The sequence below is a fragment of the Perna viridis genome, chromosome 3 (genome assembly GCF_037379345.1).
Source record: "Perna viridis isolate PV_CMFRI_1.1 ecotype Kerala chromosome 3, ASM3737934v1, whole genome shotgun sequence".
Lineage (NCBI taxonomy): Eukaryota > Metazoa > Mollusca > Bivalvia > Mytilida > Mytilidae > Perna > Perna viridis.
The window spans coordinates 49917995-49990083 of record NC_142447.1 but is presented as its reverse complement, the minus strand read 5'-3'; the positions used below and the strand labels follow the sequence as shown (position 1 = coordinate 49990083).

General features: G+C 33.0%; 3 protein-coding genes across 7 annotated transcripts; 1 reads left to right on the top strand and 2 right to left on the bottom strand.

The window, feature by feature from the left end:
- Window positions 1–4068: 4068 nt before the first annotated feature.
- On the bottom strand, window positions 4069–27538 carry LOC148622746 (semaphorin-2A-like). 3 transcript variants are annotated; one of them, XM_088572909.1, is made up of 21 exons: window positions 23165–23281; window positions 19817–19905; window positions 19300–19560; window positions 18286–18367; window positions 17667–17715; window positions 15713–15775; window positions 12924–13116; window positions 12292–12420; window positions 11889–12010; window positions 10896–11004; window positions 10640–10691; window positions 10186–10330; window positions 9109–9289; window positions 8845–8960; window positions 8347–8546; window positions 8069–8130; window positions 7229–7534; window positions 6753–6896; window positions 6183–6221; window positions 5934–5965; window positions 4069–5021 (listed from the first exon to the last, which is right to left on the bottom strand). In XM_088572909.1, exons 2-21 carry the CDS (start codon window positions 19863–19865, stop codon window positions 4923–4925), a joined length of 2433 nt encoding a protein of 810 aa, XP_088429035.1. In that variant the 5' UTR covers window positions 19866–19905; window positions 23165–23281; the 3' UTR covers window positions 4069–4922. The 3 variants fall into 3 exon arrangements, with proteins under 3 accessions (XP_088429035.1, XP_088429036.1, XP_088429037.1); XM_088572910.1 differs by lacking the exon at window positions 23165–23281 and adding an exon at window positions 27413–27538 and having other exon boundaries at window positions 4773–5021; XM_088572911.1 differs by lacking the exon at window positions 6183–6221 and having other exon boundaries at window positions 4773–5021; window positions 23165–23273.
- Window positions 27539–35605: 8067 nt separating this feature from the next.
- On the top strand, window positions 35606–36832 carry LOC148622745 (uncharacterized). Its single transcript, XM_088574143.1, has 2 exons — window positions 35606–35634; window positions 35800–36832. The coding sequence occupies exons 1-2, from the start codon at window positions 35606–35608 to the stop codon at window positions 36830–36832; spliced, it is 1062 nt and encodes a 353-aa protein (XP_088430269.1).
- Window positions 36833–38663: 1831 nt separating this feature from the next.
- LOC148622744 (semaphorin-2A-like) lies at window positions 38664–68729 on the bottom strand. 3 transcript variants are annotated; one of them, XM_088572906.1, is made up of 22 exons: window positions 68605–68729; window positions 59104–59185; window positions 58158–58418; window positions 57098–57179; window positions 55548–55596; window positions 53864–53926; window positions 50214–50400; window positions 49589–49717; window positions 48880–49001; window positions 47861–47969; window positions 47605–47656; window positions 47163–47307; window positions 46295–46475; window positions 45972–46087; window positions 45503–45702; window positions 45246–45307; window positions 44398–44703; window positions 43888–44028; window positions 42064–42095; window positions 41034–41127; window positions 40305–40340; window positions 38664–39021 (listed from the first exon to the last, which is right to left on the bottom strand). In XM_088572906.1, the coding sequence occupies exons 2-22, from the start codon at window positions 59150–59152 to the stop codon at window positions 38993–38995; spliced, it is 2445 nt and encodes an 814-aa protein (XP_088429032.1). In that variant the 5' UTR covers window positions 59153–59185; window positions 68605–68729; the 3' UTR covers window positions 38664–38992. The 3 variants fall into 3 exon arrangements, with proteins under 3 accessions (XP_088429032.1, XP_088429033.1, XP_088429034.1); XM_088572907.1 differs by lacking the exon at window positions 68605–68729 and adding an exon at window positions 67628–67792; XM_088572908.1 differs by lacking the exon at window positions 40305–40340 and having other exon boundaries at window positions 38901–39021.
- Window positions 68730–72089: the final 3360 nt, after the last annotated feature.

The window sequence follows — 72089 nt, the reverse complement described above, 5'->3', positions numbered from 1 at the left end:
GAGTTGAATGGTGATGATTACGAAAATATTGTTTAGCCAGTATTTCACTTCACTTTATGTTCTTTATCAACAAATTTGTGCTGGGTTTATGACTTTTGAAACCCGTTGGAATAAAAGGGTATAGGGGGACCTCGGCCCAAATTTTTCAGAGCTAGCTCTAAAAACGCTTTGAAGGTATTTCCAACATATTACAGTGGCTTAGGTACTCAGTTGAACTTACAGCATTCACCAAAATATACTCTTTTTCAACAATTTTTTGTCAAACATGGTTACAAAGCATGAAACCAGCAATTACTTTGTGAATATGGTATAGTTTGACATGTGGACAATTCAGGCTCTCCAAGAGCCTCGATCTTGTTTAAACACCTTATTTTGTTTAATGATATTTTTTTTAACATCTATGTTGTAAAGACCTCCTCTTGTTATTTTAAGGTGTCTTCGCCAAAATTGGACCATCCGTTTGCCTCACTGTTGTAGCAAAGAATTCTATCTTGACTAAAATTTAACCATCAACAGACCTCACTGAGGTCGCAAAGCATTCCGTCTTGACCAAAATTTGACCATCGATAGACTTCATTTAGGTTGCAAAGTATTCTATCTTGACCACAATTGGACCATCGATAGGCCTCACTGAGGTTGCAAAGGATTCCATCATTACACAGAAGTTATTGGCATTTTCTAAATATGATTCCCAACTCCATGTTTTAGAAATCTATTACTGTTCTATGAAAATATAGATACCAAAAGAATGGTTTAATTATATATACCAATTTAAGGCTTAGTTTCAAGCTAGTTTATGAGTACATGATTTATAGCTTTAATTACAAAATATTACCCACCCCCTCCCCCCCAAAAAAAGAGAAAAAATCCAACTCACCAAAATTTCCATCGAAAGTCCTCGAATTTGGAGATGTTCACTGGACAGTATAGATCAGCAACCCCCTTTGGGATTTTTTGCAGTCAGGCATGCATAGTTTTAAAGCACGGTATTATGAAACAAAAATACAATCATTTACCAAAAATATATAAGTGCAGCTTGAACTTTTAGGCGAAAACACATGACGACAATCTTTATTTTTCTGGCTTTATGAACGTTTTATTTACATGAGAAAATTGAATTATATATTGGCAACAAACAGACTATTCAACTTAGATCAGAGGTACATATAAATAGTAAGCTATCAAAGATATGTAAGAAAAATAAACTTAACTGTATTCCAATCATTTAAAATATTAACACGTTTATAAGATTACAATTACTAATTAACACATTTATAAGATTACAATTACTAATTAAAACGTTTATAAGATTACAATTACAAAATTTACAAAGTTTATTATCTTATTAGAATTTGGTGCCTGTTGATAGAAAAGTTACAGATTTGTTGTGGTCTTGTTTAAAGTTAAGCTCAGTCCTGTTTCTGTAGACAAATGTCATGAATGACCATCATTGTGTCCTTACTGAGATATAGAATGTCCCAACATCATTTATACATAAAATATGTTCTGAATATTATCATATAGTTTACAGACGACGCTTTATAATTATTGTAAATAAAGTGATTTAGAAGGGGTCTATATGTATATCTTTTAATCCAAATAATTGATAGGAAATTTAAGATTTAACAATGTTCTAATCTACGACAAAATATCAAAGACATAACAAATCAAGAACAAAGAAAATACAGCAACTTGAAATTTAATTTTACATTGGTTTGTAAGTTTGGGAGTAACAAGTGTTGTGGTAGGACTGCAGACCCTCTTTGACAGTTTTACGTATAAAAGTTAAAAGTTTTGAAAGAGGTTTGGTGGTTCATTTTGCAGATCCAGCTATGAAACGTTGTTTGTTTGGATTCTTGTGGAGTTTAGGAATCCAGTACATAGACGGTAAATCACAATCATCGTCCTTGGTAGAGAGACCAAAAGAGGATAGCACAGATTTATGGTTTTTCAAAATCTCTCTTCTTTGCAGAGTGTGGTAGCAGTATAGGTCTTATTACTGCTATTATTTTCTACGTCTACCTCTGATAATAAACATTGGATGTAAAACGTTTTGCAGACAAAAACAATGTTGTTTTGGGCTTTGTCTGCTGGTACGACAACATACTTTTCATGTATAGTAGACAATGTTTTTGCTACATTGGGGTCTTTGAAAACCGATGTAGCTTTGGCACCCACTTAAAACTTTCATTCGTTTCAGGATTAAAGACCTCACAGCTTTTAACCACGCTGACAGAATCAATGTCTTCTTGTTCTCGTTTTATCCATTTTTTTTTTGCATAGTCTCGACGGCAGCAATAAGCACTTTGAAGTTATAATTTCAATTTATGGAGCGTGGTTCACGGTACTTGGGACTTTTAGAAAGGATATTACGCAGAGATTCGTTTTCGATGATGGTTAAATTTCCCGTAACGACGTGAACAGAAGAACCATATTTGAATGGAGAGTTTTTGCAAGAACAGTCAGGTGGTTTAGCCTTGAAGTCCTCAATCTCGAGGTTCTGCAATAACCTTTTTATAATTGAAAATTTTGGATGCAATGGGTGAAGTATAGGAATATAAAATAATTGGTATGGATTTGTCTTCGAAATATGGGGGAATTTTGTTGGTAACGTTTTTGTGATGGAGAATGTTAGCCAAATTAATTGCATCTATACCTTTGTTGACAAACGGTAATGGAATAAATGATCGTTTTTCTTTATCTTGACTTTTCACATAAACTGGTTTAAAGAGTCTGTAGAAACCAACATCCAAAATGATGGCAACAAGTCTGTATAATGATGAAGTGGGGTCAGAAATAGGAATGTCAAGACTTGTTTTGTACAGGGAGTGTAGTAGAGTGAGAGGTATAGAATAAAGTTCGGTTCTAATGTGATGAAGTCCAAGAGGTTTTTGTATGAAAGGAAGGAGACCATCTACGAAGACTTCATGTAAATTAGGTGACGTATAGTGGCGATGACCATGACTCCTTTCCCGTCTATGATTTTTGTTAAATAAATTCATCACATTTATGCTATTGTTATATTGGCTTGAAAGGTTTCCTATAGAACTGATATTTCAAATGTCGATGAATGATCTTTATTCAAAAATCATGGTTCAAACCCAATTATTCGCCCAAGGAAGAAGGATGGAGTCAATAAGTGCAAATATAAAAAAGGATGTTGAGTTCAAATAATATAAATAAGATAAACAAAATAATAACAAATAGAATAACGGTATTCTGTTGTCCAAATATTTGTTGGGTAAGGTCAATGAGTGCAACAAATAATCAAATTTGTTAGATGGTTAAGTGAAAGATCGTTACATTCCAATATCACTTTCATCTTACCCTAAATTAAAAGAACTTGTTGTTGTGGTTTATAAGTGCAAAATACTTTCATAGAAAAGGAAGGTTACTACAAATCAAAGGTTAGAACTGTAAATAACAATAAGCAATCGTGAAATATCATACTGAAAACCCTGATTCCTATATCAAGTGATAGGTCTGAAAACCTATATCAAATTATAGGTCTGAACATGTACATTACAAGGATTTTACAGGAAGGAAAGGGATTTTCGGTTTGCTTTATGTGAAAAATATATTGAGATACTAGTTATTTATGTCATTTGTATAAAAGTCTATCTTTTTTCAGATATTTCATTAAACTTAAAGCATGTTTAGGTAGGCGAAATGAAAATATCATAATTGAAAACTTCAACAGATTATTTAAACAAAATTAATACATTAACAAGATAAAAGAAATAAATCTGCTAAAAGATGATACGGAAAGATTACTCTTATATCATAGAGTGCACACAAAGGATATAAAGACTTTACATGTAGAGGGATTTACTATAATGTGATTTACACGGAGAAGCATTTACTGATGAAATGATTATTCATACTCAATGGATGATGACAAAAAAGTTAAAAGATTCTTAATGCTACCGAACATTCATAAATTAGTATAAATAACAGAAAAAAATGAAAACTGAAATGTATTTTATAAATGAAACACCAGCACTGGACAACTAATTACGTTGCTATTGAAAAGTTTGTCAAAACAAGACACAATGACAAATCTATCGGTTTACTTAAACATTCATCTTTATTTATCAGTAAATGGGAAAATCTCCCAAAATTTATACAGTCATATGTATGTACAGCTTTGATAAAACATGTATATTCACATTATTGATTAATCTTGAGAAGGACACCTACATTTATTTGATTTATTAATATTACGTACGACCCTTTATTCCTGGAAGATTCATTCGTGAATTCTCGATTAACTTCATGTAGTAGTATGACTTTCGGATCTATTTATGATTTTTTTATAACTATCCATTTAAAATATTCACTCGATCTTTTAACTTATTAGGATCAATATGTAGTATAGTACAAACTTTAAAACATGGATGATGACCTTTCCGGTTTAAGTTTTACAATTCGTTGATCAGCTGTGATGTTATTACCCCGTAACAGTGATACTTCCAACGTATGCAGTAAGTAGCATGATGAATTACGGACATGGCAACACCGCCTGCACAAAGTCCAGCGCCCTAGACCACTCGGCCATCTAGGCTATATAAAAGCTATATTTCGCTGGCCGGGTCATTCCTCCTCGTAGGATTAATCTAGGGCTGCAACTTAGTACGCGATGTATGGTAGTACGGGACAGTTCATTTTAAATGTTATTATGTAGGATAGAGGATCAAATTAATGATGCATGTCACAACAAATCAATATTATACTACCATACATCGATTCAATGAGAAGTAGTAGTCAAATCCAACATGGCGGCCTGTTTACCTTGTAGGTTTTTAGTCTATGGCAATATATACAGCAAAATGTAAAAAAAATCATTAGAACAGCATTTTAGTACAACTGTTGCCCATTTAATTGATGTAACTCATGACGTCAAGTCCCTGTGCTATAAACAGCTAATCTGGAATTAATTTGCGCAGGTTTTCTAGTTCTTCTTTTGTATTTGTCGGCAGTTTGTGTTCAGCAAGAATTCTTTCCACATGCTGCTTTATATCCTTCATAATAAAATAAACAAAACAAATATGTCAGCGCATAAGTTTCTTCAAAGTGTATATAAGCATAAAACAAGTTTAAAGGAAATGCAATGTGGGTAACTGATTTTCTGTATTACAGCATATAGTGCTGTAATAATGACTGTTCGACATGAACATTTAAATGAAGAAAAGAACTTAAGGTGCATATCTTGAATATGTATCTAAACACTGTGAAAAGTGTGAATAACATTAAATACTGTTTGAGGTAAAAATTAAAGTGAGTACAGTGAAAAACATGGAGAGAGACACAAATGCTAACAATATACAGAAAAAAAATTAAATTGAAAAGGTGCACTTTTTCCTTATGTATATACAACACTGTGTAATGTTTGGACAGCATTGATTTGATACTTTTTAGTTACAGATTACACAAAGTAGGTATCGATCCCCTAACTCTGACGAGCGGACGGTGGTTACTACACCTGCTTTCACCTATGGCGACGCGAGTAAAAAGTATATATTTATAAATTAAGACAAGAAATAAAAGAAAACGTCTAAATGGTTATCTCATTACTGCGAACAGACCATGAGTGTTTTAGTGAGTATCGTATCGTTTCATTTGAACTGGACAATAGTATTATTTTAGTGACATTCTAAAGAGTTGACCCGATGGTTAGATGTTTAATATTAATGGTTTTAAGAAGTCTCATATATATAAAGGCACAATTTACAGGTTAATGGTTCTCTTATAACAAAGTCACCTTGTCACATTTGTTTACACTTGGTAACGGTCAAAAAGAGAACAATATTTATTTTATGTTCAGAAAGAATTATCTGAATGGTTGAATTTAAAGGATAGCTTCAAGTAGATGGGTCTACTCACATTCTAGCCTTTTTAACATTCTTTACTTGCTTGTTAACTGACTAACTTACTTTTAGAGCTTTTTCCGTTTCCTTTTCATCAACTGAAAAATGAAAAAAAAAAATAACAACAAATTAAAACGTACGGACAAGTAAAGTGTTTTGTATAATATGCATGTAATTTGTTATCTTTTAATCCAATAATCCCATAAAGATTTATCATGAAGTTATATATGTATAAAGAAAAAAAACAAAGCCAAACTATCGTTCGTTTCTGTTACGTTATGTTAGATATATTGAGTAAAACCTATGACTTGCTACCTTTTGTCGTGCTGTCACTGTCATATTCAGCGCCGATTTCTAGAAAAAAAATTAAGCTGAAGCTAGTAAATCAAACAACATAGAATTAATGTATGCTAAAATGAAACCCAAAAAAGCTCGTGATACAGTTTATAGTTCTCCATAGCGGAAAACAATTTTATAGAAAGTAAACGGTAGTATTATCAAAAATAAGAAAACTAAATCACCGGATTTGAACGATACAAATTTTGGCCAATACTTTTTATAGATATGATTGAATGCTAATATCATGATTTGAAAATAAAACGTGTTTGTGTGACGTCAACTACAAAAGTTTGAAATCAATATTATATTTACAAAATCAACATATCATACTATTACTACATGTGCCCCCTTTCCGTAATGGGTTCGTGCGAATCGAATTAAATAGATATATGTCAATGAAATAATAAACAAAAAAAAAACGATCCATATATGGGGATGTAGAGGTGACAAAGAGAAAATAAATCCCCATTGAATATGTTCCAATTTGAAATAATAATAAAAAATAAATTCACACAAGGAAACATAAAACAAATCCAATATACTTACTTTGTTTCTGTTTATTTCGAATAAGACGAACAAGCAAGACGACTATCACAATAGCAGAAAGGACTGAAACTATGGCTACTATAATAATAAGTGTGGTCATATCAGGTGTGTTTTGTGATTGGACCTCAAATGAAGCTTGAGCCGCTGAAATTCCAAAACAACTTAAATCATATATCAATACATTTCTCATCATGTCTACGATATATGATACATACATATATACGTTCCATGATATAGACAATAATTAACTGATACATACAATGTAAGAACGAATGTGTTGGTTAATGGATTAAGTCAAGGACTGCAAGTTTATAACACAGTAACATCAAGACTGTCTATCAATGATTTGTATCAACACAACAGGTTAGATAATAATTGTACAGTTCTGGGCGAGCATAATCAGTTGCTTGAAATACATCCATTGAGAATCAATTTTAGCGACTTCATACATAATGAAATTTCCAACAATAAAATACCTTTTGTGGAAACAACAATTGGGCTTGTGTAAGAGCTGTTACCAATCACATTCATTGAAAGTACTCTCAGCTCATATGATTTACCAGGATGTAAAGAGTTGTTAATGGTACATCTGTGTGTTGAGTATGAAGTTGTAGCAAAAGATCGTTCATGGATTTGTATCTCCCATGCATTTTTAAATTCCTGGCGATATTCTATAACAAAGGATTGTCTATAACCACCATCATCACCATTGATCCATTCTAGGTCTATGGCTTCTGTAGACGCTTTTATAGAACGTACACTTTTTGGGGGTGATGGAGGTCCTGAATGTTAACAAAATAATTACTTAGATTATATTGTTAAGTATTCATCGCGTAGTGAAGTAGTCAAGTGATTTTCTAAGATCTACTCAAATAAGGGGCGAGAAAACTGAACATGTTTTAGTTTATGGGTATGAAATACATAAGGTTTGGTATAATCTGCAAATAAAAAGAAAACATTGAATAGCATTAAAGCACACGATTCCGTCATAAATAGTATACATTTTTTTAATTTTCATAACATACGTCACTAACCACCCGCTTCTTCATTAAATTTTGAATTATCCGCCTTTTGTGTATCTTTTTTGCGAGTGTTTGAGACTTCTGTGTGATCTTTTGTTTCGCTTATATTAGATTTTTATGTGTAATCCGTTCTATTCGGTTCGCTACATTGAGCTTGTGGTCGTCTTGGTTTCATGTGTTCACGTTTAGGACACGTTTTTCCTTTATTTTAACGTATTTGAATCACCCCACTACTGCCGCTTTGGATTGTTTTTGCCAATAATTATAACAATATATGTAGACTTTTCTTCTTACTAGACAAAGGTGTAGTTTTTGTTAGGTCACTGTTCTGGTGAGTAAATATTCCATCTTCATTACTGAAACAAACAGATAAAATTCATTATATTATCTAAACAGAATAAGAAATTGCATGATTTAACGTCAAGTTCGTATTCATTGAAACTTTGATTTATCGATCATGTCGAAATTTATTCTTTTTTTTTTTTTTGGTAAATTCTTATGAATGCATTATAATCTTGTACCACACATGCATTTACACATCACCTGAAAAGTGCTGAAAGAACATATCTTACAAATATCCGTTGTTTTGAACATAACTAAGTGGCCGACATCTATTGTAATAATTGTTTCTATTCTCGGGTATAATGTTTGTGTTGTTTATCCAGGCACAATGTGGATCTCTTACACAAGAATCAATCCATAAGTATTTATCACAGTTCATAATACTAATCTGCTGTATGGAATGATCAGTTCCTACATACACATAGTCTCCCTTCATTAAAAATAAGATACATTTATCGAATTAATTTCGTTACCAATAATTGTATATTTGAAAGGAAAAGAAAGCAAAAATTGACTGCATTCAAACATAGTACATATATAGTCTTACCAGTGAAAAATGTAAGAAATTGTATAAGAAACCCTTAATTAGTTAAAAATGTAAACTGTTTATTTCAGAATAATGCATTGCATCAAATCAGTAGTGATCGTTATCATATAGCAGGACAAATAAGTTTAAAAAGATACAATATATTTTATATGATAATTGGAGTCAACAGTAAAACACATACGTATTGCCGGAGTGCCCACAAAACAGGGGGTTGATCTGACTGTTTCACAACGGAAAAATTACTAACTGAATACATAGTGGAATCTTTCAGGAATAATTTGTAGATCTTTCCTTGGTCTGTAAATAAATGAAAAGAGATAATTGCAACATAGAAAACTAGGATCTAAAAATGTCTGACGTTACCTGCTAACTTTTGCACTATTTGTACTCTTATCAAAATTATTAGAATAAATTTACAATTTACAAACAATAAAATGAAACCTACTTGATGCTGCATAAAAGACAAGTTCTGACATATTCTCATGTATTTCTAACTTTTGTAACACCTCTTGTTCCATGATAAACAAAGGTCTGCCGGTCTGTGAACTGATTGTGTCATCCATTAGGGGTTTGTCGGCAATGAATTGTAGAATGTCATCTGAGAGGTTTAATGAATCATCCACACACTATTACAATAAATAAAGTGCATTGATAAATTTTAATAGAATATCTCTCAATACATGGAAATCGATGTTGACTTCTTACCTTCCTTATATGATAATTATAAATCTACAACCAATTAAAACACAATCATGGGGTATTTTTAACAAATGTGGTTCAGCACCAAGTCTAGGAAGATTTTCAATGTTTTGGATAATTCAAGATTTAGCTTTTAGATTTTTCAAAATATGTCACCAGAAAATGACTTTAATTACAACACTTATTTATACTGCTCATTTTGCGTCTTGTACGTTCTGATATAGTTGTCTTTCTTAGTTTACTTCCATGTTTAATGAATGACTTGATATTTGACAAAAATATATCAGCTTAGAGAGACGTGAATGAACCGATTCTCCAGCCGAATTGTGGTGTATAGTGTGTGCATAAATTAAAAAAATAAACAAGATTTCATGATTTTAGGATTTTTGTTTTGGAAACTCTAAGCTTGATTTGATTGCTGATACCCGTTACAATGGGTAATTCACGATCATGTTCCTGAAGGTTGTAAGTTTTTTTTTCTTCCGAGTAACTTATAAAATCGTCTCACTGTCAAGTGAGAGTAATTTATGGTAAATATTGCAGTCTTGATTGTGTTCAGATTATATTTTGAATTATTCAATCTAAAATTTGAGAAGCAATAAGAATTAACTTATTAATGAACATCTGAGGAAGAAACATAGAAATACTACACATATGCTTACGAAAATGTCGATAAATATTGGATTCAAGGTGTTGATCTGTCGGGTTTATCTGACAATATTCAATTTTTATGTATTGTTCGGTTTGTAAAATATAGACGACCTTGTATTTCGGAATGAATGACACAAGCAAAAAACAGATATCACTAGTAGGGTTACTTAACCTGACCAGGTCGTGGAGAAAGATTCGTGTCTGTTGGTTGCCAGAAGGAGTCACTAGTCGGTTGATGTTTATATTTTCCATTAAATGCTGCTTTAATATCAGTTATGGAGAACGCACAAATTGCAGAATCAGATACACCTGAATTTCTAAAACCAAATATACGGTATTGTCATAATTTCTGGAATATTCGTAAAAACACATTTTAGTGCTTAATACCGATCAGCTCTATACATTTAATTAGGAAAAATGGTTCAATTATATGCATTTTAGTTACAAATGTTGCTTGCAGCAATTATCAAAGATATCAATTACAACGATCTGTAAAATTAAATTACATTTTGCTGTAGGTTATCTCCCTTAGACTTCTTTGGGAAAAAAACAATTAATACTATAATATACGTACATGAGTTAATTGAGTTGATATTGAGAAATATGTCATGTCTTTAAAAGCTTACCCAGATGTAAACAGTCCATAAAATGTTATTCCATCTACTGTTTGCACATCCTCTAACAAATATCAAAACATAACTCAGTCAACTATCAATTGTATTGTCCATTAGCAAATAAATAGGAATAAATAGGTAGCATTTTATACTTTCTTTCTTTGGCAGCAAAGTCCCTTGTACTTCAATGTCATAGTAATTAAATTTGTAAGCGTAAAGTTGTAGTAAAAATTATTTTCATTGCGTTGTCAATCTAAAGATTGCATACCTATTATGTCAAAATATGATGGATACTTTCCTGGTATAACGCAACTGAGCCTTGCCTTTTGGTAAGAGGTCCATTTGTTTCGCAACTGAGTATTACCCCCAACGTCTTTCTGAAAATCATAGGTAACAAATCATTTGCTACTTCTTAATAAATGATATACAAAAAAAACCTTTAAGTACTATTTCATAACAATTTCACACACTGTCCAACGCTGATTCATGTTGAGGCAAAAACCACAAAAAAAAAACAGCTATACATTCACAGAACGATCATCTTTCTTTAATTAAAATCTGTTATTTTGGGAAAGCCATACGTTCATCTCCCACTACAATCAATTTAATCAAACCGATTCAAGAACGGTAACTCTTACATTTCCAAAGTTCTAATTTCATGCAGGAGCCAAATGAAAAACTAAGACCGGCCTTGTGATCAGTAACCGCAACTAAGAAATAAAAGTTGGTGTTTTTGAGATGCATGAATCATATCCTGTCTGATTGATATTAAGACTGTTACTTGATATGATCGAATTTTGAGGGTACTTTGTGAGAGGCAGACATTTTATTAAAACATAATTACATTTTAAGTTAAAGAATAATCAAGGGAACCAAGGTTATAGCGGTAATCAACAGAATGTCATCCATGGACAAGGACCAGACATGGAAAACAGACATACACAACAAAGGACATGATGTACTAAAATCATACATACAAAGTAAAAAAAGCAAATGAGCAACTCGAACTCCACTAAAAACTGGGAGCATAGACCAGGTGCACCGGTAGGGTAATATGTAACCCGCCGAGTTGCTCATAAAAATTCATCCGGGGTAGAGGAAAGAGGAAAGGAAACTATGACACGTTGAATAAATGAAGATAATTTTGGAAAATAATAGTTAATCTGCTGCAATATTCGTTAATGGAAAAAATCTGGCGGTTTATGTGTTAAGACATTTCAAATGCATAAATACTTATAGCTGTTAAGTATGATACATTTACCTTGCAAACCTTAGCCACTCGTGAATATATCCGTTCACTTCTAGGATCTACTTCAATGGCCTTTTCTCGGAAAAAGAACAAAATCTCATCTTCGAGATCAAATGAACCAACGAACTGAGGTTCTGGATATAAAAAATACAATAATATTATGATATTTGCAATTCGGAAACGTTAAACATTTTCTAAAGTTAATTGTATATCCATTTTGATTTTGTATTTTATTTTTTATTCTTCAATAGTTTTTACGTGGTTTTTTATTCATTTTGGTGAGATTCCTAAGAAGACTTATTCAAAACAATCATATATAGCTTTTTGGCAAATATTCTTCTTTTAAATCTTCGAATAATAATTTAAGAAAATCATATGTTGATATAAAATACAAATAAAGAAAAATATTACTTGCCTTGCAGCCATTTAATACTGTCTACCCCTTTCATGTACTCGTTAGCACTACCATAAACAAGGCGTTGTATGGTTTTATCATTATAGTAGATTGAGCCATAGTACATATAATACTTGCCATCAGTAGATTCTTAAATGTATCAATACTAGTCAGTTATAAGTGGACAAACATTAAGTATTTAAACAAAAATAGAATGATCGGACAACTTTATCATAGTGGACTTTCTTAAATATGCAGTAAAGTCATTTTCTACCATTAACTTTTTCTTGGGAAACGAAATTATATTCATTATTTTGTCATCGCAAATGGTAGAAATTAGATTTATACAAAAATGACTATAAATGATTCAACTTGATATTTACGTGTATATATAATCGAACCAAGATGTCCAAATCTGTATGAGTTTTTAAGATTATGTATATAATTTGTATATAATTGGGTTTTTTTTAATTCATGTAAACTTATATCCAAACAATATACATATGAGAAACACTAAGATAAGCACTTATTACTGAATTGAACAAATAATGAAAAATCGTTAAAAATATTAAACTTAAATAATTTTTAATGGAATTGTTTATATGGTTCATTGTCGTATATTAATATATAACTTATCAATTTAACAAACTCACCAACATAAACACTGGTAAAATTATGAAATGGATCATTAGAACATGGAATAGCCTTATTATTTGTTTCTGTGTAAGAACCATCTGTGATATTGAACTCATATCCTGTTGGACTATCACCGTTGGTTCCACAGACAAGAAATATACTCTCTGATATTTTACTGAGGATTCTAAAATGATTCTGGCAGTATGGTGTCTAAAAGAAGTAATATGTTTAAGTTCATAACAGCATGCAAAATTCACTACGAGTTTTCGGAAATTTAGAACTTAGTTCGTTGTCTTTTTTCTGTTAAAATGATTTTCTCTATCATCTCTGTCATCAACGAAATTTTAAGGTTTAATCAATACTTTTCTAGAGACTGATACGAAAGTCATCATAGCGTAAACGTTTAAGCATTTTATCAATGCGTAAACTTTGAATCACTAGGAATAAGATTTCAGTCGTTCAGAAAGTTTATTGAAAATGCTATTTGGCCTACGTGAAAATCGTAAAACCAAAGTAAATACAGTAACGAAGATAAACAGTAATATCTATATTTATTAGAGAGTTTTAGCTTAAGAAGTGAAAATTTAAGTTCTGGTCAGATGGATTCGACTACTATCAAATTCAGGATTTAAGTTCACGTGTTATCAAAACATTAAAAATCAAGTACTATTTCTCATTTCAAGATCCAGTTCTATAGCTTTCTTTCTTAATATTTCTTCTACTTCCGTTCTTCAACAAGAGTACATGTGCAATTATTTTGGCTAGCACCTACCATCACAAAAACGTTACGAATATAATTCCCCCGTATTTTCAAAGAAATACTTCACCTATTGCATCCAAAATTTTCAATTATAAAAGGCTATTGCAGGACCTCGAGATTGAGGACTTTAAGCCTAAATCACCTGATTGTTCTTAATAAAACTCCTTATTCAAATATAGTCCATTCGGTCATGTCATTGAGAGGCGGGAGATTCAAACAGAAAACGAATCTCTCCGTAAGGTTTTTTTCTAAAGATGCCAAGTATCGTAAGCCACGCTTCATAAATTGGAATAATGACTTTAAAATTGTAATGGATGGCGTGGAGGATTATGCAAGAAAATGGATAGGCCGAACACTAGAAGACATTGATTCACCCTCAGAGTTGGTAAAGGCTATGAGGTCTTAAACTTTGAAACGTATGAGAGTTTTAAGTAGGTAAATGATTGTCAATCCTACATCAGACCCCGATGTAGCAAAGCATTGTCTACTATACATGGCGAATGTGTTGTTGTGCAAGCAGACAAAGTACAAAACAACATTGCTGTTGCCTGGAAACTTATTCCATCCAATGTTTATTATCAGAGGAAGACCCAGAAAATAATAGCAGTTATAAGACCTTTACTGCTACCACACTTTCCAAAGAAGATATAGCGGAATACCATAGATCTGTGCTATCCTTTTTTTTTTGGTATTTCTACCAAAGACGATAATTGTGATATACCGTCTAAGGATCTTCTTGAAACGCTCAAATCATTATTTTTCACAGAATACAATAGCATTCAAATCTATGATTTTTCAACTCTGTATACGTCTGTTCCCTTAACTCAGTTTAAATTCAGACTCAAAAACATTAAACTTCGTTGTACTTAAAAAAAGACGAGGTATACTTTTATATAGTCCGAAATTCTCCTGACCCTGCAAACGTCCCCTTTTTTATTTGGATATTGATATGTCGGATTGGGGTCAGAACGATGTGGCATACATAAAGTTGGAAATTCAGCGGTACCACGGAGTACCGCCTTCCAACCGCCTGTAACGACTTTCTAGTTGAAATTGTGCATATCATTCCTACCTACCATGAACTGGTGAATCGTTACATGTACGTTATATCAATCTGAAATACGAGAAACTGCTTGTTCAACGTGTCATAGGTTTCCTTTCCTGTCATGTTCTACATCTTTTTTGGACCTACATCTCGATTAACTAAGATTTATGATAAAAGAGACGACTTTAATTTTAATATTTTTAAAATTTTCCATACCTGTGCTGCAACATCCCTTCATACGCTAGATCAACTGCACGTGATTGAATGCCTGACTCTACTAGGATTTTGACAATATGGTGTTTGTAGAAGTATTATTTTGTCCGTCTGCATAGGTCACAAATTTTGACCTTCAGAAGTATTAGATGCTCTTTTTCCAAAAGTTTTTTTTCATTAGGTTTGGTTTCTGTTTCCATCGCGTAGTGATGAGTTTCACAACATGGCGTTAATGTCATAAACACATTTTCAATAGTTTAAATAATAAAGACAGAATTTGGTGCAGTCTTTTCATAAATAAATGTAATATTCTTTTGACGCTGGTAATAAAAAAAAGAAATTTATGTCTGCTATCTAATTGAGTACTATAGTACTTACAAATGGATATACATTTATTATAATTATTTGTTCAACGTGTCATAGTTTTCCTTTCCTCTTACGTCTACCCCGACCTGACTTTTTATGAGAAACTCGACGATTGTTTCTAGAAAAGCAGAGGACGCTTACCCTACTGGTGCACTTGGTCCATGCTCAAGTTTTTAGTGGAGTCCGCGTTGCTCATTTACTTTTTTTTAACTTTTAAAAGTTAAAAACTTTGTATTAGTTTAGTTACTTTATGTTCTTTGATGGATGTGTTTGTCTGTGTTCCATGTCTGGTTTTTGTCCCTGGATTACATGCATTTGATTTCTGCTAGACTCTTAGTTCCCTTGATTACTCTTGTACTATTTTAAATCATTAAAATTACTGTACACACTACAATTTGTTAAGGACAACTACCATTACTTACCACAGTATGTGACAACCTGCAATTATCAACATTGTCTGAAGATGGTCCTATTTCCGTAGATACCTAACCATATAAAAATAACTCAATTTGAAAAAGAGGAATTTTTTTAATGCGGCCCAATTCGGGTGGTTATTTTAGTAGTTAACAAGTTAAGCAAAATAAATCCAATTTCGTATTACAAGAAAATATTGAAATAACATGTATTTGGGAAGACATTTTCAATAACAAGTTGTCGTTCATCAATGATTTTGTATCTAAATATTATGATCCTTGATGCTTCAGACTAATACGTTTGATATCAATATATAAATTCTACACTTCTCACTCCTAAAAGCATAGATCTGGAAAAAATAATCAATGCAATGACGTGATACTTTTACAGAAAGGAAAATTAATTATAAATACATGATATTTTGGATATTAACTTGCTGAATTATATAATTAGTTATTTTGTTTGAACGTATGTTATACTCTAAATGCCCCGTGCAGGTCCGGGTGTTAAAAGAATAGGCCTGCAGCAGCGCTAAGCTTTTCGTAAAAGGCGACTAAATAGTGCTCAGAACCCTAGCCGGGGGCTAGGGCGCTTTGCCCACAGAGCAACTGGGATGTGTGCCCCAGGTGGTTGAATGGGGCACCCCTGGCATGTTTACATGCTGGGGTTGTCAGGCTATAATACGGAAAACCTGACCGCAAACCATAGCGGTGCACCGTGTTGGGAAAGATGCCACGTTCCTCGCACGTTAAAGAACCCTATTCTCCCGGAGTAGGAACCATAGGCTCCGCCACAGGAGGCTAAATTGCCCGACCCTGCCCACCTCTTCCTATTTCCATTGGCAATCAAAATTTGTCGACCCCATTGTCCTTGTGTCCCATCCCTTTTTCATTTCATCATCATTTCATGTTCATTTTGTCATCAATTTCATGTTCAACAAACAAACAAACCCCAACAAACAAACAAACATACACTCTAAATGGGAAAATGTTAGTGGAGAACATTGACTCTTAAACTCCAGACATTTTTACTGTCAACTTTGAAATAACACATATCATAGCTTCAGAGTTATCATTATTTCGGACATCTGTCACTAACATAAGGATGCTAAGATAAATTTTGGCGCGAAAAGTTTAATTATTTTTTTCCTTATGAAAATCATGCAATATTACATTTGTTAATATTCAACGATTGATCAGTAAAAATTCTCTCTTAAACGACTTGAATTGAAGGAAAAAAGTTTCCAGGATAAAAGTATTGATTATTGTGGGGTTAAGAATTAGTTTTCTGGGTTGAAACTCTTTATGTGATGAGACAATAACATTTAATTGAGCAACTGTTGTTTCAAAAAAGGTTTCGGCTCCTGCTTATGGAGTGTTCATATCACAACTCATACGTAATGGCCAGAGCTTGCCGAAACTACGCAGACTTTTTGTATCGCGCTAGAACTCTAACAAATAGGCTTTTGGAACAGAGTTATGTTGCTACAAGATTGAATTCATCACTACAGAAGTTTTATGGTCGTCATCATGAACTCATGGATCGTTATGGTGTATCCATCAGCACCATGAAAACTGATTTATTCAACGGGTCATAGTTTTCCTTTCCTCGTTTGTCTACCCCGGACTTGACTTTTTATGAGCAACTCGGCGAGTGTTTCTAGAAAAGCAGAGGACGCTTACCCTACCGGTGCACCTGGTCCATGCTCCCAGTTTTTAGTGGAGTCGTCCGAGTTGCTCATTTACTTTTATTACTTTGTATGTATGATTTTAGTTACTTTATGTTCTTTGTTGTGAATGTCTGTTTTTCCATGTCTGGTCTTTGTCCCTGGATTACATTCTTTTGATTACCGCTATAACCTTGGTTCCCTTAATTATTCTTTGATAATGTAACACGTGTGTCATTGGCTAAGTGCACAAGTCCACGAAGATTTATGTTTCTCACGACATGTATTCTACTAACCAATTCAACTGGGACAGATTGTGACACGTCGAATACTGTTATATGATTCCTGCAAATAAAATGAATTATAAATATTCAATGCAAGTAATTTTATCCCATACCAGCAATAAACTCTTGTAGATTTATAATTAAATCAATAAAGAGATCAAACGAATGCAGTTTTGCAGTATAATTAACTATCTGCGTGGATTCTGAACAGTTATTTCATTGGTATTAACGGAGAGTTTAATTGGTATTGATTTAAAATTACTAAACAATGGTTTACTGTCTAACATGTCCAGGTTTTTATTTTCTGAATTCTGACAATTCTGAATGAAAATTCATCACGTTTGTCGTAAAGTTTGGTCAAAAGTTTTATGTTTGTTCGAAAGCTGGTTAATAGTTTTAAAATAATAGTAGATCATGTAATGGTTGTGTGTACGATTAGAAACATTGTAATATACATTAAAAAGCACCATACTGGTTCTTAACAGATCTTTCTCTATAATATAAAACACGTGCAAACTTGTTCATGTATGTGTGCATGTTTTCGATAGTATGAAATAATTTCGAAACGTGTAACGTAACACGACAATGGTTATTTTTATACAATTTAAAAGCGATAGTATAACAAACTTACATGGATCCTGCCACTAGTATCTGACTGACTTTATCAATTTTCAAATTACGGTAATACGAAGGATTTTCAGAGATAACCAAAGCTGAAAAAGAGAACAGATCTATGAAAGAAGAAACTTAAAGGGTAACTTTTAATGCGCCTTAAATTTAGATGAAATGTGAATAGTAGCTGAAATACAACATACATAAAAAGCAAAGAATGCGACGTCCGACACAAATAAAATGCATGGATAGGTTGCTTAAATTTTAATTGGTCTCATAAGATTTTTTTTCATATTCGAAAACTTTCTACATTACAATGGATAGCTGTAATGGAGAAATTAATCGAGGCTAGATATAGTGTAATATTTCTCTTTGAAAACAAGTTCTTTCATTTCACAAAAGGCCATTGAGATATATATATGAACTATTTTTAGCAGATAAAAGATAAAAGTAACACAATTGAACAATATGTTTTTACAATTTCGTTATCATTGACAGAATACTGTAAAACGATACTTAATATAGATGCTGTTTAAAAATAAACTTGATTTTTGTTTAACAAGGAAGTATTGCACTAGGTTTTAAAAGATAATACCTATGTATACGTTTTTGTAAGAAACAGGAAAAATGATCAGAAACATGTCAAAACCCCAGCTATGTGCCATATAACTTAACTCAAGTGTGCTGTTTCTTTCTTTTTTCATTCAATAGAATGATAGAAAAAATTATGTGTTTTGACAGAGTTATCTGCTCTTGAAATCTTCATTTGTCAGTGTATTTCAAAGAAATTATTATTAAATTTACCACAATTATATGGCAAATTCTGCCTTTTTTCCTTGATTATAATGGTGAAAATAGTCAAATTAAGCTCTCAAAACAAGTGGATTTTTCATACCACGTTTCATTCACTGCCTAATCCTTACACAGGCTGACACTTAGGCCGTTACAAACATCGTTTTATAAAGCAGTAGTTGATATTTGTGCACACCTTTGAAAAAATCACCATATAAGCAACTTTTAGACATTCTTATACCTGGTATTGTTACATTAAACTTCATTACTACGGTGTCCTTGTCGACACAGTCGTAAATTCCTCGATCTTCCATTTGAATATTTATGATTTTTAATTTGGATCCTTCTTTATAAGGATGATCTTTTGCTACATCACTTGAATCTTCATAGATGATTTTGCCATTTGGACATCTCCAACATATGTTTATTGAACTGGTTTGACAATCAAGTTCGATGTTAGATCCAAGAATATGTTTCTCAGTTACTAGAGCCCAAACAGCTTCTGAAAAAAACATTGCATCTATTAATGTGTGATAACGTGTTACTTCATATTCTGTAAAACAACATATTAAAAACGTATTTGACACGTGATATATAGTTATCACGTTTTCTTTCTGTAAATCATCATTGTAACATGTTCCAGAACAGAAATGTTACCATTTGTAATTATACAAATGTCTTACAGTTTATTATACAATTGCCTACTGGTTTGATACAAAAACAACATTTTAGTATGGCTTATTTATGTACAAACTTACCCATGAAAAACAAAGCCAATGATATGCAAATGGCGTAATAAGTCTCCATATTGCCATTTATCTATTCATTTGTAAGCATCTGTGAAAAACTATTAATAGACAAATTATCAATATTCAATAACTGAATTCAAAATATTGAAGGAAAATAAAACTACATAGTGTGTTCTTTTGTTTATCGAAACATAAAATAAAACGAAAACAATAATTAAATATTCAATTTAAAACCAAAGTGTCATAGTGAAAGGTTAAATAAGAGGGATATAATTCAAAGTACAGGGTCAAAACGTGTAAACACGATACAGAAACAGTTTACATAATACAAAAACATATAAATGTTGTGTGAAAATTGTAATTTTGTTCATGCTGTAACAAAAGTAAATGAGCAACTCGGATTCCACTGAAAACCTGGGAACATGGACGAAAAGCAACGGAAGTGTAAGCGTCTTCTGCTTTTCTAAAAACTCCTGCCAAGTTGCCTATAAACAGTCAAGTCCGGGGTAGACAAAAGAGGAATGGAAAACTATAATTCGTTGAACAAATCAGTTTTCATGGTGCATACACCATACAGATGCACGGGTTTATGATGACGACCATAAAACTTCTGTAATGATGACTTCAGTCTTGTAGCAACATAACCCTGTTCCAAAGGCCTAATTGTAAGTTTAGCGAGGCACACATAGTCTTTGGAAGATTTGGAATAATGTATCAGTTGTGATATGAAAACTCCATACGCAGATGCTGATGGGATTTTGCCCAGATGCATGAAAGGAAAATACGAAATGAAAAGTGATTGCGTTTTACACTTTTCACACAAGACATAATTTTCAATAAATCTACATCTATATATATATATAATATTTCATGAAATGAAATGCGTGAAATCATATTACCTGGATCATTAATGCAAAAAAAGTTTGTCTTAATGTGTAAAATATTGTGGATTTAATTGCCAAATTTTATCTAACAGGCCATTTACATTTAGCCGATACCATTACTAAGTCTGCAGCCCCGTGCAGGTCCGGGTGTCAAAAGAATAGACCTGCAGCAGCGCGTAGTTTGTCGTAAAAGGCGACTAAATAGTGCTCAGAACCCTAGTCGGGGGCTAGGGCGCTCTGTCCACAGAGCAACTCGGATGTGTGCCCCCGATGGTGAAATGGGGTACCCCTGGCGTGTTACATGCTGGGGTTATCAGGCTATAATACGGAATACCTGACCGCAAACCATAGTGATGCACCGTGTTGGGAAAGATGTCACGTTCCTCGCACGTTAAAGAACCCTACTGTGGTATTCTCCCGGAGTAGGAACCATAGTGCTCCGCCACAGGAGGCTAAATTGCCCGACCATACCCACCACTCCCTATTTCCAGTGGCAATCAAAATTTGTCGACCCCATTGTCCTTGTATCCCATCCCTTTTTCATTTTATCATCAATTTTATGTTCATCGTCTGAATATAGCTGAAATATTGCTGCTCGGACGCTAAACCCCAACAAACAAAGAAACAAACTAAGTCTGCATTGACAAAAAAAGAAGAAAATATTCTCTTTAGTTTCATTATAGAAAGTATATATTTTCTTTAATCCCACACACAGAGTTTGTTGCGAAAATCCTGTGTACCAATTTGAAATGAAAGTCTTTAAGTTTAGTGTTGTTTGTAATGAAAACTCAAAGAAAAATATGGTTCCTATCTACTATCTACTTGTCAACTAATGCAACCCATTTTTGTTAAATCTTGATGCGATTTCTGATTTTTTTTAAATATATAATGTATTAAAATATTTCCACAGTTGCTTGTCACTTTTCAACTTTCCTACATTATATTTTTTGGTTTCATCAATTTTTGCCTTTACTTGTAGAGATATTTCCAATGTTCTGGAATTGCAGATATTATACCATAGTTTTCAACATTTGTTAAATCATTTTTCTTGATGTTTGAATTAAAACAAATAGGCTGTCTCAAGATTTGTTTATTTCCACCTTCATGAAGTTCCGAGGGCTACTGTTGAATTCCTAGTCCCTCTTTGAGTTTTTAAAATCGTTCCCCAAAATGATTCGATCTTCCCGAGAGGTGCTCTAGACCCTCGGTATTAAAGTAAACAATTTTGTAACCCCCGTACTCTTCGATATTTCTAAATAATTCTTTTCAAGGGGAGTGATTAAGTAGATCAGGAAGCTTCTGTAGAGAAAGCACTTAACATTTGAGAACTTTAGTCCACCATTTTCTTAACTGTAATATTTCTCTGGATTTTGTCTGGTTATCCAACCCAAAGAAATTGAAAAAAGTCTCTAGAGTGGCTTTTGTTATCTTCAATGGTGGGTTAGGTGTTACAGTGAAAACTTGGACTAAAATTGGGAGATTTAAAGTCTTAATGTCAACTGTCCCTCCAACCTATGTAAGGTGCCTTTCTAACCAACAATTCAGAGTGCAGAAAAATAAAAGTGGAGTACAATTTCAGGTGTCATATGTCAACTTGCAGCAATAAGAAAATCAATCAAGTAGGTGTTTCGTAAATATGTTTTTTTTCATTGTTTAGTTAACAAACATGTATACAATTTTAATGTAATGTTAATTTGGAATCTTGTACTTGTATGAAATCATTTCTTGCACATGTCATAACATATACTTAATTGCAACATGTACACGACATTGATATCGAAAATCTATATGCTGTACAAATGTCTCGACAACATTAAAATAAAATACACAGAGAGATCTGGTTCCGAATATTTATTGTATGTATACAAGAAGTATTCAATACCAAAGCTATCGAGATGGAAAGCCAAATCCATCACAAAGAGGTACAACATAAGGAATAAACCTCATTGTTCTAGATATTTTGGAATTTGTAATATTGTAAATTTTGAAAAACAAAATCTGATAACAATCCAGGTAAGACAAGATAAACTTTTTGGTTGGTGAAATACTCTCGGCGACCTTGGGTCCACCTGCATTGGTATCGGTCCTTTGATAATTAAATACAAAAAAATTCAATCATATTATTATTGAACAATTCAATATTCTGTACTTGTTGTTCGAGGAGTAACCTCTTATCAGGCGTATAAGAATCAAATGCATAGGAAGATCTAAATTCAAATATTGATATGAAGTATTCAATACCAAAATTATAGAAATAGGATGACGAATTCGTCATTATCAGAAGGTCCAACCATATGCAATAAAAGGAATGAAACCTCAGTGTATTGGTTTTTTTTTTATTTGAAATACTTCAAATTTTGAATGAACCCTTTGTGTTTAAGGTATATCGGAATATATAATACTACAAATGTTCATATATGACATGAGATATAAATCGGAGTCAGACAAGTTTGCTTACTGTGTTGGTGAATACCTTAGAGAATCTTTGGTCCACCAGCACTGGAAAGTTGGTCTGTGAACTAAATGTATAGTCTTGTTAAAGTCCTTGAACTTTGTAATGAAAGGTAAGTACCGATTAATACCTAAGTGCAAATACAAATAAGGGATATCAAAGAGGGCATATTCATAGTCCAGGTAAAAACACAATTGAGAACATATAAATTGACAAGGACAACAAAAACGAGAAAGGTAAACAAAAGGCCCCTAGAGGACTGAATTGCTTTCCTTGTTAAAGTTCGTCTTTCACGGGCAATAAATGTAACAAGAAGTTGTCCACAACTTTTGACTTAAGAAGTCTTTGGTAGGACTTATCATAAGGGTCATTTCAACAACTGAAAGTTTCTTTCAATCTATCATAGTTTTCAATATATTGACAAAAAACTTTTAAAAAAACTGTTTCAAGTGCAATAACTCTTACAAGGAATATTCTAAAAACTTTTATCCCTGAAGACTTTTGTAGTCCTAATAATAAGGATCGTTTCAGCTATTGAAAGAATTTAGCTAAACCTAACGGTTTTGGAGATACATGCGAAACATTACTGTCTAACAACTATGTTCTATTTTTAGTAACAGCGGCCATTTTTTTATATATCAAAAATCCCAACTCCAGTTCTATGCAGAATACCCCAAGGAACTTTCATACCAAGTTGGGTTACAATTGATCTATTAATGTCAGAGGAGAAGATTTTTGAAACATAAAAATAGCAAACATAAAACGTCAAAAAAAGGCAATTACTCCAACATAACTTAACCGATTAAAACGAACATTTGACCAAAGATAGATCTCATCATGCTGGACACTTTTTCCTTATGTCAGAATGCAGCTAATACTAACGGTTTTGGAGATATATGATAAACATTTCTGTCTGACCCCTATGTTCTATTTTAGTAATGGCGGCCATATTTTTGAACAGATAAAAAAATCCCCACATCAGTTCTATGCAGGATACCAAAAGAAACATTAAATACATAGTTTTGTTTTAGTTGGTCGAGTAGTGTCAGAAGGGAAGATTTTTGAAAGAAATAAATTAAAAATAGCATTAAATCGTTGAATAAGGGCAATCACTCTAACATGGCTTAACAGATTAAATTTGACCACAGATAGACCTTATTATGCCGAACACTTACCCAATGTTGGAATTTGACTAAACCTAACGGTTTAGGAGATATATGCGAAATAGTACTGTCTGACCCCTATGTTATATTTTTAGTAACAGCGGCAATGTTTTTCAACGACTCAATAATCACCAAATCAGTTCTATGCAGAATACCTAGGAACATTCATACCAAGTGTGGATTCAATTGTAGTGTCCGAGGAGGAGATTTTAGAAAGAAATAACTTTAAAAAAACAGCAAAACTCGTTGAAAAAAGGCAATAACTCCAACATTATATAACACCGGATTAAAACCACAGATATATCTCATCACTGAACATTTTTACCCATGTCAGAATTTAGTTAAACCTAACGGTTTTGAGGATATATGCAAAAAAAACTACTGTCTGACCCCTATGTTCTATTATTAGTAACGACGGCCATGTTTTCGACGAATCAAAAATCCTCACATAAGGTTTATGCAAGATGCCACAAGGAACATTCATGCCAAGTTTGGTTCTAATTAGTCAAGTAACTTCAGGGAAAGAGTAATCAAGGGAACCAAGGTTATAGCGGTAACCAAAAGAATGCAATCCGGGGACAAAGACCAGATATGGAAAAAACAGACATACACAACAAAGAACATAAATTAACTAAAATCATACATACAAAGTAACAAAAGTAAATGAGCAACTCGGAATACTCCACCAAAAACTGGGAGCATGGACAAGGTGCACCGGAAGGGTAAGCGTCTTCTGCTTTTCTAGAAACACTCGCCGAGTTTCTCATAAAAAGTCAGGTCCGGGGTAGACAAACGAGGAAAGGAAAACCATGATCCGTTGAATAAATCAGTTTTCATGGTGCAGATGGATACACCATAACGATCCACGAGTTCGTCCACATGATGACAACCATAAAACTTCTGAAGTGATGACTTCAATCTTGTAGCAACATAACATTGTTTCAGAAGCCTATTTGTTAGAGTTCTAGCGCGATACAAAAAGCGTAGTTTCGGCAAGCTCTGGCATAACGAATTCTGAATGAAAAGTCATCACGTTTGTCGTAAACTTTTGGTCAATAGTTTTCCTTTACCATCGATTTCTAAGTGTAGGTCAAGATATGAGGCTGACTTCGCAGTATCTGTAGTATCCTTTATCACAAGTTCTTTGGGATAAATGCGATGTATCAAATCCCCGAAATTAGGATTGTTTAAAGATAATACGTCATCTATATAGCGGAAACTGAGATTGAAGGATCCAGCCAAACGATATTCTTTCTTTTGGATCAGATCAGTTATAAAGTCAGCCTCATAAGAGTGAAGGAATAGGTCAGCAAGTCAAGAAGCACAATTTGTTCCCATTGGGATGCCGACCGTTTGTTGAAAAACAGGTCCATCACACTGCACAAATATGTTATCGATTAAAAATTTCAGCATTTTATAAACATCTTCCTCTGTATATTTGGAAGATGATTTGGCTTTACTTCTTATGAGGAATCTCTACCAAGAACTATATATTTGTATCTAGGTGTACAACCTTTTTTGGAAGAACAACGATGTATGATGTTTTTAAGTCGGGATTTTAACTGAGTATGGGGAATAGAAGCATACAGTGTTGAAAAATCATAGGTTTAAATGCTATTATATTCATATAATAGTCTTGAACTGATTGTCGCCAAAAGATCTTTCGAACTTTTCAGGATCCATATTGAATTAATACCACTTCGGGAGTAACAAGTGTTTTGGTATTACAGCAAACCTTCTTTGACAGTTGTGAGTATAGAAGCAAACAGTTTTGAAAGAGGTTTGGTGGTACAGTTTGCAGATCCAGCTATGGAACGCTGTTTGTATGGATTCTTGTGGAGTTTAGGAATCAAGTACATAGACGGTAAATCACAATCATTGTCCCTGGTGGAGAGACCAAAAGAGGATAGCACAGATTTATAGTTTTCTACAATCTGTTCTTTGGAGAGTGTGGTAGCAGTATAGGTCTTATCACTGCTATTATTTTCTACGTCTACCTCTGATAATAAACATTGTATGTAAAACGTTTTGCAGACAAAAACCATGTTGTTTTGGGCTTTGTCTGCTGGTACGACAACATACTTGTCATGTATAGTAGACAATGTTTTAGCTGATGAAGAGATTTGTATAATTGTTAACGACTTCGACGTACGACAGACGACGACGGACTCCAATTGATGGTAATAGCTCACATGGCCTATGTCCAGGTGAGCTCAAAACTCTTACAAGGATCGCCAGACAACTTTCACCCCTGAAGACTTTTGAAGGCCTTATAATAAGGATCATTTCAGCAAAGAAAGCGTTAGGCTAAACCTAACTGTTTTGGATGTATATGCGAAAAACTACTGTCTGACACCAATGTTCTATATTTAATAACGGCGCCATGTTTATCAGCGGATCAAAAATCCCCACATCAGTTCTAACTAAGCAATATATCCCAAGGAACATTCATACCAAGTTTAATTCTAATTGGTCAAGTAGTGTCAAAGGAGAAATGTTAAATGAAAAATGAAAAAAATGTTAACGACGACGACAAATGACGACGACGGACGACGACAAACGGCAAGTTATGGCAATAGCTCATATGGCTTTTAGAATGGTGTGCTAAAAAAAATACAAAGACAAGGAGGACAACTTCGCCTGCATAGTGAGAACAATTTCCTACAATATGTAGGAGCTATTATAATAAATATTCTATATGCTGAGGCAGTTTTAATATTATCACCTAGAAATGAATAAATAACAATTGAGAAATCAAAGTCAGGTTACTTATTAATGTTCCTCCATTTTCACTTTAAATGTTATCAAGAAAAGTGGGAAAATTATACACATATTTGTAACCTTATTTTCTTATATTAATACTGACGATATTGCTTTATTTTATATGCATGTAAAAGCAAGCACGTATTCTTATTGTATGTGTCATCATGTCTACAATTTCAATTAGTATTACATTAAATAAGACCACATAAGTACATTGCACTTGTGAATGGTGATATAAACATGTACAGGTCTTTGTGTTGATTATATTTACGTGTACACTTTACTGCAGGACATATAAATATAGAACATAAAATTTACCAATTATATAAGTGTAATATCTTACCTGAATTGAATGAGCTAAAAGAGTCAAATCATACTAATGAATAACTACACAAAATACAGACTTAATGTCTTAATAATTCGTTACAGTAGATAATCTGTGTTATATGTTAATGGAGATGAATGAATTCAGTATTTCCCTGTTCAAACCTGTTGTTTTCGTGGACAGGTCCATGCCCGTTTTTGGTTGGATTTTCTTTTTAGTTGTCTATACGGATAAACTTTCATGAAAGAGGAAATTTTTGGAGGAACAAACATGTCATTGTGTTTGTATTCAAATGATATTTTAGTCATATAACGCCAATTCGACAAAATGACATTAATTATGACAAACCGACACAAACCGAGATGGCAAACAATATAAAACATAAAAGGAGGAGATATGAAGATCTGATAACATTTAAAAATATAGAAGACGTCTCATTTGACAGACACATTCCAAGAAACCAAAACTTGACATCAAATTTGAACTTAAATGTTCAAGATACAAGTGTATTTGGAGGTTTTAAAGGGATACACAATCGAAATCTAAACTGTCTTTCGCCAGACATTTGTCGTGTCGTTCAATCATGAATAAACTAATTTTTCATAGACAAACAAGCTAGTAAATTCGAAGAGATCTGGTATTATTTGTAATAACAATGTCAAAAAATCCATCGGCAACGATGATCTTTTTTTAACAGTAATAAGTATATAGACTATTCTCAATGATACTTGATAGTTAAACTTTGTAAAACTTATACACTATCTAAATTAGTGCTATTCACAACTTGAGCCAAAAGTTTATATTAAAATACAAATAAGCTGTATGTAAAAAAATGTAGTCTCATACAACAATCATTGCAAGCGTTTGCTATATTGCCCCTGGAAGTTAAAAAAAAGAAACACAAACACATACCTAAACATATATGTACTTACCTGATGTTTAGTCCTCTACACATAACAGGTACAATAAATCTAAATGATGATTAATACAAGGAAGTTTCTAAAGGAAGTTTTAAGGAGTTAAAATAAAAGTTGAATTCGTGAGTTAGATCCCTTCGTATGCAAATAATTTTTTGTATCAGATCAATGCTCCAAAAATGCAGGAATACTGTAAATATTGGGAAAATGGAAGGGGACTGCAATGATTTGATTACTAATATGCATATCCTTTAGCACTGTCCCTTGATGTCCCCTGTGGACAGACAATACAACCCACCAATTGGTAGACATAGATTTATACATCTTTTACGACTTTAGTAAATGGGATGATTATGAAGAAGGCATATCACAAGTTACTTACATCGTTTACAATATATTTAAAGGAAAGTACACAACAAAAAATAAACAAAATGTGAAAACGAAACAAATCATACAGAGGCAAGAAATTCCTACTTGATAGAGGCGCAAAAATGCGACGGGGTTAAAATATTTTTGCAAGATCACATGCGAGGTTGAAAACCATCATAAGTCTTACAACAAGGACACAACCCATGTCATGTCGAAAACTGCTTGAACATATATTGCATTGTAATTTCCATGTAAAGATCCTATGAGTGAATAAATGTTATTACCAAAAAAATGTATCCTTGACGATTCGACAACTGTAGCATAACAATACCCCCTACGAATGAGCTTATTCAACGGTTTAATTCACTTATTGGGTGATTATCGAGCTTTCCGTCCTGCTTTGTATAGACTATTACCGTTGAACAAAGAATGAGAGATACTGGCACAAACTAATCCTTTACAAGTACATATGATTTGAGAGTGAGTTCCTTGTATCGGTTGAAACATTTTGTGAATATTTTTACGAGCATGTGATATCGAAAACCATTATGTAGTGATTTCTCTGTGATAAAAAGATTCCTTTCATTAAAATCCGAAGCATTGTTACAAATACGAGCAAATCGAATCAATTGTGATATGTAAAAACCATATGATGGTAACAAGGGTAAAAACGAATAGTTTACAATAGGGTATTAAAAGTCATCCCTTTTATCGTAAATTTTAGTATTTAGTTTACCATTATCGATATGTATACTAAAATCAAGAAACGGACAGTCTTTAGTAGACAGTTCTACCGGATATATATCTTTGGTATAAATATTGAAGTGTGTTGTTTGGAGTCAACAAATCGTCCAAATATCTAAAGGTGTTATTTTCTTTTTTTTTTTTTTGTCTGCGAGATGTTTTTGGGAAGGTCTTCATTTATTGTAGATGTCAGTTGCGAACAGAAACAGCACCGAAAGAGGTCCGCACTACGTGGTGCAGAATTAGTCCCCATATGAATTCCAAAAGCTTGACGATAAACTGATTTGGCAAAGCGTCCGAAAATGTTGTCTTCAAATGGTTTTCATTTATTTCACTATTAAGCATCAATTGCAAATCTATTAAAATCAAGTTTTACTTTATATATTGAATTCATAATCCCATGACCATGATATTTTAATTGTTAAATGGGTTATTTTAGTTTTCTCACGATACAAATACTATGATATGGAATAAAAGTATATTAGACAAATGTAGGGCTCTCGAGGAGCAAACACAGCACAGTAGTAATTGAATTAATTTTACATTCAGTAAAACGGCAATAATATTATAACAATCAATCAAAAAAATAAAGCTATTACATTAGATAGGAAGAACATACACAGATAAATATATTATGTTATCTGTGGCAAAATAAGAAATAAAATAGGTAATATGAATAAGGTTTTCTGTTGTAACATGTTCTTCATTTTTTTTTTCACGTTCTTTCACGTTTAGTACTTATAGACAAGATATAGAAGACATGGAACATGAGTTAGGTTTTTCCCCAACAAACTTTATTAATATTACATGTTTTCAACACAAACCCCATCATCACTGAAATCAAAGTATGCCGTGTGTATTTAATTTGATTTCATTGCGTCATAGTTACATATTTTTTCTTGATTCTCACAAGATAATTCTGTATAGTTATTTATAGCCATCTTGAACAAGGTAGGTATGTTTACTATGCCAAACCTGTATCCATTACCGGACCACCAATCCTTAACACGAATATAAGTTAGGTTTTTAAACATTGATATATTCTCATCTGTATAATGTAACCAAAATATTATTTGCGGTGAACATAAAAACATGATTTAGAGTTTTCTCAATACCATTAGTTCTTTGAGTTTGGCAGACATAAATTCAAAGTTGAACCCAACATATGTTCCTGCCCCAACTGTTACCCCTCTCAAATTGCCTTAGATATTTTAGCATGACATCTTGACTTTTTATATTTTTCTATGATTATACCGCTACGTTAGGCAATAAGTTTTTATTCAAGATAGTTACATTTTATGATTGGAAAATTCGTCTGAATTCATATATTTGGAAATTTAAAGCTGTCAAATTAAAGTTTTGATGAGTAGATAGTAATTTCCGCTTTAAAATTTATTGTATTTTGCTGTTTTCATGAAAATGTATGAGATGTTTAAGAAAATATTTGCGTATTTAGTTCAGTGTACCAACAGACAACACTTCATATTCGATGGTTTTGCATCCTTTTCTTTTAAGATTACCTTTAAGCAACGATCAGCATGGATTGACGGTATTCTTTGAAAAGTTCTTTCAATTGTTACAATTTGAGTGTATGAGTTTTGAAAATTCCCTTGGATTTGAAAGTTGCACTCTTCAGGCGATATTACCAGTAATAAATTTCTTTTTTATATATATTTGGGTATAAAGCAGACCAGGTTTCGTCAATAGCTGTACAGCTAGTCACCACGTTTTGTAGGTCTTCATTGCCAGTTTTATAGAGTTGGTAAGATTGGTCAGTTGAGAATCTACTAACATTGTGTTTCTAGGTAATAGGGTTTGTAAGTCTCGTCCTTTGACTTCGTGGTTTCACTAGAATTGGTCCTAATCTACTATTCAAATGCATACAGATTTGTCATTTTCAGAGTGTTGAGTTTAGTATATGACAGCAAAACATACGTTGGCGTAAAATACCAATTAAAATGATAAATATATATTTCCCCATGATAAAAGTGTTATGAAAAAGCGTAAAATAGAAGATTGTGATACAGCGTTTAGAGATCCAGCAAGTAAACAATAAAATGCAGGCCAATCTCCAGATTTCAATACATTCTACATCGGAAATTCCGGTAAGAAAAATGAAACTAGAACGAGACTTACGGACCCTATATATACGAACGAGTCATCATATGGCTTTTGGTCGTACATCCCCTGGCATTTAGAAGACGTGATTTACCCAATATGCAAGTCAATACATCATACTAATATTCAATACATTTGCCTTTCATTTTGATAAGTTCTATTGAAGATTTCGTCGAACATCTTAATCTCTAAAACTACTTAAGGGATTTGTATGAAACTTAGCATGGTTGTTTCGTAGGGTATCCTGCACATATATGCGCTTCGATTTTTGATCCGTTGAAAAACATTGCCACAATGATCAAAAATAAAAATAGGGGTCATACAGCAGTTGCCCTTTTCGACCTTTTTGGATATTTGTTTATGTTATCTTCTCTGAAACTGCTATTCAAGTGAAACTTGTAAGTTTGTTCCTTCAGGTATTTTGCACAAAGTGGCAGTTTGAAATTTTTTAAACGTCGAATAACATTGCCTGAACTAAAAATAGAACATAGGGTCAAAATACAGTTTTTGTAAATAACTCAAAAATTGTTGAATTTAGCAAGATTTTGATGGAAGGATTTAATGTTCACCATCAAAACGAATATATGCCGAAATTTTCAAAATGATTGCTTCCCCGATGTAGGAGTTATGGCGCCTGGAACAGATTTTGATGTCGTTATTCACGTGTACAACTTTGAAAATCAATTTTTAAAAAATCAATGAAAGTTGGCATAATTGTTTCTTAGGGTGTCCTGCACAATGTTTGAGCTTCAATATCTCATTGGTCGAAAAACGTAGTTGGTGTTAATAAATGAACATACATATTTTTTTGCTATATTTTTCTAAACTGTAGAGTAATAATGAAGTTGAAAACTACTCATAAGATAAATATGATATTCCGAATTTACTGGCAGTATTGAAATGTTTTGAGGCAGTTTGTTCTGGGTGGCCAATTTCCCGCTAAGTTTAATACTTGCTTTGATTCCTACGATATTTCGTTAATTTTGTAAACATGGTCTCCTGAATTGTATGGTGATGATGAGGAAAATATTCTTAAGCCATTTATTAACTTCATTTTATGTTTTTTATCAGCAAATCTATCCTGGCTAATGCCTCCTGAGACCCGTTGGAAGAACAGGGCATAGGGGACCTCGGCCCAATTTTTTTCAGAGCTAGCTTTAAAACGCTTTGAAGGCATTTCCAACATTTTACAGTGCCCTAGGTACTCAGTTGAACTGACAACATTCACCAAAATATACTCTTTTTCAGCAACGTTTTGTCAAACATGATTACAAGGCATGACACCTGCAATTACTTAGTGAATATGGTATGGTTTGACAGGTGGACAATTTAGGCTCTTCGAGAGCCTTAATCTTGTTTAAACACCTAATTTATTTTAATGATTTTTTTATTTATTTATTCTGTAAAGACCTCCTCTTGTTATTTTAAGGTGCCTTGACCCAAATTGGACCATCGATAGATCTCACTGTGGTAGCAAAGGATTCTATCTTGACTAAAATTGAACCATTAACAGACCTCACTGCGGTTGCAAAGCATTCCATCTTAACCAAAAATCGAACATCGATAGACTTCGTTTAGGTTGCAAAGGATTCCATCTTGACCACAACTGGACCATTGATAGATCTCACTGAGGTTGCAAAGAAATCCATCATCCATTATATAGAAGTTATCATTATTGTTTTAGGAATCATTTACTATTCTATGAAAATACAGATATAAAAAAAATGGTATAATTATATATACAAATTAATGGCTTAGTTACAAACTAGTTTATGAGTATATGCTTTATAGCTTTAATTACAAAATATTACCCCCAACCCCCATAAAAAACAACTCACCAAAATTTCGATTGACAGTCCTCAAATTTTAAGATGTCCTCTGGACAATATAGATCAGCACCCCCTAGAGGATTTTTTGCAGTTAGACATGCATGGTTTTAAAGTACGGTATTATGAAACATAAATGAAATCGTTTACCAAAAATATATAAATGCAGCGTTCAACTTTTAGGCGAAAACGCATGAACGACCATCTTTAATTTTCTGGCTTTATGAATGTTTTATTTACATGAGACAATTGAATTCTGTATTGATAACGAACAGACTATTCAACTTAGAACAGAGGTACATATAAATAGTAAGCTTTCAAAAATATTTCAGGTTATTGTGAGGAAAATAGTACTTAACTGTATTCCAATCATTAAAAATATTAACACATTTATAAGATTACAATTACTAATTAACACGTTTATAAGATTACAATTACAAAATTTACAAAGTTTATTATCTTATTAGAATTTGGTGCCTGTTGATAGAAAAGTTACAGATTTGTTGTGGTCTTGTTTAAAGTTAAGCTCAGTCCTGTTTCTGTAGACAAATGGCATGAATGACCATCATTGTGTCCTTACTGAGATATAGAATGTCCCAACATCATTTATAGCATAAAATATGTTCTGAAGATTATCATATAGTTTACAGATGACGCTTTATAATTATTGTAAATAAAGTCATTTAGAAGGGGACTATATGTATATCTTTTAATCCAGATAATTGATAGGAAATTTAAGATTTAACAATGTTCTAATCTAAGACAAAATATCAAAGACATAACAAATCAAGAACAAAGAAAATACAGCAACTTGAAATTTCATTTTACATTGGTTTGTAAGTTCCTAGTTATAGAATTGATATTTCAGATGTCGATAAATAACCCTTATTCAAAAATCAACGTTCAAACCCAATTATTCGCTCAAGGAAGAAGGATGGAGTCAATAAGTGCAAATATAAAAAAGGAGGTTGAGTTTTCTCATAACAAATAAAATAACGGTATTATGTTATCCAAAAACTGGTTGGGTAAGGTCAATGACTGCAACAAATAATCAAATGTATTTGATGGTTAGGTGACAGGTCGTTACATTCCAATATCACTTTCATTTTACCATAATTAAAAAAAAAAAACTTGTTGTTGTGGTTTATAAGTGCAAAACACTTTCAAAGAAATGTAAGGTTACTTCAAAACAAAGGTAAGAAATGTAAATAACAATAACGCAATCGTAAAATATCATACTGAAAACCCCAACACCTGTATCAAGTGATAGGTTTGAACATATACATTATAAGGATTTTACTGGAAGGAAAAGGCCTTTTGATTTGTTTTATGTGAAACATCAATTGAGATACTAGTTTTTATGTCATTTGTATGAAGGTCTATCTTTTTTCAGATCTTTCATCAAACTTTAACATATCATAATTAAAAACCTCAACAGAATATTCAAACAAAATTAATACACTAACACCATAAAACAATAAAAGAATAGCGTTCCAATGTCCCCGGCGAATAAAAAAATGTGGAAAACTTCAAATTCACTGACATTTTCTATGGCTATAACTTTCATAAAAAGCAATCAACCGCAACCAAATTCTAACCTGTAACTTCTCATAGAAAAACTACATACAAACGATAAAACCAATTGGTAACAGCATTACGAACTTAATCTGTAACTTCTCATACACTACATTCAATTGATAAAAGCATTACAAAAAAAGTGCGGAAAACTGCAAATTCACTGAAATTTTCTAAGTCCAAAGGCCATAACTTCCGTACAAATCATTCAATCGTTACCAAAGTCGAACTTAACCTGGTTCATTCTCACTTAGCCAACATTTTGAAAATTGATGGTCTCATCTGGCCAACATAGGTAATTGGGGTGTTAAGATAACATTTAGAAATATTGTTTTTATAACTGTTTTATTGAGGCCACCCAAAGGGCTACATTTATGTTGGGTAAAATAAAAAAAAATATTAATGATATATTTTTAAAAGTATTTATAAAATAACACAAAACATTTTTTAATTATCTTTAAAAAATATATATAAATATATATATTTCAAATATAAAAATAAAAAAATATAAGTTTAATTTTTAAATTCTGTAAATAAAATTTAATAAAATGAAATGACTGCTATTCTTAATTGAGAATAATTATTATTAATTGATATTAATTAATATAAATTAAAATAATTAAAGATCAGATATGTTCAGCTTGCACCACTCTACTTGACAGATGCATACTCACTGGGATGCTAGTGAAGAGTATATAAATGTGGGGCCAACTAGCAGATTTATTATTTCAGTTCTCATGGCTAACGCTCAAGTACACGTAGACTTTCTTGAAAATGGCCGCGGTGGTCATTATTTGCTCCATAATGGTTACAAATATTCAATAAAAACTAGACGCAACGACCGTTGCAACTGAAGATGCGTCTCACGTCAATGTCCTGCTACTCTGACAACACTAGATAATGTTCCTGTTACCATAAACAACAACCACAACCATGACTCAGATAACATTGATTTAGCAGCAGCAGCCTTTATTAATAAAGTAAAAAAGCGTTGCAGGGAAGAGGTGTCACCAATACCTTCCATTTTTGATGAGGAGCTTGGTAGTCTTCGTAATAATGAGTTTGACGATGATGTCAATGAGATGATAGAGAAAATTCCGACGTTTGAAAGTTGTAAATCTGCACTCTTCAGAAGCCGTTCTAAGGTGCTACCAAAGCTACCAAAAACTCAGGCTGATATAGACCTCGATGAAAACTTCAAAAACACACCAGCCGGTGATTGCTTTCTTCTAATAGACAACACCAACAACCAACATCAGCGAATGTTACTGTTTGCTACAGACAACAACTTGGAACTGTTATGCAACTCACAAACAGTGTTTGGTGATGGCACATTTTATTCATGTCCTGGGATGTTCTATCAGCTATATACATTACATGGATTCGTTGAAAACACAGTATTCCCTTTAGTGTATGCCTTGCTACCAAATAAAACACAGAAAACATATTCAGCGTTCTTCAACTACCTTAAAAATGCCTTTGTAGCCAGGAATTTGAATTTTGCACCAGAATGCGTACTTATGGACTTTAAGACCGCCTCTAGAAATGCCATTACAACAGTATTTCCCAATGTGAGTTTGAAAGGGTGTTTCTTTCACTATGCGCAATGTGTTTGGCGGAAAACTAGGAACTGTGGGTTAGCTGTACAATGCAAAGAAAATGACAATATAAAGCAACTAGTCCGACGTGCAGCTGTGTTACCCTTAGTTCCTATTCCACAAGTTGAGGATGTGTGGTTCCAAGCTTTGGAAGACAATACCGACAAGAGTGATGCTGTGACACAGTTCACAGACTATATTACCGAAAAGTGGGTCGAAGGACAGCCGCTCGCATCATGGAACCACTACGACAATAATGGTCCAAGAACTACCAACAATGTTGAGGGCTGACACAGTAAAGTCAACAAACTTTGTCATCATGCACACCCCAATATTTTCCTAGCCATCAAATTGTTTCACAGCATACAGGCATCAAATGAGGCGAAGATTATTCAGATCAGATCAGGTGGTAAGCAGCGTGCCTCTAAAAGAAAATACAGACAAATGGAACACCGACTTCAAATTCTCAAAGAAAAATTTCAACGTGGAGAAATAACATTAATGGAATTTGCAGATAGTGCTTCTCACTTGGTTCACTTAGACTGAATAAACAATTTCACATTGTACTTGTAGTGCTCCTGTATGAACATATTTTTTAAATGTAATAAATTAAATGTAATAACATGCAGACAATTTTTTTATATGAATACAGTGCTGATTATAAAAAAATACCATTGCTTTAATATAAAAATATGTTGTTATGTGTTATTGCTTGAAATTGTGATTTGATCAATTATTATTTCTGAAATAAAAAAATATAAATATATATATATTTATTACTTTTTTCTATTAAACCCCTGCATATTATAAAAAAAACTCAACAAATTGACACATTTACCTTGAATAATTATTATAGTCCCCATGGAACAGGCCCCAATCAATTAAATAATTGCCGTAAAAACAATTGCAAAGTCTCACCTAGCCTACATGAATTTAATTACCTGTAGGTACCTGAAATACAAAATGTTGGCTAAGTGAGAAGACACCCTTAACCTGTGACCCTTCATAATAAGGCCGCATACCAAAAATAAACTTATTTGGTAAAACTTAACAAAAAAGTGCAAAACGCAGACGGACGGACGCCCGGCATTTCCATGTCCCCTCGCGACGCGTCGCGGGGGAAAATAAATCTGCTAAAAGATGATACGGAAAGATTACTCTTACATCAAAGAGTGCACACAAATGATATATAGACTTTACATGTAGAGGGATTTACTATAATGTGATTTACACGGAGAAACATTTACTGATGAAATGATTATTCATACTCAATGGATGATAACAAAAAAAGTGAAAAGATTATTATTACTATCTAACATTCACAAATTTAGTATAGATAACAGAAGAAAAATGAATACTGAAATGTATTTTATAAATGAAACACCAGCACTGGACAACTAATTACATTGCTATTGAAAAAGTTGGTCAATACAATACACAATGACAAAGCTAGTAGATTGCTTGTTATTGGTTTACTTAAAGATTCATAAATGGGAAAATATCCAATAAATTTACACAGTCATGTGTATGTAAAAATGATAATATTGAGAAGGACACCGAAATTTATTTAATTCATTCATATTACGTACGACCGTTTATTCCTGGAAGATTCATTCGTGAATGCTCAATCCTTGCTTTACAATCATGGTAATAATAAATAATAATTAGGCATTTTCACCATTCTAAATATTAGTGTCAAGAGAACTATAATATTAATATTTATGAAGTTGTATAAACATTTACTCATTAAAAAAAACAGGCAGTGTAAACATTCGAAAAATTCGGCTGTATTTTAATTACCACGGATATAGGGCATGCGCAGTAAAAGGTAAGGCAAATTAGATAGTCCACGGTTAATATGTTGCCATACACGAAACAATTAACTTCATGTAGTAGTATGACTTTCGGATCTATTTATGATTTTTTTTTATAACTATCCATTTACAATATTCACTCGATCTTTTAACTTGTTAGGTTCAATATGTAGTAAAGTACAAACTTTATAACATAGATGGTGACCTTTCTGCTTTAAGTTTTACTATTCGTTGATCAGCCGTGATGTTATTACCCCGGAACAGTGGTACTTCCAACGTATGCAGTAAGTAGAATGATGGATTACGGATATGTCAAAGGCTATTTTTTTTCAATAAACATGAATTGTTACATTTTTTTCAAAACACTACAGTTATAACTTGTATTATACAGACGCGTATAACATATGGAACAACTCAGCCCATTTACAAATCGCTCAAAGTCCAATTCGATATAAGACGTCATCGAACTTGTCACATATCTATCGGTGCTTTGCTCTACACATAAAACATTAGGGATGTCATGTGTTATTCATTATGTAGATATCTACAATTTAAACCAATGTATTAACGTAAATAAAAAAATATATGTCAAGCAGCTGTACAATTCACCAAGATATTGGATCTGTGTCAACCTTTACTATTTGATCGATGCATTAAAAGCCTCATCTAAAATACAATAAATAAAATATATAAAATTAAACATATGCCTAATATAGTACAACTTGAAATAATAATAAACACATTACTAAACTATTTGTACTTGACTTGACTGCTTTGCTGTTATATCGTTGTTGTCTCGACCAATAGGTATATGCGATACAACTACTTTTTAGTGGAGTCCGAATTGCTCATTTCCTTCTGTTTCTTTGTATATGTACTTAGTCATGTACACGTTCTTTGTTGTGCATGTTTGATTTTCCTTGTCTAGTCTTTAACCTACGATAGTGTTTTGATATCCGCTTCAATATTGGTTCCCTTGTTTACTCTATCCTTTTACACACGATGTGCGCCTGTGTTAAGAAGTTTAAATAATTACTTCCCAACTGCACACGTCTTTTCCAAAATAAATCACTTCAGACAGAACGATTTTGGGCCATTCATGTTTCAGAACAATTACATATACACTATACTGGACGTCGCTCAGACTACGTCCCTTTCATATTTCCCCGATGACATCCACGTGACATCCATGATGCTTAACCATGGCAACATAACCGATGCTCTTACAACCTTGCATTTCATAGGTCATATTTGATAGCAACGGCGGAGTTTAAGTTCATCAAATTAAATATCAATCAGTTTTGGGTATTAACAAAACGAGAATTTGCGTCGGCTATAAAGTTTTTGCATAAGCTTTAAAAGAAGAGAGATTATATATATAATATTGATTTGTTGTGACATGCATCATTAATTTGATCCTCTATTCTACATAACAACACCTAGATGAACTGTCCCGTACTACCATACCTCGTGTACTAAGTTACAGCCCTAGATTAATCCTACGAGGAGGAATCACCCGGCCAGCGAAAGCTATATTTTTATATAGCCTAGCTGGCCGAGTGGTCTAGGGCGCTGGACTTTTTGCAGGCGGTGTTGTCATAGATGTCACAGCGGTACGAGTTCGAGTCCCGCGGAGGGAACGACAAAAATTTGCTGCGCAAATTTGACAGTTCTAACATCGTTGGGAATTTTTCAGACCCTTCTATAAGTTTACGTTATCTTCCCTGTATCAATTTGATCCGATGGAGCAGTGTAGTGAATAGAGTCGTCACATTCTGAGACGTTATATATATATATACGAAAAAAAATGTTATGTTGAACAGTTTACTTCGCTTAACACAAAGAAACTGTTTAGTTAATCAAACCACGATCAAGAACATAACCCATCACCTACCGTACTATTTCAGACTGACATCATTATATTAATGGTAATAAATTGAAGTACTTACTAACATAAGTATGATCTTTTATACTTGTTGAACGATCTACAATGATAATTACAATTATATATATATTAGAACTGTCAAATTTGGTCTTCCCTGTATCAATTTGATCCGATGGAGCAGTGTAGCGAATAGAGTCGTCACATTCTGAGACGTTATATATATATATATATATATATATATATATATATATATATATATATGAAATGATAATAAAAAATAGGATTTTCCTACATTCAGCTTTGTCTGATGCACAAAAAATAATGCACAATGTACATTCGTACGGTAAATACACTGTAATATATCAGATTTTACTTGTATTTTAGCTACAGTAGGGTAGATGAAATTATTTAAAACTCGACCATTGTATGTTTTTATCACCCAGATAAACTGGTCCTCATACATGATTGCGATACTTGGGGTTACTTAAATAGATTTTGAACTATATTAAGAGAAGAAACTTCACTAAAATATGAAATTGATTTAAGCATCGCATGGGAAAAATTGTATACAATTAAAAAAAAACATGTAACGAGGGGTCTGACTATTGTTTGGTATTCAATGAGAAGTAGGTAATGAAATCCAATATGACGGCTTGCTTACCTTGTGTTTTTTTATTGTATGGCCATGGATACCAAAATGTAAAAAATCGTTAAAACAGCATTTTAGTACAATTTTTGCCCATTTGATTGATCTAACTCATGACCTCAAGTCCTTGTACTCTAATCAGCTAACCTGGAATTAATTTGCGCAGTTTTTCTAGTTCTTCTTTTGTGTTCGTCGGCAGTTTGTGTTCAGCAAGAATTTTTTCCACATGCTGCTTCATATCCTTCATAATAAAACAAACAAAACAAATATATCAGCGCATAAGGTGTATCTAAACATAAAGCAAGCCTAAGGAAATGCAATGTGGGTAACTTATTTCCTGTATTACAGCATATAGTGCTGGAAAAATGACTGTTCAACATGCTGAAATGTTTGGGTTTTTTTTTATAAATGAAGAAAAGAACTTAAGGTGCATATATTCAATATGTATCTAAACACTGTGAAAAGTCTGAATAACATTAAATACTGTTTGAGTTAAAAAATACATAAAGTGAGTAGAGTTAAAAACATGAAGTGACACACAAATGCTAACAATAAACAGAAAAAAATAATCAAATTGAAGAGGTGCACTTCTTCCGTATGTATATACAATACTGTGTAAAGTTTGGACAGTATTGATTTGATACTTTTTGATCATGTTTTAGTTACAGATTACACAAAGTAGGTATCGATCCCTAAGCCTAGCGAGTGGACAGTGGTTACCAACCTGGCTTTCACCTATGGTGACGCAAGTAAAAATTATATATTTATAAATTAAGACAAGAAATAAAAGAAAAATTCTAAATATTTTTCTTATTACTGCCAACAGATCATGAGTGTTTTAGTTTATCTGTGACTATTGTATCACTTCATTTGAACTGGACAATAGTATTGATTTATTGACATTCTAAAGAGTTGACACGATGGTTTGGATTATTTCTTAAATTAACGGTTTTAAGAAGTCTCTTATATCAAGGCAACATTTATAGGTGCATGGTTCTCTTATAACAAAATCACCTTGTCACACTTGTTTACACATGGTAATGGTCAAAAGGGAACAATATTTATTTTATGTTCAGAACTGAATGGCTGAATTTATAAAATAGCTTCAAGTAGTTGGGTCTACTCACATTCTAACCTTTTTAAATTTCTTTACTTGCGTGTTAACAGACTAACTTACTTTTAGAGCTTTTTCCGTTTCCTTTTCATCAACTGGAAAAAAAATAACTACAAATTAAAACGTAATGACAAGTCAATGTGTTTTGTATTATATGCATGTAATTTGTTTATTTTTAATCCAATAATGCCATAAAGATCTATCATGAAGTTAAATATATGTATAAAGAAAAAAACAAAACGAGACTATCGTTCGTTTCTGTTACGTTATGTTAGATATAGTGAATAAAACTATGACTGGCAACATTTTGTCGTGGTGTCACTGTTCCCATAATCATAGTTAGCGCCGATTTCTAGGAAAAATTAAACTGAACCTAGTTAATCAAACAACATAGAATTAAGCCCCGTGCAGGTCAGGGTGTTAAAAAATAGGCCTGCAGCAGCGCTTATCTTGTCGTATAAGGCGACTAAATAGTGCTCAGAAACCTAGCCAGGGGCTAGGCGCTCTGCCCACCGAGCAACTGGGATGTGTGCCCCAGGTGGTGGAATGGGGTACCCCTGTCGTGTTACATGCTGGGGTTGTCAGGCTATAATACGCAAACCATAGTGGTGCACCGTGTTGGGAAAGATGCCACGTTCCTCGCACGTTAAAGAACCCTGCTGTGGTATTCGATAGGAGTAGGAACCTTTGCGTTCCGCCACAGGAGGCTTAATTGCCCGACCTTACCCATCCCCCCTTTTTCCAGTGGCAATCAAAATTTGTCGACCCTATTATCCTTGTGTCCCATCCTTTTTTTTTCTTTTTTTTATATTTCATGTTCATTTTATCATCCATTTCATGCTCATCGTCTGAATATAGCTGAAATATTGCTGCTCGGACGTTAAACCCCAACAAACAAACAAACAAAAACAAACATAGAATTAATGTTTGCTAAACTGAAACCAAGAAAGCTCATGATACTGTTTATAGTTCTCCATAGCGGAAAACAGAGTTTAAAGAAAGTAAACAGTAATATTGATCAAAAATAAGGAAACTTATAATATAAACCATGTCATAATAAAGAAAATCATGACAAACGAATTAATCAAAATATCGATTCATTGTTAAAAAAAAAACGAACATGGATTCTGATAATTGTTTCCGCGAATTCGAAAATAAATTTAGGGTATGTAAATATAAAGTACCGTTAACCTTAACAGAATATCGTTTGGTAAAATAATCGTAGCCGATTATTTGATGCTGGAATACTAAATCACCGGATTTGAACAATAGAAATTTTGGCATCTACTTTTCAAAGATACGATTGAGTGGATTTATTATAACAACAGTTGATTGAAAGCTAATTTGTGTGACGTCAACTATAAAGTTTGAAATCAATATTAGGTTTACAAAATCAAATCAGTTTTTAGTCGAGTCCGAGTTGCTCATTTGCTTTTGTTACTTTGTATGTATGATTTTAGTTACTTTGTGTCTTTTGTTGTGTATGTCTGTTTTCCATGTCTGGTCTTTGTCCCTGGATTACATTCTTTTGATTACCGCTATAACCTTGGTTCCCTTGATTACTCTTCCTCAACATATCATACTACTGCTTTATGTGCCCCGTTTTCCGTAATGACAAAAACAACACCGGCTTTGGTTTGAGATCAGGTCTCAAGATTCATTCATCATAGTTCCTAAGAAATCGAGTTAAATAGACATATGTAATTATATGTGCCAATGATCTTAAGATATATCAATAAAGTAATAAACAAAATAAACGATCCATATGAGGGGATGTAGAATGTGATAAAGGGAAAATTAATCCTCATTGAATATGTTCCAATTTGAAATAATAAAAAGAAAAATACATTCATATAAGGAAACATAAAACAAAGCCAATTTACTTACCTAATTTCCGTTTAAGTCTAGTAAGACGAACAGCCAGGACGATGATCACAATAGCAAAAAGGACTAAAACTATGGCTACTATTATATATGTAATCATAACACATGTGTTTTGTGATGGGACCTCAAAGGAAGCTTGAGCCGCTGAAATTCCAAAACAACTTAAATCATGTATCAATACATTTCTCATCATGTCTATGATATTATGTATTCGCAATAATGGAGAAGAACGCTTTAATACATACAGACGTTCCATGACACAGACAATAATTAACTGATACATACACTGTAAAAAAGAATGTGTTGGATAATAGATTAAATCACGGTCTGCAAGTGAATAATACAGTGTCATAAAGAGTGTCTATCAATAATTTGTATCAATAAAATAGGTAAGATAATAATCGTAGAGTACAGTTCAGGATGATCAAGATCAGTTGCTTGAAATGCATCCATTGAGAAACCGTTTTAGCGACTTTATACGTAAAACGAATGAAATTTCAGACAATAATATACCTTTTGTGGAAACAACAATAGGGCTTGTGTAAGAGCTGTTACCAATCACATTCATTGAAAGTACTCTCAGCTCATATGATTTACCAGGACGTAAAAAGTTGTTAATGGTACATCTGTGTATTGAGTATGAAGTTGTAGCAAAAGATCGTTCATGGATTTGCATCTCCCATTCTTTTGCAGATTCCTGGCGATATTCTATAACAAAGGATTGCCTATACCCACCATCATCACCATTGATCCATTCTAAGTCTATGGCTTCTGTAGACGCGTTTATAGAACGTACACTTTTTGGGGGTGATGGAGGTCCTGAATATAAACAAAATAATTACTTAGATTATATTGTTAAGTATTCATCGCATAGTGAAGTAGTCAAATGTTTTACTAAGATCTATTCAATTAAGGGCGGAAAAACTGAAAATGTTTAAGTGCATGGGCATGAAATAAAGAAGGTATGATCTGCAGATAAAATGAAAACATTGGATAGCATTAAAGCAAAATACCCTGTCATGCATAGTGGGTATTTTTTTCATATTTTTTCTCAATTTACATACCAAACGTCAATGTCAAAACGTCAATCTACCCACTCCTGATAGAATCTTAAATTGTCCACCTTTCGAGTATCGCTAGAGTTTGAGGTTTCTGTGTGACATGTGTTCACTTATCTTAAGTTTTTCATGTGTAATATTTTCCATTCGGTTTGCTACATTGTGTTTGTGATCGTCTCTGTTTTATGTTCACGTTTAGGTCATATGGTTTTGGATTTTGACGTATTTTAATCAATCAACTGGTGACGCTTCGGGAATTTTTTGTCGATATTTATTAGCATATACATGGACGTATCTTCTTACTAGATAAAGGCGTAGTTTTTGTTAGGTCACTGTTTCGATGTGTAAATATTCCAACTTCATTTCTAAAACAAATAAATAAAATTCATTATATTATCTAAACACGATAAGAAATTGCATGATGTTCATATGAATTGAAACTTTAATTTATCGATTCATTTTGAAATTTACTAACTTCTAAGTTCTTATAAATACGTTATAATCTTGAAGCACACATGCATTTATATATCAACCAATATATTGCTAAAAGAATATCTTACAAATATCCGTTATTTTGAACATAACTAAGTGGCCGACATCTATTGCAATAATTTTCTCCATCCTCGGGTATAATGTCAGTGTTGTTTATCCAGGCGCAATGTGGATCTCTAACACATGAATCAACCCATAAGTATTTCTCACAGTTTATAATTCTAATCTGCTGAATGGAATGATCAGTTCCTACGTACACAAAGTCTCCCTTCATTAAAGTAAAATACATTTGTCGAATTAAGTTCGATATAATTTCTTTTGTTTTGTATAATTGAAAAGAAAAGAAATCATAAATGGTACTGCGTTCAAACACTTAAAAATGTAAATATATATATATATAAAGAAACCTTTATAAATCATAAAAAGAAACTACGTTTTATTTAAGAATAATGCACTGCATCAAATCGGTAGTGATAAATAAGTTTAAAGATACAACATCAAGTTTGATATGACTATTACCATAAGTAAAATACATACATATTGCCGGAGTTCCCACAAAACAGGGGGTTGATCTGACTGTTTCACAACGGAAAAATTACTAACTGAATACATAGTGGAATCTTTCAGGAATAATTTGTAGATCTCTCCTAGGTCTGCAAATAAATGAAAAGGAATAAATGCAACATAGAAAATTTAAAAGGATCTAAAAATTTCTGACGTTACGCTTACTTTTGTATATTAAATATTAGAATAAAGGAGTGAAAACGCTTTTTCTGTAAAATCCTGAACTTTAAGCCCTCACTAATAGAAAGAGCTATGAATATTCTTCACAATCTAAAAAGAATAAAATTAAAACATACTTGATGCAGCATAAAAGACAAGTTCTGTCATATTTCCATGTATTTCCAACTTTTGTAGCACCACTTGTTCCATGATAAACAAAGGTCTGTCGGCCTGTGAATTGACTGTATCGTCCATTAGGGGTTTGTCGGCAATGAATTGTAGAATGTCATCTGAGAGGTTCAATGAATCATCCACACACTATTATATTAAATAAAGTGCATTGATAAATTTTAATAGAATATCTCTCAATACCTTATACAGTTGTCTGTCTTAAGTTTACTTCCATGTTTAAGGAATTTCTTGATATTTGACAAAAACATATCAGGTTAGAGAGGCTTGAAGGAACTGATAATCTAGCGGTGTTTTGTGTGTGCATATGTTCATAAAATAAGAAAGATGATTTGATTTTATGATTTTGGTTTTGAAAACTCTAAGCTTTATATGAATGCTGATACCCGTTACAATGGATAACTCATGATCTTGTTCCAGAGGGTTGAACGTTTTTTTCTTCCGAATAGCTTATACAATTCGTCTCATTGTCAAGCGAGAGTAATTATGGTGAACAGTCCGATAATACATGGTAAATATTGCAGCCTTGATTATGTTCAGATTGTGTTTTAAGTTATTCAATTTAAAATTTGAGAAGGAATAAGAATTTACTTCTTAATGAACATTTGTCAAAGAAGAAAACATAGAAATACTACACATATGCTCACGAAAATTTCGATAAATATTGGATTTCTATCTGGTGATCTTTCCGATTTATCTTCCCTGTCAATTTTTATATATTGTTCGGTTTGTAAGAAATAGACGACCTTGTATACTTGGAATGAATGACGCACAAGCCAAAAAAATAAAACGATATCGCTAGTAGGTTTACTTAACCTGACCAGGTCGTGGAGAAAGATTCGTGTCTGTAGGTTGCCAGAAGGAGTCACTAGTCGGTTGATGTTTATATTTTCCATTAAATGCTGCTTTAATGTCAGTTATGGAGAACGCACAGATTGCAGAATCAGATACACCTGTATTTCTAAAACCAAATATACGGTATGGTCATCATTTTTAGAATTTTCGTAAAAACAGATTTATGTGTTTAATACCGATCAGCTCTATACATTTAATCAGGAAAAATTGTTCAATTAACCTGCAAATGTTTCTTGTAGCAATTATCAAATATATCAAGAACAACGATCTGAAAAAAGAAATTACATTTTTGCTGTATGTTATCTCCCTTAGACTTTTTTCAAAAAAAAATTGATACTATAGTACACGTACATGAGTTAATTGAGTTGATATTGAGAAGTATGTCAAGTCTTTAAAAGCTTACCCAGATGTAAACAGTCCATAAAATGTTATTCCATCTACTGTTTGCACATCCTCTAACAAATATCAAAACATAAATCAGTGAACTATCAATTGTATTGTCCATTATCAAATAAATAGGAATAAATAGGTAGCTTTTCATGCTTTCTGTCTTTGGCAACAAAGTCCCTTGTATTTCAATGTCACAGTAATTAAATTTGTAAGCGTAAAGTTGTAGTAACAATTATTTTCATTGCGTTGTTAATCTAAAACTAGCATACCTATTATGTCAAAATGTGATGGATACTTTCCTGGTATAACGCAACTGAGCCTTGCCTTTTGGTAAGAGGTCCATTTGTTTCGTAATTGAGTATTACCCCCGACGTCTTTCTGCAAATCATAGGTAACAAATCAGTTGCTACTTCTTAATAAATGATACACATCAAAAACTTTAAGTACTCTTTTATAACAATTTCAGACACTGTCCAAAGCTGATTCATGTTGTGGAAAAACCCACCGAAACAAAAAAAACAGCTACACATTCACAGAACGATAATCCTTCTTTTATTAAAATCTGTGATTTTAAGAAAGCTATACATTCATATCCCACTAAAATCAACCTAATCAAACCGATTCAAGAACGGTAATTCTTAAAAAGATCTTATTTCATACAGGAGCTAAATGAAAAACTAAGACCAGCCTTGTGATCTGTAACCGCAACTAAGTTAGAAATTAAAGTTTGTGTTTTTGAGATACATGAATCACATCCTGTCTGATTGTTATAAAGACTGTTACATGATATGATCGACTTTTGAAGGTAATTTGTAAGAAGAAGACATTTTATTTAAACATGATTACATTAGCAAGTGAAAGAATAATCAAAGGAACCAAGGGTATAGCGGTAAACAACAAAATGCAATACACGGACAGAGACCAGACATGGAAAACAGACATACACAACAAAGAACATAAAGTAGCTAAAATCATACATACAAAGTAACAAAAGCAAATGAGCAACTCGGACTCCACTAAGAACTAAGAGCATAGACCAGTTTCACCGGTATGGTAAGCGTCCTCTGCTTTCCTAGAAACACACGCCGAGTTACTCATAAAAAGTCAAGTCCGGGGTAGCCGAAAAAGGAAAGGAAAACTATGACACGCTGAATAAATGAAGATAATTTTTGGGGGAAAAATAGTTGATCTGCTGCAATATTCGTTAAAGGAATATAATCTGGCGGTTTACGTGTTAAGACATTTCAAATGCATAAATACTCATAGCTGTTAGGTATGATATATTTACCTTGCAAACCTTAGCCACTCGTGAATATATCCGTTCACTTCTAGGATCTACTTCAATGGCCTTTTCTCGGAAAAAGAACAAAATCTCATCTTCGAGATCAAATGAACCAACAAACTGAGGTTCTGGAGATAAAAATACAATAATATTATGATCGTTGCAATTCGGAAACGTTAAACATTTTCTAAAGTTAATTGTATACCCATTTTGATTTTGTACTGTATTCCTCAATAGTCTTTTCTTAGTTTTTTATTCATTTGTTGTGAGATTCCTAAAAAGACTCATTCAAAAAAACATGTATAGTTTTATGCATGAACTCGTTGATCGTTATGGTGTATCCATCTGCACCTGAATACTGATTTATTCCACGGGTCATAGTTTTCCTTTCCTCGTTTGTCTACCCCAGACTTGACTTTTTATGAGCAACTCGGCGGTTGTTTCTAGAAAAGCAGAGGACGCTTACCCTGCCGGTGCACCTGGTCCATGCTCCCAATTTTTAGTGGAGTCCGAGTTGCTCATTTGCTTTTGTTACTTTGTATAATTATAGTTACTTTATGTTCTGTGTTGTCCATGTCTGGTCTTTGTCCCTGGATTGCATTCTTTTAATTACAGCCATAACCTTGGTTCCCTTGATTACTCTTAAATCTTTTAATTGTAATTTATAAAAATCATATGTTGATATAAAATACAGATAAAGTAAAATATTACTTGCCTTGCAGCCATTTAGTACTGTCTACCCCTTTCATGTATGCGTTAGCACTGCCATAAACAGGGCGTTGTATGGTTTTATCATTATAGTAAATTGAGCCATAGTACATATAGTATTTGCCATCAGTAGATTCTAAAATGTATCAATACTAGTCAGTTATAAGTGTAACCATTAAGTATTTAAACAAAATAGAATGATCGGACAACTTTATCATAGTGGACTTTCTGAAATATGCAGTAAAGTCATTTTCTACCATTAACTTTTTCTTGGGAAACGAAATTATATTCATTATTTTGTCATTGTAAATGATAGAAATTAGATTTATACGAAAATGACTATATATATACAACGTCTCAAAATGTCTGAATATTCGAATATATATAATCGAACCAAAAGTTCCAAATCTGTACGATTTTGTAAGATTATGTATATGATTTGTGTACAATTGTTTTTAATTCACGTAAACTTATATCCAAACAATAAACATGTGAGAAACACTTAGATAAGCACTTATTACTGAATTGAATAAATCATTAAAAATATTAAACTCGAATATTTTCTTAATCGTATTGTTTATATGGTTCATTGTCGTATATGAATATTTAACTTATCAGTCTAACATACTCACCAACATAAACACTTGTAGAATTATGAAATGGATCATTAGAACACGGAACATGCCCAGTTTCTGTATAAGACCCATCTGTAATGTTGAACTCGTATCCTGTTGGACTATCACCGTTGGTTCCACAGACAAGAAATATACTGTCTGATATTTTACTGAGGATTCTAAAATGATTCTGGCAGTATGGTATCTGTAAAGACGTAGAATAGTTGTATTGTCAGTTGGCCAGCATTCATAGAGACAAAAGTAAAAATAATATTTTACTAAAACTAAATAAACTGAACAAATAAAACAAAACTAAACATATATATACAACATGCAAATGAACATAAATAAATGGGCATGCAAATGAAAGTATGTAAGCAAACAAAAGTCACAGTTCACGCACAGTAAACAAACTAAAAATTGGTGTAGTAAAATCTAATAGATTATTCAATCATCATCTCTCACCATAGCTCCTACGGTACACCATAATCGATGGTCAAGATCTAGGACGCAACGATTTCTGTAGACTTTCAATATAAATTCAAACTGAATTTCACCATTTCAATATATATTCATTTCTGATTCTCATGGCACACTATAATTTTCATTTCACACATAAATCAACCCAATTTATCATTCAAATTGATCAATACACACTTTTCGGCCAATATAAATTTCAGAAATAATTAACACAATTCTTGTACTGAACGTCCACACAATACTTCAAAATTTCACCATATACACCGATGGAAAACTAATTTCAGCAAATTTCACTGTGTAACAAATGGAACTGTAGGATATATTAATACAACATCCCAGCTAAATTAACACCATCTATCGCTGACTATAAATATTATACCATCCGGTAAATTATGGAAATATGGGTCGTTGTTCACCGTACAAAACTGACATTAATATACGGTATTTAGGTAGATCTGTGTCAAAAACTAAGACGATAGCATTTGACAATATTTACGTTGTTTCCTTCAAAACGGAGCACAAAACTGGATAGAAAAAAACCCTGAGCAGATTCAACATATTTTCCTGTGAAACTCCATGTCCTGAACTGATAATTCTGAGACCTCACCTAATATGTGAATTGCAAACTTGGACACAACACATCCAGTCACTTCAAAATCTAAATGTGCTCTGCCTAACCGCCTTACCTGTATAAATCACCCGTCCTTATACGCACCTGTTTGGCGGAAAAATCATTGAGCGGGTATTACTTACCTTAAAACAAATGCCAAGATGTTTGTGAACTACATCTTCTATTTCAAACTATGGGCAGAATAATAAATTAGTAAATGCAAAAATGAAAATAATATAATGAAGTTCGTTACAATATCCAAAAGAAGTAATATGTTTAAGTTCATAACAGCATGCAAAATTCACTACGAGTTTTCGGAAATTTAGAACTTAATTCATTGTCTTTTCTCTGGTTAAATGATTTTCTCTATTATTGCATGGACACGTCATCAACGACATTTAAAGGTTTACTCTATACTTTTCTGACTGATATGAAAGTAATCATAGCGGAAACTTTTACTCACTTTACCAATGCGTAAACTCAGATTCACTTAGAGTAAGATTTCATTCGTTCAGATAATTTATTGAAAATACTCCTTGGCCTACGTGAAAATATTAAAACCAAACAAAATAGACTGTCACATGGATAAAAAGTAATAACTTCTATATTCGTCGCTTAGAGAGTTTCAGCTTAAGAAGTGAAATTTTAAGTTCTAACCACAATCAGATTCAGGATTTTAGTTCACGCGTTATCAAAACATTAAAAATCAAGTTCTATTTCTCATTTCAAGATAGAGTTCTATAGTTTTTTTTCTTTTCATTTCTTCTACCTCCGTTTTTCAACAAGAATATATGCGAATACATTGGCTAGCACCCTCCATCATAAAAACGTTACGAACATAATTCCCCCGTAAGACAAACCAAATCCTATACTTTACCTATTGCATCCAACTTCAAGGCTAAACCACCTGATTTTTCTTACAAAAACTCTCTGTTAAAATATAGTCCTTGTTTCAACGTGTCATAGATTTCCTTTCCTGTCCTGTTCTTCATATTTCTTGGACCTACATCTCGAATTTGACAACAGTGGTCATCTCAGCACTGAGATTTATGATAAAAGAGACGACTTTAATTTTAGTATCGTAAATTGTCCTTATCTGTATAGCAATATCCCTTTATCTCCAGCATATGGTGTTTATTTTTCATAATTGATTCACCAGAGCAACAGACTCCTGAGTCAGGGATATGCGTCTCGAAAGGTCTCTTACCAAATTCTTTTTTAGATATCAGTCCTTGGTTATAAAATACTCAGTTTCTTGTTCTTTTTTTTTTTTTTTTTTGTAAATTGTTCTTTGTGCTGATGTGACCGCTGATTTACCAATTATGACAATGACATTCAAATGCTTTTTAATCACCACTGGTATAGTCACGCAGCAATGGAAGAAGGAGGTTTAGCGCGCGGTAAAACCTTGATTTAATCCACCATTTCGGTAGAAGTGCCTGTACCAAGTCAGGACCATTGCGGTACCAGGTACTCCAGTAGTGTAATATCTATTTTGCCAGATTTATTTTGGACTTGATTTGATAATGAAACGGATTAGTGTTCAGTAATTTTTTTGTTATCCTTATTGCCTCCTTCGTCTACCCCGGACATGATTTTTATGAACAACTCGGCAGATGTTTCTAGAAAAGCAGATGACGCTTACCCTACCGCGGCACCTGATAGATGCTCCGTGTTTTTAGTTGAGTTAGAGTTGCACATTTACTTTTGTTGTTTTTTGCGTATTTTTTTTTTTTTTTTTTTTTTTTTGGTTATTTTTCGTTTTTTTGTGTTTGGCTGTTTACCCTATCTGGTCTTTCTTCCTAGATAACATTCTTTTGATTTTAGCTAGAATCTTGGTTCCCTTGGTTACCCTTTCTATGTTTCTATGTGTCTCGTACTGACTTCAAAATTATAGTGTTTGTATATTCTACAATGATCTACAATGCACGTGACTGAATGCCTGACTCTACTAGGATTTTGACAATATGGTGTTTGTAGGAAGTATTATTTTGTCCGAATGCTATTTAAAGACAGAAACTAGTGCAATCAGTTCTTAAATAAATGTTATATTCTTTTGACAGTGGTAATACAAAAGTAATTTATAATTACTATCTAATTGAATTCTATAGTACTTACAAATGAATATACATTAAACATAATTATCTATTGTTCGTCCATCTGTAGTGTAAAAGCTTTCGTATATCGTTACGGTGTATCCATCTGCACCATGAAAACTGATTTTTTTTCAGAGTGTCATAGTTTTCCTTTCCTCTTCCGTCTACCCCGCACTTGATTTTTTATGAAGAACTCGACGGGTGTTTATAGGAAAGCAGAGGACGCTAACCCTACCGGTGCACTTGGTTTGTAGTGATGTCCGAGTTACTCATTTACTTTTTTTAACTTTGTATGTATTATTTTAGTTACATTATGTTTTTTGTTGTGCTTCTCTGTTTTCAAAGCCTAGTCTTTGTCAAAAGGATTACATGCTTTTGATTTCCACTAGACTCTTGGTTCCCTTGATTACTCTTGCACTATTTCAAATCATAAAAATTACTGTATACACTACAAATTGTTAAAGACAACTACCGTTACTTACCACAGTATGTGACAACCTGCAATTATCAACATTGTCCGAAGATGGTCCTATTTCTGTTGATACCTAACCATATAAAAATAACCCTATTATAAAAATTGGAATTTTTTATTTCGGCACAATTTCGGCTGGTTATTTTAGTAGCTAACAAGCTTAACAACAAAATCTAATCTCGTATTACAAGAAAATGTTGAAATAGCATATATTTGGGAACATATTTTCAATAACACGTTGTCTTTCATTAATATTTTTTGTATCTAATATATATATATATATATATATATATATATATATATATATATATATATATATATATATATATATATATATATATATATATATATATATATATATATATATATGTCAAATAAAGATCCAACACAATCAGAAGTTCCATATTTATAATTCACTAGTACTTTCACGTTCTTCAGGTGAAAAACTACAGTAATATCTAAGTAACGTTTCAGTGACGTTACAGATGTAGAACGACTTAGTAAAGTTATAAATAGATTCAACCTTATAAATAGAGTTAAAACGAAACTGAAAGTGTAAGCTAATACATATAATAAAAATTGAATTTAACGCCCGTTTAAGATAGGTTTAAATTTTTCAATAAACTTTCGTTCTTTCAACTCCCTTAAAGTGTCTCTCGGAGATTTCATTTTATAAAATGGAAAAATAAAAAAATTTCCACCGCCAAGTTTCAATGTGTGCACTCAGCGGTATTTGTCTATATGCAGAATCTCTGACTTGTTGACGGTGTGCCCTCATTCGTTCCGATAATGCATTTCCGGTCTGGCCGATATATATCTCTTCGCAGTTCAGGTATTTAATACAATATATTAAATTGGCACTTTTGCAGTTCATGTTTGCATTCGTATAAATTTTTCTTCCATCCCTAGAAGAAATTTTGTGACCGGAATATATGTGTTTGCAGGTGCCGCAACGTTTGTCTTCGCATGGTGACACTACGGGATATTCATCTCCTTGTGGATCAAACCTTGCTTTTGTTAATAAACGTTATAAATTCGGTGGCTGTCGCTTACTTTGGAGAAGGGTATTAGGAGTGATTAAATCCTTCAATTTTTCACTTTGTGTGTAACAAATTGAAGGATTTAATAGGATTTTTCCTTATGAAAATCATGCAATATAACATTTGTAAGTATTCAACGAATGATCAGTAATTCTCTCTTAAACAACTTTAATCTGAAGGAAAAAAGTTTCCAGGATAAAAGTATTGATTATTTTGGGGTTAAGAATTAGTTTTCTGGGTTGAAACTCTTTATGTGATGAGACAATAACATTTAATTGAGCAACTGTTGTTTCAAGAAAAGGTTTCGGCTCCTGCGTATGGAGTGTTCATATCACAACTCATACGTTATGCCAGAGCTTGCCGAAACTACGCAGACTTTTTGTATCGCGCTAGAACTCTAACAAATAGGCTTCTGGAACAGGGTTATGTTGCTACAAGATTGAAGTCATCACTACAGAAGTTTTATGGTTATTTTGAGGTTAAGAATTAGTTTTCTGGGTGGAAACTGTTTAAGGGATGAGACTTTTATATTCAATATTTAATTGAGCAACTGTTGTTTCAAGTAAAGGCTGATAATGTAACACGTGTGTCATTAGCTAACTACACAAAAAATTCATAAAGATTTATGTTTCTGACGGCATGTATTCTACTAACCAATTCAACTGGGACAGATTGTGACAAGTCGAACACTGTTATATGATTCCTGCAATTAAAATGAATAATAAATAATCAATGCAAGTAATTTTATCCCATAACAGCAATAAACTCTGGCAGATTTACAGATAAATCAATATAGAGATCAGACGAATGCTGTTTTGCAGTATAAATAAATAACTGCGTGGAGTCTGAACAGTTATTGCATGGGTATTAGCTAAGTTTTCGTTGAATTGATTAAAAATTACTAATTATAGGCTTAATGTCTAAAATATGGTCTTTGAATCTATACATTGCATTCAGAATTATAGGTTGTGTCCAAAAGTGGACGGTCATAATAGCCCAAAATTTCAAAATCACTTTCGACAAAAAAATATAACTTTCGAATAGTTGATTTCGGTTCTTTGAAATGCCTGAAAACATTACCAAGTCTTGGGCGTGCAATACCTTGCAACTTGGGTAAGTAGGAGTGGTACACATCCACAATTTTCCCAACTCCTTATCAATAAAACACATCAAACAAGCGATGAAAACAATTTAGACACAGTAACGAGTAATATCAGGCAGTGCACTATAGATATCTATGGATTTGCTATATATAATATAAAAGTGTTGGATATTTTTAAGATTTCTTGAACCTTTTTTAGATTTCAGCAATGGAATGTTCAGTAAAATCTTTTCTTTGTAAATGTGTTAAAATAGAGTATTTCTAGTTCTCCCATTGGTGTATGAATTGAAGAAATCTTAAGATTGTTTATATACATAAAACCCATTAAGCTGTCATTATAGCGTACATTGAACATAGTGACGGATGCTAGTTTTGATCACTGCCAAATAAATAATCGATCAGTGAAAATATCGACCACTTGCAGTAAAATATCAGTTTAGCAATAGAAGCCATGACCAATACACTTTCAATTCAATAATTTTATTTTTGTTGATGAGTCAGAGGTACAACATTAAAATTAACTGTTCCACTTTATTTAACACACCTCTAGACATAAACAGCACAAACAAGCCTATTAAGACTTTATAGATGAGTATATTCTGATTTATTTAAAGACATGCTATATTCAAGCATTTCATTTTTGATATAGATTTGTTTTGTTTTGTTTTTTGTTTGTTTTTTTTTCAGTTATATTGTTCATTCGTAAGTCCTATCTTCATTTGGATGTATTTATATAATATAGTCTAGTTGGTCGCGTGGTCTTGAATGTTGGTCTTAGTGCAGGTGGTAGTGTCATAGATGTTAGAGCAGAGAAGGGGTTCGAATCGATTTTCAGAGTTTGGATGTACCTTAGACTTGTATATTATGTATGTAATATGAAAAATATACATAAGATCATGTTATGATTCTGTGTACGATTAAAAAACTTTGTGATAAGCACCATACTGGTTCAAAACAGTCTTTCTATATGATTTCAAACACTTGAAAACTTGTTCATGTATTCGTGCATGATTACGATAGTTTCGAATAACTTCGAAACGTGTAACGTAACACGACAATGGTTATTTTATATAGTTTAAAACCGATAGTATAACAAACTTACATGGATCCTGCAACTAGTATCTGACTAACTTTATCAATTTTCAAATTACGGTAATACGAAGGATTTTCAGTGGTTACCAAAGCTGAAAAGGTGAACAGATCTATGAAAGAAGTAACTTAAAGGATAACTTTTAAAGCACCTTCACTTTAGATGAAATGTAAATAGTAACTGAAAAACAACATATATAAAAAGTAAAGAATCGGCAATCGACACATAAAATACATGGATCACTGGGTCAAATATCATATTGGGTTAGCGTCTCTTATATAGGTTGCTGAGAATTTAATTGGTCTCATTAAGTTTTTTTTCATATTCGATAAGTTTCTACATAACACGTAATGGAGAAATTTAATATTTCTCTTTGTAAATATGGTAATTCATTGCACAAAAGACCATTGAGATATATATGAATGCGATAGAATTTTTAATAAATAAAAATAAAAGTTACACACTTGAACAATTTCTTTTTACAATTCCATTAATAGTGACTGAACACTGTATAAATATACTTGATATAGAAACTGTATAAAAATAAACTTGTTATTGTTTGATAAGGAAGTAAAGCACCAGGCTTAAAAGTATACGTTCTTGTAAGAAACAGGAAAAATGAAAACAATCAGAAACACGCATGTCAAAACCCCACCGATCTGACAATATAACTTAACTCAAAGGTGTTATTTATTTCTGAAAAAGACCACTATTTGATCTCTGCGTCACTACATTTGCTCAGAAATTATTCAATAGACTGTTAGAAAAATGAGGTTCTTTTTTAGAGTTATTTGCTCTTGAAACGATTCTTTTCAGTGTAGTTCAATGAAATTATTATTAAATTTACCACAATAATATGAAAAATCCTGCCTTTTCTCCCTGATACAAGTGCAAATAGATAAATTAAACTCTTAAAATAGTGGGGTTTTTTTTCGTACCACGTTTCACCCACTGACTGATCCTTACACAGACTGACAATTAGGTCGTTACAAACATCGTTTTATATAGCAATAATTGATAAATGTGCACGCTTTTGACAATATATATAAGCATCTTCAATAATTTTGTATACCTGGTATAGTTACATTAAACCGCATTACTATGATGTCCTTGTCGACACAATCGTAAATTCCTCGATCTTCCATTTGAATATTTAAGATTTTCAATTTGGATCCTTCTTTATAAGGATGATCTCTTGCTACATCTTTTGAATCCTCATAGATTATTTTGCCATTTGGACATCTCCAACACAGGTTGATTGAACTGGTTTGACAATCAAGTTCGATGTTAGATCCAAGAATATGTTTCTCAGTTACTAGAGCGGCAACAGCTTCTGAAAAAAAAACATTGCTTCTGTTAAAGTGAGATAACTTATTACTTTATATTATGTAAAACAACATATTAAAAAAAGCATTTGAAACATGATATAGAGTTGTCATGCTTTCTTTTTGAAAATCATCCTTGTAACATTTAAAAATTAGTATCAAAATCCATGTCAGTTGGCCGGTGAATTTCATCAGCAATCACTAGGGGTCAGAACAAGACTAAAACATTAATATAGTTTTCAAGCCCATTGTCCACTTTCAGGGAAAGAGTTATGAGCTTCGAGCATAAAAAACTTTTTTTTTTTTTTTTAAAAAAAGATATATTGCCCTCATTTCTTATAATCAGTACTATGTGGGAATTAAAAATCAATTGTCAGCAACTAGACAGATAGACTGAGAGTGCACAAGTGATTTAATCTTCCAAGGAATGGACTAAAATACTAGCAAGCAGTATATTTTAAATAATTTTAGTTTTTAAATTAAGATTCAGTATTATTGAAGTGGATTGTAGAAGGTGACGTAATAATAGTCTGGACTTCAAAGCAAAAATAAACATAAACTCCCTGTACATGAAATGTTACATTTTATAATCATACAAATGTCTTGCAATTTAAAAACAGAACTGCTTTCTTGTTTAATACTACAAAACATGTCGAAAATATCTTATTATGGCTTATTTGTGTACAAACTTACCGATGAACAGGGAACCCAATGAGATGCAAATGGCATAATACGTCTCCATATTATCTATTCACTTGAAAACGTCTGTCACATACTATAAATAGCCAAACAATCAATATTCAATAACTGAATGCAAAATAAATTTAAAAAAAACTACATCGTGTGTTATTTTGTTTTTCGAAATGGGAAACAAAAAAAAACACAATTTAATGCAATTTCAGCAGAAAAAAAAACAAGCATCATAGTGGATGGGTAAATAAGAAACATTTAACTCACAGTATAGGACCAAAACATGTGAACAAGATACAGAAACAGTTTACATGATATAAAGACTGCAATCATATAAATATTGTGAAAGTAGTAATTTTGTACATGTTTTAAGAAAAGAATATGAGCAACTCGGACTCCACTAAAACTGGGAGCATGAACAAGATGCAATGTGAGGGTTAGCGTTCTCTGCTTTTCTAGAAGTACCCATCGAGTTGCTCTTAAAATGTCAAGTCCAGGTTAGACGAAAGAGGAAAGGAAAACTATGACACTCCATACGTATGAAGCTGACTTTATAGCTGATCTGATCCGAAAGAAAGAATATCATTTGGCTAGATCATTTAATCTCAATTTCCGCTTTATAGATGACGTATTATATTTACACAATCCTAATTTCGGGGATTTGACACATCGCATCTACCCTAAAGAACTTGAGATAAAGGATACTACAGACACCATGAAATCAGCCTCATATTTTGACATACACTTAGAAATCGATGGTAAAGGAAAACTATTGACCAAACTTTACGACAAACGTGATGACTTTTCATTCAAAATTGTCAACTTTCCTTTCATCTGTGGCAACATCCCTTCAGCACATGCGTATGGAGTGTTCATATCACAACTCATACGTTATGCCAGAGCTTGCCGAAACTTGTATCGCGCTAGAACTCTAACAAATAGGCTTCTGGAACAGGGTTATGTTGCTACAAGATTGAAGTCATCACTACAGAAGTTTTATGGTCGTCATCATGAACTCGTGGATCGTTATGGTGTAACTATCTGCACCATGAAAACTGTTTTATTCAATTGGTCATAGTTTTCCTTTCCTCGTTTGTCTACCCCGGACTTTACTTTTTATGAGCAACTCGGTGGGTGTTTCTAGAAAAGCAGAGGACGCTTACCCTACCGGGGCACCTGGTCCATGCTCCTAGTTTTTTAGTGGAGTCCGAGTTGCTCATTTGCTTTTGTTCTTTTGTATTTATGGTTTTAGTTACTTTATGTTCTTTGTTGTGTATGTCTGTTTTCCATGTCTGGTCTTTGTCCCTGGATTACATTCTTTTGATTACCGCTATAACCTTGGTTCCCTTGATTATTCTTTGAACAAATCAGTTTTTTATGGTGCAGATGAGTACTTCGTAACGATCCACGAGTTCATGATGACAAAACATCTGTAGTGATGACTTCAATCTTGTAGTAACATAACCCTGTTCCAAAAAGCCCAATTGTAAGCAGTCTAGAACGTGACAAAAAGTAATTACGACACGCTCTGGCATAACGTATTCGTTGTAATATGAAAACTCCATAATCAGATGCTGAAGGCATGTTGCCCAGATGAAAAGAAAACTGACCATACGAAATGAAAATTCACCATGTTTTGCACTTTTCACACAAAGCATATAACTAGTATATTTACATTTATGTATATTATATTTCATGAAAAAGAAAGGTGTGATATACAATATTATTTGGATCATTCATATCTCTAATGCCAACAAGTTTTAGTGCGTTTAGTACGGGGGCTAAGATAACCCTAGTGCATCCCCCACTCATCAACCAAAATATGATTCCTGGATTACATTCTTTTGATTACCGCTATAACCTTGGTTCCCTTGATTACTCTTTCAGGTACCCTTATACCTCCCATTTACGAATCTTTTTGTCGCCAAAAAATAAACCGAAGAATTTTTTGTATTTTTTGGTTACTTTTTCATAAATGGCCTGGAATACGTTAAAGTATGCATTGCCTTGGCTCATTAGAAATCATAATTGCTACATAGATGTGTTTGAATATGCGAAAGCTGGTTTGAAGTAGGGTACTTGAAAAAAAAATTGCCGGTGAAATGGAAGAAAATATGAAACACCAAAAATCCCCTTTTTATGAAAAACTCATTAAAAAGTCATATTGAAACTGAAAAACAAGCGCCTGAAATTAGCAGGTAATATGAATACATCGATAATAAAAACACTCGTACCTTATTTGTTTTTCACGTCGATTATATATCTTTGCATATTATTATTGTATGTGAATGTTTGAAGTACGGTATTCGTAAAAAATGTGAAATGGAAGCAAATGTCAAATTCCGAAAATTCCCCTTTCATTGACTGAAAAATATGCGCCTGTAATGAGAAGAAATGTTCGATACATCGATAATTAAAACAACAGTACCCAACATGTCTATTGTACACCGTTTATATGCCAAAAAAGTAACATTTTAGTTCATGTTGAGGTATTTTTTTTATGGGTAGGGTTGGCAATTTTCCACTTGACTTGGTTATGGTTAAGTTTGGGTTAAGGTTAGGATTAGGTCTAGAGATAGGTTTCGGTTAGGTTTCGGTTAAAGTTAGATCTAGACTTAGGTCTTGTGTCTGGTTTTGGTCTTGATGGTCTAGCGTGAGGCCTTTGATTAAAGTTATATCTAGAGTTACTTATGGGGTAAGGGTAAGATACATGTACTTGTTTCGGTTCTGGGCTATGTTTAGGGTTAGTGTTTGGAATAGAGTTAAATAGTTTGTATTAATGTGAAAGATACTGTCATGATAAAGTTAGAGCTAGGGTCAGGGTTTGAATTTCAGATAAGGTCTAGTATCAAGAAAGTTGCTAGAGTCAACCGTTAGATCTACGGCCAGGTGTATGGTAAGGGTTAAGTTTATGGTTATGTGTATGGTTAGGCATTGGGTTATAGGGTTTGAATCTTTAGAATTGTGATTATCGCAGGTTTTGTATTGGTTAAGGCTTGGTGTTAGACCTTTATGTTATGAATGTAATTGTTAAAGCAAGACCCTACTAGTGTTAAATCTCTTTCCAGTGGCTGCTGAAGCAGCTGTGCTTGTATGTTAAAAGATATTTCTGCTGCTGCTTCTGGTCGTATTCGGAGTCATCCTTCCTGCTGCTGCTTGTATGTTAAGGGATATTTCTGCTGCTGCTTCTGCTTGTATTCGGGGTCATCCTTCCTACTGCTGCTTGTATATGGAGGTATTTCTGCTGCTGTTTCTCTAATATGGGGATATTTTGCTGCTGCTGGTTGTATATTGAAGGTATCTTTGCTGCTTCTATCCGCTGCTGCTCGAATATGGGCGAAAGTCTGCTGCTTTTTGTTGTAGCTGCTAGTTTGTGTGTTATTCGCAAGGCTAATTGAGGTTTTCCAGTAACTTGTGGTATTTTTTCGAAAGATGTTCATGAAACTTTTAAAGTAAATTGAATGTTTTCTCCTAGTTGTAGATATTCCTGCTTTAGAATAAAGGCTTCCTTTGTTTTCTCGGGTTTTGTTCATTTATTTATGATGTTGCACTTTTTTATTCTTAATCAGTTTGTATGATGCTAAGAAACAAGAAGAAATATGCGTCCATATCTTTTATTACAAATAACATACACAAATGGTTTTTTTACATATTCACAAGTATAGTGTACATCAAATCTGTTGTACAAGGTGACCTCAATAATTAATTAGGACCAAAATTGAAGGGCTGGACCTAAAAACAAGGACATAAAGTGCAACATACCCTAAGTTATAAAAGATGATATCGTAAAATTTTCAATTCAATTCAAAACACTTAATTTTTCTCGTATAAGAAGCCTTATTTCCCTGATAACGACCAAAACCAAGGTTGATCAACATGGATTTCCTCCAATAAAGGAAAACAGATACAAGAAGACTCGACCCCATGGAGCTGGTGATAATTGTCTTTCAAAGACGTTTGGAGCTATCGAACATTAATCAAACTTGTGTGTCGTACAAAATAGCACAGTATACCATGCGAAAGACGGCAATCCAGAGAGTCCCACAGACAACTGTGAAAAAACTAAAGTAAATTGTAAGGGAGTAGATAAAACAGAAGACTTATGAAGAAAAGGCAGATACATTGTTGTTCCATAACTTTAAATGATACAATTCTTTTCCCATCCTACAATACTTGCACAGAAATGGAGTGGAATTTAACGATTCTAGCCGATGGTGGAAGGAACATGTCAATAGAGGTGCCAAGATGTAAATTACGCATGATTGATTCGCAAAACTCCATAAGGGCACTGTCCTTACTTATACATAGAAAGAACACCAATATATCAAGCTACAACAATTAATCCATCAATTATCAAATACGAGAAAAATATTAAAATGTTCATAGGTGATCGAAGTAGTTGAGTTATATATGTGTACAAAACAATATTCCTGAAACGGTCCTTACCCATGACTACAACTGGAGACCAAATACAAATACGGTTGTAATGTAACAGAGTTCTGTGGTTCACATATGGACGAAGGGTTTGTAATCGACCCTATCATAACATATCTGTGTACTGATTTTACGTTTATTTGCATTGTTCTTAATGGCAAGGCGATGCCCTGATGAATATTCTGGTTCTCGTGAACTAACCGGATATGCCTCTTTAAGCTGTCTTTCCGACTCAATATTTTAGAACAACGAGAACAAGGAAACGTTTGGTTTAGAGTCATTTACTTGTTGAACGTTCGCCATGAATTTTGCTTTCATGTTGTTTTCTGTTATAATTGCGTGTAAATTCCATTCCACACTTATACGACAGGAATACGATGGAAGGTCGTGGAAAATTATGTGGTGATGGATAAAATTCTGTTCGTTTTCAAAGTTCTCTCCGCACACCTCACATAGGAAGGACATTTTTGAAAAAGAAAGCAGGGTGATCTCCCTTTTTTTATTACAAACGCAAGTATAAGTATACCAAGCGTCACAAAAAAGTTTTGGTTCGATAGTCACTGTTACTAAATGATGAGACTTATTTATATTCATAGAATTGCATCGGGGGCACACTACTTATTTGTCTAACAAGGACACTAAACAGAAACACTAAACTGGACGGTAAAAAAAGATTATTAGAGATTAAAAAAATCTGTGCTATAACGTAAAGATGCTTTTATATTTCATTTAATTATTAAAAATGAAAAAAAAATGTATGTTTTGTTTATACACGATTATATCAATCACTATCCTCCAGGTCAATGACTGATGTTTGCCGAAGCAGGTGTTCCAAAGATAGATTTGCCGTGTAATATATGGTATGACTTGGCGTTGTGAAATAACAAAAAAGAAACAACAGTGGCATAATTGATCGAATTTTACCTTAAAGGGCCCCTGGTTGCAAGTAAGCAAGCTTACTTCGATGCTTGGGTTCAACACAAACAAACACTACAATGAACCCAACCCCCGGAGGAATACAGGTGCCAAAAGCTAAATTCGAGGATAAGATTCATATCTTTTCTCTTCTGGAGATATGCAAGAGAATGACGATTTCGAAAATGTCCGTAGTTTTTATCCTCCCCGCGACCGCACGCGATTGTATCTCACACGTTTGAATTTCATTGGTCGCAAATAACACATTTGAATTTCATTGGTCGCAATTAAAATCATTTTAATCCATAGGACGACGCTAATATGGAGGCGAATCTCATCTTGAACTCGACGGCGTCGGACTAGTACACTTTAGCAAGGGATGGAAAGGGTAAAAATATCAGTAGTTAGAATGGTCAAAGTCCAAAAGGTCGGTGGCCACTTCCGATTATGGGTACCCAGATGTGTCTTGGAATAACATCAAGAACGTAGGACGATGAAATCGTAAATAAAATAGATAAAAATAGGTGTATCTAGTTATATAGTACAACTACACTAAAGAAAACAAACATAAACTCACTCCTTACTAAAAGAGGATGGGGGAGTACAAAAACCGTTAGCGACAGCATAGCAAACATATCTACTATCAGAATCTCATAACACGGGTCAAAGTATAAGTAAATTGAAAACATGCTTTAGCAGTAAAAAGTTCCTTATAAAAAACCATCATACAATACTTAAACAAAAAATGGGGTGACAGAAACAAACAACAAATGAAATTATAGAGAAAAAATATGCAAATCAATGGTTTATCCAATAGACCCCCATAACGGGTCAAATCCAGTACACGCGACATGTAAACATTGAAAGAATGAAAAAAGAAATTTACCCGATAGAGCCTCATAACACGTTCAAAATGTGTACTCGACATGCAAATATCGAAATTACTATAGCAGTAAAAAGTTCAATCTCCTTATAATAACAAACGAAAAAACATTAAACGAACACACAAGTCTCAAACAAAAAAGGGCATAAGAAACAAAGTACGAATGAAAATATGGAGAGAAAAAAAAATCAACAAATCAATGGTTTACCCAATATAACCCGATATCTGTCTAATCCGTGAGACATCCATTCAAATTACACAATCCATTGAACACGAAGAAAATCAAATCAAAATTTAAATTTAAAATCTATTCAAAGTGCCCAATCATTGAAAATGTAGAAATAAAAAAATATAAATAAAGAAAGATAACTCTTGTCATAATACACCTCTCCCTTTTTTATACTTACCTGTTTATAGTATACTATATAATGACACTAATTAGGACACTTAATGAGGATATCTATGGCGGTCGTTTCCCCCTCCTAACCTTTAAGACCCCCTCCCTACATCAAAAGAACCCCATATTCCCTTTATTGGTCCCCCATTTAAGTCCACTTCCGGTAACACCCAAGGTCCACTTCCGACCCCCTCCCGTTTCCGGTTCAAGGGCACCGGATGTGACGTCATGTGTATGCGCATTGGGGCTAATCCACCTGAAAATAATAAGTCTAGAACTCATAGTATACTACTCAAATACATAGGAAGAACTAAATCCGAATATTAATTTAATAAAAGAAGTACTCAATACCTAAACTATCGAAATAGGATGGCGACTTCATCATCAGAAAGTCTTACCAAGTGCAATATAAGGAATGAAGCCTCTTTGTTGTATGTATTTTGTAATTTGTTATACTGCAAATGTTGATAAAGAAATATGATATAAATCAGGGTCAGACAAGTCTGCTTACAATGTTGGTGAATACCTCCGAGAACTTTTAGTCCGCCAACAGTGGTATATTGGTCTGTAAACTATATGTAGTCTTTTTAAGATCTTTGAACTTTTCATAGAAAGGTAAGTATCGATTAATACCGAAGTGCAAATAAGTGGCAAATTCATAGGCCATGTAAAAACACGATTGAGAACATATAAACTGACAAGGACGGGAAAAAAAGAGAAAGGTAAGAACAAAATATACAAAGACAAGCAGCACGACCTCGCCTGCATACTGACAACGTACGACCTATAACAATAAATACTCTATGCGCTGGGGCAGCTTGAATATTATCACATAGAAATGAATAACTAACCATGGAGAAATCAAAGTCACGTTTGTCGTAAAGTTTTTTTGTTAATGTTCCTCCATTGTCACTTTAAATGTGATCAAGAAAAGTGAGAAAAATTATACACAAATTTGTAATCGTATATTAGTACTGACGATATAACTTCATTCTATATGCACGTAAAAGCAAGCACGTATTTTTATTATATGTGGCATTATGTTTATATTTCTACAGTTTCAAATAGTATTACATAGAAAAGACCACATAGGTACATGCACTTGTGTACTGTTATATATACATGTACACGTCTTCGTGTTGATTGTAATTTCATGTACACTTTACTGCAGGACATTTTATAAATATAAAACTATAAAATTTACCAATACAGAACTTAATGTCTTAAATTTTCGTTCCAGTAGAAAATTTGCTTTATATGTTGATGGAGATTAATGATTGTGCCGTAATGACAAATAATGTTATAAAAATAAACATAAAAGGAGGAGACCTGAAGATCCGAAAACATTTTTAAAATATAGAAGACGTCTCAATTGACAATCCAAGAAACCAAAACGACTTTAAATTTGAACTTAAGTAGCTGTCTTTTCAAGAATCATGCAAAATCTGAAAAATGTGATACACACCAAAAAAGGCTACATATTTTTGTTTTTGTAACTTAGATGTTTTATGGGTTTATATAATGAAATATGTAATTATTCATTCTCTTCCTGTTCTTAGGATATAATCATTATTGAATATCCAATAGATTCTATTGACTTTTAGTGTCATTTACAGAGTTACCTCCCTCAACTTTGGAATCTACAGTGCATTCTATACAATTTTAATCTCCTAAGAACATGGGCTATATGAAAAACTGAATGTTAATTTCTGTTTACTATGCCAAATTTAAAGAAAGTATCAACAATAAAAATATGTAGGCTTTGTACCCATGAATCACATTTTGCATGATTCTTAACTGCAGTGCTAAATCTTCAAGATTCAAATGTTATTATACTCGACGTCACATACAACACATTTTCGAATTGAAGCTCTACTTTTTAAACCGTCTGGACTTACCGTTAGAGTTGTCTCTCTTTTATTCAATATGAAGATAGTTCCCATATATGCATGACGTGTTAGTAGCAACGAGTCGCTTATTAGCTTAAATCATGCGTAACACATCCTTACGGGAAAATCCCATACTAATATCCGCCATGTTGGTTTCTACGGGACGATTTGTTTCAAACGAAGTTCGTAAGTTCCCGTCGAACTCCGGTGACAATCGTCTGCTTGATCAACTTATCGGTATTGTACGTTGTTCGCGTAAAATAAATCCGAGATTTCCGAAATAACGCCGAAATACATTCTGGGTTCTTCGGTTTTTGGACAAACCATTTAAACGTAAACAACATCTCCTAGCAACCCGATCACTGTAAACATGGCCGGCTTTTTACAATGTAAATATTGGCACCGAGAATTAAAATCTGACCGGAATTTAACGATTCAATGTTTAGGGAGAAGCCGTTTGGCTAAACGAATGAGCAAGTCATTTAAGACAATTTAAACGACGGTAGGTGTCAATAAAGTCGTAGAAAATATTTTTATTCAAATTTTAACAGTATGTTATTTATGTGACGCCGAGTATAGAAGGTTTTAAAGGGATATGCAATTGAAATCTTTCGCCAGACATTTGTCGTGTCGTTCAATCATGAAGAAACTATTTTTTCATAGACAATCAAACAAGCCAGTAAATTCTAATAGATCTGATCTTATTTGTAATAACAACGTCAAAAATCTATCATAATCCTTTTTTGACAGTAACAGGTATATAGACAATTCTTAATGATACTTGATAATTAAACTTTGTAATACTCATACACTATCTAAGTTCATGCTATTCACAACTTTTGCTTAAAGTTTATATTCAAATACCAATATGATGTATGTAAAAAAAAATGTAGTCTCGTACAAAACTCTTTGAGAGCGTTTGCTACATCGATCATAGAATGTAACAATAAACAAAACACATTCTAATAATACCTATATGTACTTACCTGGTGTTTTCAGACGTCTACATTAAACATGTACACAAAATTTAAATGATGATTTACACAAGGAAGTTTCTAAATGTAGAAAGTGAATAACTAATATACGGAAGCTTATTAGGGTCATCCTTTTTTTATTATTTTTTTTTTCAAAGGGTCGACTTTACTCTTGGAATTATCAACATTTGACAGGGAAATTCCAACTTTAATCTTGGAATTTTCAACTTGAACCTTGGAATTACCAAATTAAACTTTGAATTATGTTAAAAAATATTTTGTATCAGATCAGTGCCCCCAACTTAATCTAAATCTAAATATTGAACAAAAATTTATTTGGCTGATTTCACGTGAAAATACAGGAATACTGAAAATATTGGGAAAAATGAAGGGGAATGCAATGATTTGATTACTAACATGCATATCCTTCAGCACTGCCCCTTGAGGTCCTCTGTGGACAGACAATACAACCAACCAATTGGTAGACAGATTTTTTACGACACGATAACTCAAAACCAAACATATATCGCGTGACCAACTTCGAATGAAGCATATCACGAGTCATTTACTTCCTTAACAATATTTAAAAGCGAGTACACAACACATATATATAACAAGAATATGTATGGTATATATGTCAAAGAGACAAAAACCCATTGGTCTTCAGTGAACGACGAGGTCATCCTCATACTAAAGGGCAGACTGCACTGGCCCCAAAACTTCGTTATACAAAGGTACAGCTAAAGAGGTGCCCCTATATACTCAACTAACATAAAAATAAACTAAAGGTGAAAACGAAACAAGACATACAGAGGTAAAAAAAATCCTGACTTGGGAGAGGCGCAAAAATGTGCCGGAGTTAAAGTACTTGGGCGTGTTCACAACCCTCTCGCTTTAAAATCTGTCCACGGTGTAAAAAATATTACACAATTAAACACCTAAAATTCAGTTCAAAATGGTCCCGTGTTACAACGGAAATATAGAAACTGATTATAAATTACACAAATGTATAAACTAAGCACTACTAGCAGGTAACTGACATGCCAGTTCCAGACCAGATTAAACCTACAAAAAGTTATGTCCCCATTGTATGTAAAATCAATCACAATTCTTCCGATACAGGGTTGAGAATCAAATGGCAACAATATTATAAACATCAATCAAATAAATAAAGCTATTGCATTAGAACATACACAGATAAATATGTTATCTGTGGCAAAATAAGAGATCAAATAGGTAATATAAATAAGGTTTTCTGTTGCAATATGTTGTTCCTGTGTGTTTTTTTTTTCTTTGTTTTGTTTGTTTGTATAATTGTTGTTTGTTCTCCACGTCCTTTCCCTTTGCAAACAAAATCAAGGTTGTTAAATAAAATACAAAAATACCAATTATATAAACATATTGTCTATCAATTCATTAATTCACAAGTTTTATATAAATTTTCATTGTTTTATTAAATTATGGTCCTACAGTTTTCAAATAACAGTTGTCTTTATTTCATCTTGTTAGTTTTATTCAGTACTTATAGTGAAATGTTTTCTAGAAAGACATTGAACATGAGTAGAATTTTTTTCAACAATTTTTATTAATATTAGGTGTTTTCAACACAAACCCATTCATCACTGAGATCAAAGTATGCTATGTGTATTTAATTTGATTTCATTTGCGTCATAGATACATATTTTTTCTTCATTCTCACGAGATAATTCTGTATAGTTATTTATTGCCATCTTTAACAAGGTAAGTATGTTTACTATGCCAAACCTGTATTCATTACCGGACCACCAATCTTTTAAAAGAAACGTTTTGAAACGTTGATATATCCTAATCTGTATAATGTAACCAAAACATTATTTGCGTGATTTGGAGTTTTTACAATACCATTAGTTCTTTGAGTTTGGCATGACATAAATTCAAAGTTGAATTCAACATATGTTCCTGCCCCAACTCCTACCCCTGTCAAATTGCCTTAGATATTTTTGAATGACATCTTTATGTTTTTCTATGATTATACCACTCCGTTAGGCAATAATTTTTTGTTCAAGATAGTAACATTTTCTGAAATGGAAAATTTGTCTGAATTCATATATTTGCAAGTTTTAAAGCTGTCAAATTAAAGGTTTAATAAATAGATAGTAATTTCAGCTTTAAAATTTATGGAAATGTGTGAGATGTTTAAGAAAATGTTTACGTATTTAGTTCAGTGTTACTAACAGACATCACTTCATATTCGATGGTTTGGCATCATTTTCTTTTAAGCAACGATCAGCATAGATTAACGCTATTCTATGAAAAGTTCTTTAAATTGTAACAGTTTGAGTGTATGAGTTTTGACAATTCACTTGGATTTGAGAATTGCACCCTTCAGGCGGTATCACCAATAATAAATTTCTTTTTATATATTTTGGGTATAAAGCAGACTAGGTTTCGCCAATAGCTGTACAGCTAGTTACCAAGTTTTGTAGGTCTTCATTGCCTGTTTTGCATAGTTGGTAAGTTTGATCAGTTGAGAATCTACTAACATTGTGTTTCTTGGTAATAGGGTTTGTAAGTCTCGTCATTTGACTTCATGGTTTCACTAGAATTTGTCCTAATCTAATATTCAAATGCATACAGATTTGTCATTTTCAGAGTGTTGGGTTCAGTATATAAAAGCAAAACATGTGTTCGCGTAAAAACACCAATTGAAATGACAAATATCTATTTCCACATAATAAAACTGTTAAAAAAGCGTAAAATAGAAGATGTTGCATTGTAATACAGCGTTTACAGATCCAGCAAGTAAACAATAACCTTCGGATTTCAATACATTCTACATCAGAAATTCCGGTAAGAAAAATTAAACTAGAAAGAGACTTACGGACCCTACACACACACACATATATACATACGTCTCAGAATGTGACGACTCTATTCACTACACTGCTCCATCGGACCAAATTGATACAGGGAAGATATGTAAACATATAGAAAGGTCTGAAAAATTTCCAACAATGAAAATTTTTGGTGGTTCATCCGCGGGACTCGAACTCGTACCGCTGTGACATCTATGGCAACACCGCCTGCACAAAGTCCATCTCCCTAGACCACTCGGCCAGCTAGGCTATATAAAATATAGGTTTCGCTGGCCGGGTCATTCCTCCTCGTAGGATTAATCTAGGGCTGTAACTTAGTACACGATGTATGGTAGTGCGGCGTATTGATGTATAGCAAGTAGTGCTGTACTAGCCTTAGACCAAGACCTAAGAATTTTTTCTCGTTAATTCCATCTGGAGAAGTTGTTTGTAATTTTTTCATCCAAAAGCTTTCCCGAAATACTCTTTTACATTTTGACCAGTTTTTATTATGTTCTATGATCGTAACAACAATGTTGTGGAGATCCTCATGGGTGTGTGTGGTTTGCATTTGTAGTCACTGCGATGACCATCCATATGCCTGTTGAAAGGTTGTTCTGTTTCGCCAACGTACTGCATACCACAACAGCACTGGAGAAGGTA

Bases quoted from the DNA above. Each gene is read 5' to 3' on its own strand.
- LOC148622746 (XM_088572910.1), bottom strand. From the start codon at position 19,865: ATGGAGACTTATTACGCCATTTGCATATCATTGGCTTTGTTTTTCATG. The intron at 12,011-12,291 runs GCAAGTAATATT...TTTTATATCCAG, and splicing joins CAGTATTAAATGGCTGCAAG to AACCTCAGTTCGTTGGTTCA. The intron at 10,692-10,895 runs GTATGCAATCTT...GATATTTGTTAG, and splicing joins ATCATATTTTGACATAATAG to AGGATGTGCAAACAGTAGAT.
- LOC148622744 (XM_088572906.1), bottom strand. From the start codon at position 59,152: ATGGAGACGTATTATGCCATTTGCATCTCATTGGGTTCCCTGTTCATC. The intron at 58,419-59,103 runs GTAAGTTTGTAC...TTTTTTTTTCAG, and splicing joins ATTGGGTTCCCTGTTCATCG to AAGCTGTTGCCGCTCTAGTA. The intron at 49,718-50,213 runs GTGAGTATGTTA...GATACATTTTAG, and splicing joins TTCTACAAGTGTTTATGTTG to AATCTACTGATGGCAAATAC.
- LOC148622745 (XM_088574143.1), top strand. From the start codon at position 35,606: ATGCATACTCACTGGGATGCTAGTGAAGA. The intron at 35,635-35,799 runs GTATATAAATGT...TTGCAACTGAAG, and splicing joins CACTGGGATGCTAGTGAAGA to ATGCGTCTCACGTCAATGTC.